We start from the raw sequence: 72,089 nt of genomic DNA on the forward strand, positions 1-72,089 counted from the left end.
GTCTCTACTAAAAATACAAAAAATTAGCCGGGCGTGGTAGCGGGCGCCTGTAGTCCCAGCTACTTGGGAGGCTGAGGCGGGAGAATGGCGTGAACCAAGGGGGCGGAGCTTGCAGTGAGCCGAGATCGCGCCACTGCACTCCAGCCTGGGAGACACAGCGAGACTCCGTCTCAAAAAAAAAAAAAAAAAAAACAGTTCCCTCCAAATGGGCAGCTCCCACATCCTTCATCAAAATACCTGCATGCCTTGTTGCTCATTGTCTCTTTGTATGTCTGAAGAGTTTCTGCTTCTCTTCTTTCTCCTCCACCCAGTACTCACTTGGAATGACAAAGTTAGATGTTATCTGGTATTCTGGGCAGGACTTTATGATCTTGCTCTCAAATTGCTTAGCCCTCCTCCATGTGCAAATGCACTTGAGACAGTAGGTGTGGTTGCAGATGGAGAGGACCACAAAGCAGCGCTCGCTAGGGTTGGCTTTCTCATAGACCACCTCCATGCAGATCCCGCACACCATGTCTTTGCTGTGCTGCAGAGCAAATGAGAGCTCTATGTCTTTCTCATGTGCCTCAATGCACGATTTTACATGCTGTGATCTCTGCGTAGCATCCATTGGATGCAGGACCTGTGGCCCACACATGTCACATGAATCTCCGTGGAGATACACACAGTTATCCCCATATCAGCACTCTCCCACCGCAGCATGGGGGCACAGCTGCTTCTTTGTTTCCAAGGCATTTTGCTTTTCCTCTGATTCTTCCTTGGTCACTGGGCCCTGCAGGGGTGCTTCCGTGCAGGAAGGCCCCATAAGACCACAGTAGGGTTGCCCAGGAACAAACTCAATAGCATTCACCCAGTCCTCTGAACCTGCTCCTACAGTTGCAAAGTTTGAATTTCTTCACTCATCTTCGCTTGTATTCATTTCGCCTATGGATGAGAGACTTGAGGAAGCAGCAAGGGATGACTTTGTAGTTAGCTCTGTAGCAGTTGCTTCTTCCTGTTTCAATGGCTTGCTATGTTCATATCTGCAGCGGTCACCATAAACACATTACCCTTACTGAAAATACTTGCACACTACACCATACGGACTGTCAGAGAGGTCATGCGAGTATCCACAGTTACCTTCGTCCTTACAAACCCCATGCATAAAATACCTGCAGGTGACCTGTTTAGTCCAGCTGTGCCACCACTGCCATGGCTGCCCAGCCATCGCTGCCGTGGCTGCCGTCGCTGCCACCGCCCCCTCCGTCCGCCCCAGGGGATGAGTCGGTGACTGCGGGGACCTGGGTCGGGGAGGCCGCTGCTGCTGCTGCCGCTCCTGCTCCTAATGCTGTGGCTGTTGTTCTCGGAGCAGCAGCCTCGCCATTGCTGTTTATCCCACACAGCAAAGCCCCGGAACTTCCGGGATTATATAGTTCCTGTCTGGCTGCTGGGAGAAGACCACGAGGCCAGGCGAGGAGAGGAGAAGGAGACTGAGGCACTCGCTCGGTCCCCACCAGCTCTGCCCTAGCTAGAATTTTGTTGTTGTTGTTTTGTTTGTTTGTTTGTTTTTGGTGCGGAGTCTCGCACTGTCGCCCAGTTTGGAGTACAGTGGCGCTATCTCGGCTCACTGCAACCTCCGCCTACAGGGTTCAAGCAATTCTCCCTGCCTCAGCCTCCCGAGTAGCTGGGATTACAGGCGGCTGCCATCACACCCAGCTAATTTTTGTATTTTTTAGGAGATACGGGTTTCACCATGTTGGCCAGGCTGGTCTTGAACTCCTGACCTCAGGTGATCCACCTGCTTCTGCCTCCCAAAGTGTTGGGATTACAGGTGTGTAATCCAGACTTTCTCTCTCTTTTATGAAAATCTAACTAGGTGGGGCCAGGCACGGTGGCTCACGCCTTAATCCCAGCACTTTGGGAGGCCGAGGCTGGTGAATCACTTGAGGTCAGGAGTTCGAGACCAGCCTGACCAACATGGCAAACCCTGTCTCTACTAAAAATACAAAAATTAGCTGGGTGTGGTGGCATGGGCCTGTAATCCTAGCTACTCCAGAGGCTGAGGCAGGAGAATGGCTTGAACCCAGGAGGCAGAGGTTGCAGTGAGCCAAGATTACGCCACTGAAATCCAGCCTGGGCAACAGAGTGAGACTCCGTCTCAAAAATAAAATAAAATAAGAGAGAAGATGCAAGTAAGCATAATCACAAATGACAAAGGTGACGTTACAACTAATCCTGCAGAAATACAGAAAACCCTCAGAGACTACTGTGAATATTTCTATGCAAACAAACTAGAAAATCTAAGGGAAATGCCAAAATTCCTAGAAAGACAAAACCTCTCATGATTGAAGCAGGAGGAAATAGAATTCCTGAACAGACCAACAGTTACTTATAAAATTGAATCAGTAATAAAAAACCTACCATCCAAAAAAAAAAAAAAAAAAAAAATCTCTAGACCAGATGCTTTCACAGCTGAATTCTACCACATACAAAGAAGAGCTGGTACTAATCCTACCGAAACTGTTTTAAAAATTTGAGGAGGGATTCCTTCCTAACTCATTCCGTGAAACCAATATCATTCTGATACCAAAATCTGACAAAGACACACACGAAAAGAAAATGATAGAACAATATCCCTGATGAAAAATCAAGAAGAAAGGGAAGCAGAAAGAAAGAAAAGGCATCCAAATAGGAAGAGATGAAGACGAATAATCTCTCTTCACTGATGATACATATCTATACCTAGAAAACCTTAAATATTCCTCTAAGCCTCCTAGACTTGACAAACAACTTAATTAGGTTTCAGGATACAAAATAAACATACAAATGTTAATACCATTTCTATACAACAATAACATTCAAGCTGAGAACCAAATCAAAAATGCAAAAATCCTCAGAAAATACTTGCAAACTGAATTGAGCAGCACATCAAAGAGATAACCTGCCATAATCAAGTAGGATTTATTCCTGAGATGAAAAGATGGTGCAACATATGCAGATCAGTAAATATGATTCACCACAAAGAGAATTCAAAACAAAAACTAAATTATCTCAATAGATATAGAAGAAGCATTCAATAAAATCCAATATTCTTTCATTTAAAAAAAACAAAAAACAAAAAATTCTCAACAAGCTAGGCATCAAAGGAACATACCTCAAAATGATAAGAGCCATCTATGAAAAAGGCAAAGCCTACATCATACCGGATGGACAAAAGCTGGAATCATTCTCCTTGAGAAGTGGAACAACACAAGAATATCTCACCACTCCTTTTCAACATAGTGCTGGAAGTCCTAGCCAGAGAAACCAGGCAAGAGAAAGATATAAAACACATTCAAAGAGGGAGTCAAATTTTCTCTCTTCACTGATGATATAATTCTATACCTAGAAAACCTTAAAGGTTTCTCCAAAGGACTCATATACCTGACAAATGATTTTAGCCAAGTTTAAGGATATAAAATCAGTGTACAAAAATTAGTAGCATTTCTATACAACAATGACATTCAAATTGAAAACCACATAAAAATGCAATCCCACTTAAAACGGCCACAAAAATATCTAAAAATATATCTAACCGATAAGATGAAAAATCTCCAAAAGGAGAACTACCAAATACTGCTGAATGAAATCAGAGATGATACAAATGGAAAAATATTCCATGCTCATGAATTGGAAGAATCAATATCATTAAAATGTCCATACTGACCAAAGCAATCTAGAGAGTCAATGCAAATCCTATCAAACTACCACGTCTTTTCTCACAGAATCAGAAAAAAAGACCATTCTAAAACTCATATGAATTCAAAAAGAACCCAAATAACCAAAGCAGTCCTCAGCAAAAAGAAGAAAGCTGGAGGCATCACATTACCTGACTTCAAACTATACTACAAGGCTACAGTAAGCAAAACATCATGGGATTGGTACAAAAATAGATGCATGGACCAATGGAATGAGTAGAGAATGCAGAAATAAGGCCACACACCTACAACCAAATGATGTTTGACAAAGCTGACAAAAACAAGCAGTGGGGAAAGGACATCCTGTTTAATAAATGGTGCTTGGAAACATAACTAATCATATGCAGAAGAATGAAACTTGATTCCTACTTCTCACCATATGCAAAAATTAACTCAAGATGGATTAAAGACTTAAATGTAAGACCTCAAACTAAGACAGTCCTAGAATAAAACTTAGGAAATACTCTTCTAGATATTGACCTAGGCAAAGAATTTATTACTAAGTCCTCAAAAGCAAATGTAACACAAGTGAAAACTGACAATTGAGACTGAATTAAACTAGAGAGCTTCTGAAAAGCAAGAGAAACTCTCAACAGAGTAAACAAATACCCTACTGAATGGGAAGAAAATGTTTGAAAACTTTGTGACTGACAAAGGACTGAAACCCAGAACCTATAAGAAACAGAAACAAGTCAACAAGCAAAAACAAATAACCCCATTAAAAAGTAGGCAAAAGACATGAACAGGCATTTCTTAAAGGAAGGCATACATGTAGCCAACAAATGTATTTTAAAAAATGCTCAACATCACTAACACCAGAGAAATGTAAATCAAAACCACAATGAGATACTATTTCATACAGGTCAGATTGGCTATCAATAAAAAGTCAAAAAGTAAAAGATGTTGGCAAAGTTGTAGAGAAAAGGGAATGCTTATACACTGTTAGTGGGATGGTAAATTGGTTTAGCTCCTGTGGAAAGCAGTTTTGAGATTTCTCAAACAAATAAAAATAGAATTACCATTCTACCCAGCAATCTCATTACTGGGTATATACATGATATCATTCGGATATTTTTCCCTTCCAAATTTTATACTGAAATATGACCACCACCCCCCCACCACCCAATGTTGGAGGTAAGGGCTGGTGGGAGGTGTTTTGGTCATGATGGCAGATCTCTCATATGAATGTCTACGTGTCTTCCTCATGGTTGTGGGTGAATTCTTGCTCTATTGGTTCATATGAGAGCTGGTGGTTGAAAAAAGCCTAGCATTTCTTTGGCTCTCTCTCTCTTGCTTCCTCTGTCACCATGTGATGTACCTTTTTCCCCTTCACCTTTTGCCATGATTTTAAGCTTCCTGAGGCCCTTACCAGAGCAGATCATGGCTCCATTCTTCTTGTAGTTTGTAGAACTATGAGCCAAAATAAACCTATTTTCTTTATAAGTTACCCAGGCTCAGGTATTCCTTTACAATAATGCAAAATAAAATAATACATATCCAAATGAAATAAATTGTTCTACCAAAAAGACACATGCACTTGTATGTTTATCGCAGCACTATTCACAATAGCAGAGATATGGAATCAACCTAGGTGCCCATCAGTGGTGGATTGGATAAAGAAAATATGGTACTTATATACCATGGAACCCTATGCAGCCATAAAAAAGAATGAAATTATGTCCTTTGCAGCAACATGGATGCAGTTAGAGGTCATTATCCTGAGTGAATTAATACAAAAATAGGAAACCAAATATTATATGCTCTCTCTCTTTTTTGTTGTTTTGTTTTGAGATGGAGTCTCACTCTGTCACCAGGCTGGAGTGCAGTGGCACGATCTCGGCTCACTGCAACCTCCGCCTTGCAGGTTTAAGTGATTCTTCTGCCTCAGCCTCCCAAGTAGCTGGGATTATAGGCAAGTGCCACCACACCCAGCTAATTTTTGTATTTTTAGTAGAGACGGTGTTTCACCATGTTGGCCAGGATGGTCTCAATCTATTGACCTTGTGATCTGCCTACCTCGGCCTCCCAAAGTGCTGGGATTACAGGCTTGAGCCACCACACCCAGCCTTATGTTCTCTCTTATAAGTGGGAACAAACCACTGGGCACACATGGATATAAAGATGGGACCAATAGACACTGGAGACTCCAAAAGAGGGGAAGGAGGGTTGAAAAACTATTTGTTGGTTTCTATATTTACTATTTGGGTGATGGGATCAATTGAAGCCTAAACCTCAGCATCATGCAATATATCCATGTAACAAACTGCACGTGTATCCCCTGAATCTACAATTTTAATTTTAAAATGCAGCTCCTTCCAGGTGTGGTGTCATGTGCATGCAGTCCCAGCTAAGGCTTAAATGAGAAGATAATTTGAGCATAGGAGTTTGAGGCCAGCCCAGGCAACACATCAAGACTCCATGTCAAAAAATAAAATGCAACTCCCTGTTTCTCCCTGGAAGAGGTCTGTGCCACTCATCTAGTGTCACAACTTTTTTTTGGGGGGGGGGGGGTTTGTTTGTTTGTTTGTTTTGTATTTTTAGTAGAGACGGGGGTTTCACCATGTTGGCCAGGCTGGTCTCGAACTCCTGACCTCGTGATCCGCCCGTTTCAGTCTCCCAAAGTGCTGGGATTACAGGCGTGAGCCACCGCACCCGGCCTAGTGTCACAACTTTTACAGCACCCTCCCAAAGAACTCAATCCTAAACTTCTTAGCTCTGGGAGGAGAAAGCATTAGGCATACATGAGTCTCCTTAGATGACAGAACAAAGATGTGGTCTTAACAGGTATGCAAACATATTTACAAATGACACCCTCTTAGAGCAGTGCAAAAAAGGGGCAGGAATATGCAGCTCCCATTTTCTCTCCATAAGGGGTGTATCGCACACACTCCCAGTGGCTACTTGACAGCCTGAGTTCTAATAAACTTGCACTGGGGAGCCAATGAGGCAAACAAACAATAGCCCACTGGCAGCTGCAGCCAGAGCTTGGCAGTTCCTGAGCCTTTTCTCTGGCTCACCCCAGGCCTGCCATTCTTCCTGGAAGAAGTTTGGCCATGCACTGGGTGCCACAACTTCTATACTCCCACCCAAAAGACTATCTTCTTAACAAACTATCTCTGAGAGTTAATGAAGCTTTGTATTCCTTAGTGACCCTGGACAACAAAAAACAAAGAGGTGGACATACGATGGGTTCACATCCAGCAGCTATCTCCTTAGGATCAGAGGGTGCAGCCTGAACATGAAATCGAATTTTGCCACACATCCACTACCTGGCTTAGTGCAGACAGAGTGGGAGATTAACATCCATGCTCAGCTTCACTGTAAAGATATAAGTAACTGAAACATAGAGCCAATACTCCAACCATTTTAGCTACATCTAGAGAGTCTGGCTCCTACCTTTCTGAACTTAAAGTACTGAAAGGATATGGCATATCCTAAGCTCCAGGTGGGCACCAAAAACAAAGACAGCAGCCTGGACAAACACAAAGATTTAAGAAGCACCTTAAAATCTTTGGCTGGATGGATTGGCAATGCCCTTCTCCTATATGGAGCCAGTCTGACAAGACTGGGAGACATAGTGGTATTAGCTAATGCACAGCAACCAACATGAAAAGTCAAGAAATATTTTAAAACAGGGGAATATGGTCCAAACAAAAGAACTAAATAAAATCTCCAGAAACCAACCTGAGTAAAGTAATGTTATTTACTTGACAGAGAACTCAAAATAATGGCCATAAAGATGCTCACCAAAGTCAACAAAGCAATACAAGAATAAATTAAGAACTTCCACAAATAGAAAGTAGAGAAGAGTACCAAACAGAAATCATAAATCTGGAGGAATATTATGAATAAATTGAAAATTGCAGTAGAAGGAGCTAAACAGTAGACTACATCAATAAGAAGAAAGGATCAGTGAACTCAAAGACAGGTCACTGAAAATCATCCAATCTGAGGGAAAGAAAGGAAAAAGAGGGAAAAAGAGTGAAAAACAGTGAAGAAAGCTTAAGGGACTTATGTGAAACCATCAAGCTGAACAACTTATGCATCACTGATATGCCAGAAGGAGAGGAGAGAAAGGGATGAAAAACATATTCAAAGAAATAATGGCAGAAAACATCACAAGCCTGGAAAAGGAAATAGAAAGCCTGAATCTGAAATCTCAAAGGACACCAAATAAGATAAATCTAAGGACACTCACACCAAAACGTAGCATAATGAAATTATCCAAAGTTAAAGACAAAAAGAGAGCACTGAAAACAGCAAAGGAAAAGTGAATCATTACATGTAAGGAAACAACTATAAGACTATCAGTGAATTTCTTAGCAGAAACATTGCAGGCCAGAAGGGAATGGGATGATATATTTTAAAAGCTTAAAGAAAAAAAAAACTGTCAACCAAGAATATTATAACCAGCAATCTTGTCTTTTAAAAACCAAGAGGTGATAAAGACTTTCTCAATCAAAAGCTGAGAGAGTTTATCACTACTAGACCTGCCTTACAAGAAACGTTAAAGGGAGTTCTTAAGGCTGAAGGAAGAAGATCCTAATTATTAATGTGAAAACATATGGAAGCATAAGACCCACTGGTAAAAGTAAATACATTGTCAAATTCAAAACACTCTAATAGAGTAATTGGAGTGCATAAATCAATGATATTTAGTATAAATATTGAAACATGAAGCTATTAAAACAATTAAAGCTACAAGAATTTGTTAAGGGATACAAATTATAAAAAGATGTAAAGTTTGCCATCAGAAACATAAAACATGAGAGGAAGGGGAGTAAAATTGTAGAATCTGTATATGTAATCAAAATTGTTATTATTGTTATTATTTTTCACGCCTCTCAGCTCATACCTATGACATTTTTTATCAACTTAAAATAGCCTGTTATAAGATGATATTTTTTGTTTTCTTTTTTTTTTTTTTTTTTTTTTTTTTTTTGAGATGGAGTCTCACTCTGTCTCCCAGGCTGGAGTGTAGTGGTGCAATCTTGGCTCACTGCAACCTCAGTCTCCCGGGTTCAAGTGATTATCCTGCCTCAGCCTCCCAAGTAGCTGGGACTACAGGTGTGCACCACCAAGCCTAGTTAATTTTTATATTTTTGGTAGAGACAGGGTTTTGGTAGAGACGGGGCCAATCTGTTGGCCCGGTTGGTCTCAAACTTCTGACCTCAGGTGATCCACCCACCTCAGCCTCCCAAAGTTCTGGGATTACAGGTGTGAGCCACCACGCCTGGCCAGTATAAGATGTTCTATGTAAGCTTCATGGTAACCACAAAAGTCTATAATAGATACACAAAACATAAAAAGAAAATATCCAAAGCATATTACTACAGACAGCCATCAAATTACAAAAAGAGAGAAAAAAAAAAGGAACAAAGGATTTACAAAACAATAAAAAATAATTAACATAATGGCACTAGTAAGTCCTTATTAATAATTACTTTAAACATAAATCAATTAAATTTTCCAATAAAAAAGAATAGCAGAATGGCTTAAAAACAAGACCCAAATATATGCTACCTCCATGAGACTCACTTCACCTTAAAGGAAACTCAGACATAATGTGAAGAAATGGAAAATGATAGTCTAACAAAAAGAGAATAGGGGTAGCTACAATTATTTGAGACAAAATAGACTTTAAGGGCCAGGTGTGGTGGCTCATGCCTGTAATCCCAACATATTTGGAGGCTGAGCTGGGTGGATCACCTGAAGTCAGGAGTTAGAGACCAGACTGGCCAACATGGTGAAATCCCATCTCCACTAAAAATACAAAAAAATTATCCAGGCATGGTGGTGGGCACCTATAATCTCAGCTACTTGGGAGGCTAAGGCAGGAGAGAATTGATTGAAACCAGGAGGCAGAGGTTGCAGTTAATTGAGATCATGCCACTGCACTCTAGCCTGGGTGACAGAGTGAGACTGTCTCAAAAAAAAAAAAAAAGACTTTAGGGGAAAAAAACTATAAAAAGAGATGAAAAATGTCATTATATAGTAATAAACGAGTAAATATATTGAGAGGATGTAGCAATTGTAAATTTATATGCACCCAACATTATAGCACTTAAAATATATGTACAGCAATAATTAAGACATTCAAAGGGAGACAAAAACTGCAGTGCAATAATAGGAGGAAACTTCAATATTTCACTTTCAACATTGGACAGATCATCTAGAGAGAAAATCAATAAGGATACATTGAACTTGACCTACTTTAGACCAAATAAACCTAACAGACATATGGAACGTTCAACCCAACAGCAACAGAATACACATTCTTCTCAATGCACATGATACATTCTTCTGGATAGAGTATATAATAGGCCACAGGCCAGGCACAATAGCTCATGCCTGTAATCCCAGCACTTTGGAAGGCTGAGGTGGGAGGATCATTTGAGCCCAGCCCAGAAGTTCAAGGCCAGCCTGGGCAACATAGTGAGACCCTATCTCTAAAAATATGTATGCATGTGTTTGTATATATATGTGTGTGTGTAGTAGGCCACAGAACAAGTCTTAACAAATTTAAGAAGACTGAAATTATATTAAGTATGTTTTCCAAAGACAATGTTATAAAACTAGAAATGCATAACATAAAGAACCATGGAAAATTGGCAGAATTTACAGCTTTGGGAGATTGAAATAATGGCAGGTGAGAAAGTGATGCACAATAACAGTTCAGTGGTATTAAAAAATATTTCAACTCTTATACTCTCACAGGTAGAATGAATTGTGTACTGGCCACATACAGAAGCATTGCTTTGATTATCTTATATTTCAAGTTAAGGTCCAAAAAAACTCCGGCTGTGAAAGCAACATAAATGGATTTTAAACTGTCTATAGTTCTTAATCTCTTCTGTTAAGTTTCCATGCCTGGAGAAGCTAATGCCAACTCATCATGTGATAATTCAATTTGTACAATAAATTATGAACCTGAAAAAAAAAACCACGGAAAATTAACAAATATGTGAAAATTAAACAATATGCTCCTGAGAAAATATTAATATTAGGGCAAAGAAGAAATTTTAAAATATCTTGAGACTAACAAAAAAGGAGACGCAACATACCAAAACTTAAGAGATGTGGCAAAAGTAGTTCTAAGAGGAAATTTTATATCAATAAATATTAAATCAAAAAAAAAATCTCAACTAAATAACCTAATGCTACACCTCAAATATTAGAAAAAGAAGAACAAACTAAACCCAACATTAGAAGAAGAAATGACAAAACAAAAATCAGAGCAGAAATAAATGAACTAGAGTCTAGAAGAACAATAGAACCAACGTGGCACAAGTATACATATGTAACAAATCTGCACATTATGCACATGTACCCTAGAACTTAAAGTATAATAATAAAAAATAAAAAGTAAAAATAAAAAAATAAAAAAAAGAAACATTAGTTATCAAGGAGAAAAAAGTAAAGGCTTTCTTATTTCATTAGCAAAAAAAAAAAAAAAAAAATCAATGAAACAGTATTTTTGCAATGCATTAATCAAACTCTCTTTATCCCCTCCTTCCCCACTCCCATTCTTCCCAGCCTCTGGTAACCATTAATTTACTCACTATCTCCATGAGATCACATTATTTAGCTCCCACATATGAATGTGATCATGTGATATTTGTCTTTCTGTGCCTGGATTATTTCCCTTAACATCATGTGACTATAGTTTCAAGAATGTATTGTATATTTCAAAACAGCTAGACTAGAAGATTTGAAATGTTTCCAACACAAAAAATGTTAAATGTTTCAAGCAATAATTATCTGAATTACCCTGATTTGATCATTATACATTGTATGCATGTATCAAAATATCATATATACACCATACATTTGTACAGTATTATGTATCAATTTAAAAAATGTAAGAAAAGATCAATGAAACTAAAAGTATTTGGTAGAGCTAAATGAATTTGACAAACTTTAACTAGACTAACAAAAAGAGAGAAGACTCAAATAAAATCATGAATGAAAGAAGGGACATTAAAACTCATAACACAAAAATACGAAGGATAATCAGAGAAAACTATAAATAATTACACGTCAACAAAGGGGAAAACCTAGAAAAAATGGATACATTTCTAGAAACATAAAACCTACCAAGACTGAACTAAGAAGAAACTGATTATCTCAACAGACCAATAATGAGTAGGGAGATTGAATCAGTCATAAAGTCTCCTGTCAAGATAAAGGTCAGGACCAGATGGCTTCATGACTGAATTCCACAAAACATGTAAATAAGAACTAATACTAATCCTTCTCAAACTCTTCCAAAAGGTTGAATAGGAGAAAATACTTCCATACTCATTCTATGAGGCCAGCATCACCTTGACACCAAAGCCAGACAGACACTACAAGAAAGAAAAACCTTACAGTGCAATATCACTGATAAACATAAATGCCAAATTCCTCAACAAATACTAGCAAACCATATTCAACAGTACATTAAAAGGATAATTCACCATGATCAAGTGAGATTTATCTCAGGGATACAAGGTTGGTTCAACATATTCAAATCAGTAAATGTGATTCACCATATTACAGAATAAAGGACAAAAACCATATGATCATCTGCATAAATGCAGAAAAAGAATTTGACAAAGTTCAACATTCTTTCATGATAAAAGCTCTCAACAAATTAGGTATAGAAAGACTGTTCCTCAACACATAAAGAAAAGTCATATAGTAAAAGCTCACACCTAACATCATACTCAATGGTGAAAAGTCAAAGGCTTTTCCTCTAAGAGAAGGAAAAGACATGGATGCCCACTCTCACCACTTCTTTTCAACATAGTAATAGAAGCCCTAGCCAAAGCAATTAGACAGAGTAAACAAAAGGCATAGGCATCCAAATAGAAAATGATAAAGTGATAAAGTATCTGTTTGCTGATGACACGAATTTATATACAGAAAATCCTGAAGATTTTGCCAAAACTGCTAGAATTGATAAATGAATTCGGTATAATTGCAGGATACAAAATCAAGTTACAAAAATTAGTAGCATTTCTATACACTAACAATGAATTGAAAAAGAAATTAAGAAAACAATTCCATTTATAATAGTATCAAAAAATACTTAGGAGTAAATTTAACCAAGGAAGTGAAAGATCTATATACTGAAAACTTTAAAACGTCAATGAAAAAAAATTAAAGAGGATGCAAACAAATGGAAAGATATCTTCTGTTCATGAATTATAAAAATTAATATTGTTAAAATATCCATACTACTCAAGGTGATGTACAGATTCAATGAATTCTCTATTAAAATTCTAATATCTTAGCCAGGTATGATGGCTCACGTCTGTAATCCCAGCACTTTCGGAGGCCGAGGTGGGCAGATCACTTGAGGTCAGGAGTTTGAGACCAGCCTGGCCAACATGGAAAAACCAGTCTCTACCTAAAAATGTAAAAATTAGCCAGGCATGGTTGTGGGAGCCTGTAATCCAAGCTACTTGGGAGGCTGAGGCAGGAGAATTGCTTGAACCCATGAGGCGGAGTTGCAGTGAACTGAGATCATGCCACTGCACTCCAGCCTGGGTGACACAGTGAGACTCTGTCTCAAAAAATATATAGATATATATAATATCAGTCTTAACATAAATAGAAAAAACAATCCTATAATTTGCATAGAACCACAATAAAAACTAAATAGCCAAAGCACTATTGACCAAAAACAACAAAGCTAGCTAGAGGCATCACACTACCAGATTTCAAAATATATTATAAATCTATAGTAATTAAAACAACATGCTACTGGCATAAAAACAGACACATCAGGCCAGGCACAGTGGCTCATGCCTGCAATGCCAGCACTTCGAGAGGCCGAGGCAGGTGGATCACAAGGTCAGGAGATGGAGACCATCCTGGCTAACATGGTGAAGCCCCGTCTCAACTAAAAAAAAAAAAAAAAAAAAAAAAAAAAAAAAAAAAAATTAGCCAGGTGTGGTGGCACGTGCTGGTAGTCCCAGCTACTCGGAGGCTGAGGCAGGAGACTCGCTTGAACCCAGGAGGCTGAGGTTGCAGTGAGCCAAGATCACACCATTGCACTCCAGCCTGGGTGACAGAGGGAGACTCTGTCAAAAAAAACCAGACATATCAACCAGTGGAATAAGATAAACATCCCAGAAATAAACCTACGCATCTATGGTCAATTGGTTTTGAACAAAAATACCGAGAACGTGCAATGGGTAAAAGACAGTTGCTTCAATAAATGCCACTGAAAAAACTGGATATCCACATAAAAAAGAATGAAAATGAGCCATTATCTCACTCCTTATACAAGAATCAACTCAAAATGGATTAAAGACTTAAACATAAAACCTGAAACTATATAACTACTAGAAGAAAACATAGGAGGAAATTTCCATGACACTCACGTGGGCAGAGATTCCTTGGATATGACACCAAAAGCACAAGTAACAAAAGCAAAATTAGACAAACAAGATTGGAATAAGCTAAAAAGCTTCTGTACTGCAAAGGAAACAATTGAGTGAGGGGAAAAACCCAGGGATTGGGAGAAAATGTCTGCAAATCATACATTGAATAAGAAAGTAATATATCCAAAACCTACAAGGAACTCAAACTACTCAATAACAAGAAAACAAATAACCCTTTTAGAAAATGGGTAAAGGACTCAAATAAACATTTCTCAAAAGACATACAAATGGCATCAGATATATTTAAAAATGCTCAACATTTCTAATCATTAGATAAGTGCAAATCAAAACCACAAGATATCACCTCCACCTGTTAGCCTATTATCAAAAAGATGAAAGATAAATGTCAGTGAGGATGTGGAGAAAAGGTAACACTAGCACACCATCGGTGATATTGTAAATTAGTACAGTCATTTTAGATAATAGTATGAAGGTACATCAAAAAACTAAAAATAGTATTACCCACCCACAGCTCCAATAGAAAATAAAAAACAGAAGAGGGAGGATAAAATTGGCCTATACTACCTCCTCCAGTTGCAGAAACATCTGTACCGCCTCCTTCAGTGGCAGGAATAGAGACCCTGATACAAAGAATTTTATGCTCTGCTGCCATAGCTGGAGAGCCCTCAGGACCTTGCGCTTTTCCTGTTTCCATAAGGCCTGATCCAAATAATCCACAGCAGCTTATTCATGAACACACTCCACTAGAGTTTAAGTTGTTGAAGGAATTAAAAGCAAGTGTGGCAAATAATGGCATAAAGAGCCCATTCCCCTTAGGATTGCTAGAATCTGTGTTTGGTGCTATGCGTCTTTTACCCTTTGATGTGAAACACTTGGCGCAAACTTGCTTGTCCACTAGTGCATATCTGACATGGAATTTAAATTGGCAAGAAATGTGTGCAGACCAGGCTAAACAGAACCGTGCTGCTGTACACACAGACATTACAGAGGATAGGCTACAGCTATCAGTCCCTGTCTTAAGCAGGCAGCATTAGAAGAAGAGTTCTTAATCTGCTCAGTAATGCAGAATCAGCAAGGCAATCAGGTGTATGTTCAAAAAAAGATAAGAAAAAGGCATTAGAAGTCGAAACCGCTTGGCCAAGCAGGCGGTTGGCAGATAAAAAGGCTCAGCAGCAGAAAAGTTTGCCGCGACCAAGCCCACAAGGTCTACCCAGGCCGGCAGCATCCCAACCCCCCATCCCCCGCCCCCGCCCCCGCCCCCGCAAAGGAGGGAGGGAGCGGGGCAGACACAGGCAAAGCCTAAGCAAGTACAACGCGGCCACTGCCCAGGGCCTGCACCGCTGCCCTCTGGCTCTGAGGGCAGCCCATAGCAAAACTTCACGTGTTACATCCCAGGCTATGATTCTCTGCTAAAACTTTAGTAAAATGTAAGAAATTGAAAAACCTCTTTTCTAATAATGGCTACTGTTATCTCTCTCCTACCCCTAACATAGCTTTCCAAATTCAATTTAAGTAAAACAGTAACCTCTGAAGGGAGAGAGGTTACAGAGGGACTATGAATTTAAGAGTAATTAAAAGCTAGGGATGTAAAACCACACATTACCCTTTAAAGGAGAACTTTAAACGTAATTAAATGATATTTGTTAAATTAGAAGGTAAAAATGTCGTGTCCTTCTCAGAAAGTGAAGAAAAGTTGTAAGTGTTGTGAAAACTCATGCATGAATGACTGTCTTAACCCACTGATTACAGATAGTCTTTGATTTGTACTTGTTAAAAGAGTCCTAAATTGAGTTCCCCAGCTAGTGAGTCACTGTTTTCAAGACTGTTTGCCAGATTAAAGTCCATAAAGTTAGTCAGCTTGAAAACTCAATTACGAGATTTAAGCTGTTCTGCCTGTGGCTTTAGGCACATGGTTAAAGTATATTATTTAAGTCTCTGCTTCTAGAGATGCTTTCAGATTTTCTTTTTAAACTTCTTGTTACTTATTTCAGCTTGCCATCTTAATAATTAATGCAGCCAGTTGCTAAGTTATGACCCTGATATCATCAGGATTCCTTTAAGTAAAAGGCAATTCGAAGCGGTATTGCACTCCCCCATACTTAATGCTTTAACACTGTTTACTGATGGGTCTGGTAAATATGGAAAAGCGGCAGTCTAGTAGAGCCCACATAATTCAATCACTTGATATGAGTTTACTAGCACTCAGAGAGCTAAGGTTACTCTGTTTATTTATTAAAGAATTTTTACAACCTTAAGTTCACTCTGGACTTTCCAGCCTTATGTTGCAAATATAACCATCAATTAATGGGGTCGAGACTTACAGCATGGGATATGAGACGTACAAATGAAAACTTTGATGATCCAGGATTTAAAATGTTGAAGAACATGGGATATCACCGTGGAAAAGGTTTGGGGAGGTTTCTAAAATGAAATCCTAACCCAATATCAGTAACTGGAAAAACAGATAGAAAAGTGCTAGGAGGTCAGGATTTCTGCTGTGGGTCATTGATATTTCTCCTCCGCCCACTGCCTTAACATTAAAATGGCTTAGTGACAAACCCTTATGGGTGGATCAATGGCCCCTAACACAGGAGAAGCTAGATCAACTTCATCTGTTGGTAAAAGAGCAATTGAATGCAGGACATATAGAAAAGTCAGTTAGCCCCTGGAATTCACCAGTATTTCTTATCCCAAAAAGGTCCGAAAACAATAATGATCTCTGGGGTTTCAGCTCAACACTCAGAGCTAATTGCAGTCATTCAGGTTTTACAGCTCACAGCTTAAGATCCTATCAACATTGTCTGTGATTCAGCTTATGTTGTAAATGTAGCCAGTCACATAGAAATTGCTACAGTTAAAAGTACACTAGACCCAGAACTGCTTAATTTGTTTCACTTATTCTCATATGCCGCATGCTACATGTCAAACAGGTGAGGCAGCTGGTCATGTACAGTGACATTGTCTGTCATCATTTGCTCATATGGAGATACCTAACCAATTAAAAACTGACAATGGACCTACTTATACTAGACATGCTTTTCAAAATTTCTTGTGCTTTGGGCTATAACCCATAAAACAGGAATTCCTTATAATCCTAGAGGACAAAGCATTATAGAACAGGCACATCGAACATTACAACGCATGTTGAAAGGACAAAAAGGGGGTATAGGAGGCCAACTACCACCTCAATCAAAACTACATTTAGCCTTATTTACTTTAAATTTTTTGACTCCTGGTACGGATCTTGGTAAGACTCTAGCAGAAAGACATTGGCAAGTGTTAGAGGAAAAGAGGAAAGTTTATTAGAAAGTGTTATGGAAATCCCTGGAAGAAGGACAATGGAAAGGTCTAGTGGATTTACTGACGTGGGGAAGAGGGTATGCTTGTGTTTTTGCAGGAGATGAACAAGCTGTGTGGGTGCCCTCAAGGTGCATGCGACCATGGAATGGGAAACTGGAGGAACCCAGGGTGGCCAACCATGGGCCAGGTCCCTCCGGTACAAGCCATGAGTCAGCTGAGCCTGAGTGCAGAGATGGAGAGAAGGCCGAGTGGACTCATGACACAGTTCTAATATTACATTTGTAAAGAATATCACCACTTAATTTACAATTTGTGTTTTTAATTCTTATGTCTTTTTAGCAGCTAAGAAGGACCAGCTCCAGTGAAACAATACCCAATTGACCTGTAAATCTTGTCAGTTATATAACTGCATTAATCATAGCACATTGCAAACACATAATATCTCTACTTTGATGATTTTGGGTCTCATCTCTGGGCTATGGATTCCTGTTAATCTGGCTGCCACACCTGCTTTGCATTTTATGAAACTTCTTCTAACTCAGCTTACTTATCATGTCCGTAGAGCCTTAGGCATGATAATTTTTGCTATTGTTTCCTTGGTCACACTAATAACTTCTGTTGTGATATATTCTGTAGCTTTGCATAGTTCTGTTCAAACAGCTCAGTACGTGGAGAACTGGACACGTACAGCTAACCAAGCATGGCTACTTCAGAATAAAATTAACCCTGAGTTACAAACTGAAGTGCCAATGTTGAAATCCACGGTTCTATGGTTAGGGGAACAAGTACAAAGCTTGCAATTGCAGCAGCAATTGCGTTGTCATTTTAATCACACTCATATTTGTGTAACCAACTTAGAATATAAGCAAAGTGAGTATCTGCGGGACCTCGTGAAAGCCCATTTGCAGGGAGCTTTCACATCCAACGTCACCTTTGATATTGGTGAATTACAAAACAAAATTCTTGATTGAAATAGGCAAACTCAAGAGTTTCAGCCTTCTTTAGAAGACTGGACCGAATTCCAGCAAGGCCTGGAGAGCCTCAACCCTTGGACCTATCTAAAGCACCACATTAACATCTTATATGTAGTTCTTGGTGTAATGTTGTTTTGTCTCTGTCTTCTTTTCATGGTCTGTAAAATCAGATGGACCACCAATCAGACAATGAGAGCCGCCCAGCCTGGCCTTACATTCTTCCAATTAATTCATAAACAGAAAGGGGGATGTGCAGGGAGCCAAAGGCCTGTGGGACTTGACCAACTCAGCATTCCACTGGAGGCTATATGATCAAACAGCAAACTGTTTATCTTGAATGCAGGATGTGAGCAAACTCACCACTGCTCCTGCTGACAGAATGTTTGCTGGAGGCAATCACTCCCTGGCGCCAAGATTATCTACTTCTAGAGCCTGTTGATCCAGGAATGCAGTCTTGCAAGCCTACTCTGGACTGAGTAGCTGACCCCTTCTTCCACCCCCTTTCTCACTATCTCTTTTGCCTAATAAATACAGAGGGCTGTGTAAAGCTCAGGGTCCTTATCCACTAGAAGCAAGATGCCCCCAATCCCTCCTTCCAAATATACTCTTTTGTCTCCTGTCTTTTATTCCCACATTTGCCCCCCTTTGTTCAGGCCGCCCTAGGTCCATGCGGGTTACATAGTGGCACCCTGAGCAGCCACAGAATTGGGTGCTCAACATTATTTAACTAGACTTGTTAAGGATATCTGTTTTCTGTTCAGAAAACCAGAGTTTTGATTTGTTTATCAATTGTGATTTTGTTTTAAAATATGTTACTTTCTCGTTTTAGACTTATTATTTTGTTTTCTCTAGATTTTTTCCCCTAACTCTTTGAGACTGATGCTCATTTTTTGTTTGTACACAAAGGAATGCATTGAAGGATTTTGAACTATCTCTTAAATTCAAATATGTTCAAATCCCATCCATTTTGATGTGTGGCAGTCTTGTTTTCTAAGGAGTTTACCTTTGTGTTTTAAATTTCTGGTTCAATAATTAAGAGTCTTTAAAAAAAAAAACCACAGGCCAGGCGCGGTGGCTCAAGCCTGTAATCCCAGCACTTTGGGAGGCCGAGACAGGTGGATCACTAGGTCAGGAGATCGAGACCATCCTGGCTAACACGGTGAAACCCCGTCTCTACTAAAAAATACAGGAAAAAAAACTAGCCGGGCGAGGTGGTGGGCACCTGTAGTCCCAGCTACTCGGGAGGCTGAGGCAGGAGAATGGTGTAAACCCGGGAGGCGGAGCTTGCAGTGAGCTGAGATCCGGCCACTGCACTCCAGCCTGGGCGACAGAGCCAGACTCCGTCTCAAAAAAAAAAAGAAAAGAAAAAACCACAATAAGATACCATCTCACATCAGTCAGAATGGTGATTATTAAAAAGTCAAGAAAAAACAGATGCTGGTGAGGCTGCGGAGAAACAGGAACTCCTTTACACTGTTGGTGGAAATGTAAATTAGTTCAGTCATTGTGGTAGACAGTGTGGTGATTCCTCAAAGACCAGAACCAGAAATACCGTTTGACCCAGCAATCCCATTACTGGGTACATACCCAAAGGAATATAAATAATTCTATTATAAAGATACATACATGCATATGATCATTGCAGCACTATTTACAATAGCAAATACATGAAATCAACCAAAATGCCCATCAATGATAGACTGGATAAAGAAAATGTAGTACATATATACCATGGAATACTATGCAGCCATAAAAAAAGAACAAGATCATGTCCTTTGCAGGGACATGGATGGAGCTGGACGCCATTATTCTCAGCAAACTAATGTAGGAACAGGAAACCAAACACTGCATATTCTCACTTATAAGTGGGAGCTGAACAATGTGAATACATAGACACAGGGTAGGGAAAAACACACACTGGGACCTGTTTGTGGGGGTCGGGGGAGGGAGAGCATCAGGAAAAATAGCTAATGCATGCTGGGCTTAATACCTAGGTGATGGGTTGATAGGTGCAGTAAATCACCATGGGACACATTTAGCTATGTAACAAACCTGCACATCCTGAATGTGTATCCTGGAACTTAAAATAAAAATTTAAAAACCTAAAAACAACAAAAGAAATGAAATCAGTTTGCTGAAGAGATATCTGCACTCCCATGTTCAGTGCAGCATTATTCACAATACCCAAGATATGTAAACAACCTAAGTGTCTACCAACAGATGAATTAATTTTTAAAAGTGATATATATGCATAATGGAATACCATTCAGCTCTTTAAAAACAGGAAATTCTGTCATTTGCAACAACATGGATGAATCTAGAGGACATTATGTGAAATAAGCAAGGCACAGAGAGACAAATACTGTATGATCTCACTTCTATAAGGAATCTAAAAAGTCAAACTCATAGAAATAGAGAATAGAGTTGTGTTTGCCAGAGGCTGAGGAAGAAAGAGGTGAATGGGGAAAGAGGAGACATTGGTCAATGGGTACAAAGGTACAATTAGACAGGAGAAAAATTCTGGTGTTATATTGCACAGCAAAGTGACTATAAATATTGTAATGTATATTTCAAAATATCTAAAAGGAGGATTTTAAATGTTCTCACCACAAAGAAATGATATTTAAGATTATAGATATGCTAATTACCTGATTTGATCATTTCACAATGTGTACAAGTATTGAAACATCACCTTGTACCCCACAAATATATATAATTACTATTTGTCAATTAAAAATTAAATGTAAAAAACAAATTAACATCAACAGCAATAAGACACATCAACATCATATATTTTCTGATATGATGCATTGAGAAGATACAACATGTCCTCTGTAGTATTATCATCAAAAATGCATAACCTTAATCTAATCATAAGATTCAACCAATCCAAATTGAGGAACACTCAACAATAAAAGCAGTAAGTGGAATGCAACTTTGGCTCCCAAGTTTCCCTTTCCCCAGTGTTAACCCCTCTTTTTTAGTGTGGTTGTAACCTTTAAATATGACGGGATAATCAATGTCTTGATTAGGTAACATTTTATGGCAAAGGTGATGAAATAGTAACTATTATAATAATGTTACATTATATAAGAATCTCCCATAGCAGACTAGAGATTTATCTGCTGGCTTCCAAGAAGTAAGCTGCTATATTGTGAGAGGTACACATGACTAGGACCTGAGGGAAGCATCTAAAAACAGAGCAAACCCTTGACAATAGCAAAAAAAAAAAAATTAGAAGATTGCAACCCTCAAACTGTTAGAACTATATTCTGCCAACAACCAGTGAATTTGGAAGGGGATCCCAAGCCTCAGATAAGATCATAGCCTCAGGTGACATTTTGATTTCAGCCCACTGATACCTTGAGCAGAGAACTCAGCTAATGCATACCTGGACTTTTGAGCCATGAAAGTTGTGAGGTAATAAATTTATGTTGTTTGCAGCCTCTAAAGTTTTGGTAGTTTTATGCAGCAATAGAAAATAATACAATAACTGATACGCACTCTCCAAAACTTTCAAGGTCATGAAAGACAAGGAAAGATTGAAGGCCTGTCGCAGATTAAAAGAGAACAGAGAGAAGTGACAACTAAAGGCAATGTGAGATCCTGAGTTACACATTGGGACAGAAAAATAAATTAGTTCTATAACTGGTGAAATGTAAATAAAGTGTGTAGTTTAATTTAACATATTGTACCATGTTAATTTCCAATTTTTTGTAATTACAGTATGGTTATGTAAGTTATTAACATTAGGGAAAAAAGGGTGAGGGGAAATGAAAATTTTTATCTCCTTTTTAAAATTTCTCTGGACTATAACATTATTTTAGTAATAAAGAGTTTAAAAATAAAACCTGGATGGTGGGAAGCCAAGGAGGGTGGATCATCTGAGGTCAGGAGTTCAAGACTAGCCTGGCCAACATAGTGAAACCCCGTCTCTACTAAAAATACAAAAATTAGCTCGGTGTGGTGGCGGTCACCTATAATCCCAGCTACTAGGGAGGCTGAGGCAGGCAAATGGCTTGCACCCGAGAAACAGAGGTTGCAGTGAGCCCGGATCACACCACTGCACTCCAGCCTGGGCAACAGAGCAAGACTCCATCTCAAAAAAAAACAAAAAAAAGGAAAACCTAAATGGATGATCTGGAGGCTGAGGGCAGTGGCCTCAATAAAAAGACATAGTTTCCTGGTCCAGTTTCTCGACCTAAACCAACGTTCAGAGCCACTGTAAACTGAAATGGGACTGGGTCCCCAGGAGGAAAGATTTGTAACATCATGGCAAGTATACATGGTAATGATTTTTTCAGTCCTTCTCCAAAGGGTCCTACATCCATTTACTTGAGTAATTGTGCACTCAGGAAAGAAGAATACTCAAACATGTCAAGGACTTTTAGTCACAGTGTCTGTGTTAATATTGATACTCAGATACCCAATTGGCATCCTAGCTTTCCTATCTGGTATGATTGCCCCTTCTCCTAAGAGCAGTGAAGAGGAAGAGCAAGAGGATGAAGAAGTTCTTCAGGGAGAACAAGGAGATTTTAATGATGATGATACCGAACCAGAAAATCTGGGTCACAGGCCTCTCCTCATGGATTCTGAAGATGAGGAAGAAGAGGAGAAACGTAGCTCTGATTCTGATTATGAGCAGGCTAAAGCGAAGTACAGTGACATGAGCCCTGTCTACAGAGACAAATCTGGCAGTGGACCAACCCAAGATCTTAATACAATACTCCTCACCTCAGCCCAGTTATCCTCTGATGTTGGAGTGCAGACTCCTAAACAGGAGTTCGATATATTTGGCGCCATCCCCTTCTTTGCAGAGTGTGCTCAACAGCCCCAGCAAGAAAGAATGAAAAGAACCTCCCTCAACACAGGTTTCCTGCTGCGGGACTCCAGCAGGAGGAATTCGATGTATTCACAAAGGCGCCTTTTAGCAAGAAGGTGAAAGTACAAGAATGCCATGCGGTGGGGCCTGAGACACATCCCAAAAGCATAGATGTATTTGGCTCCTCCCCATTTCAGCCCTTCCTCACATCAACAAGTAAAAGTGAAAGCAACGAGGACCTTTTTGGGCTTGTGCCCTTTGAGGAAATAACGGGGAGCCAGCAGCAAAAAGTCAAACAGCGCAGCTTACAGAAACTGTCCTCTCGCCAAAGGCGCACAAAGCAGGATATGTCCAAAAGTAATGGGAAGGGGCATCATGGCACGCCAACTAGTACAAAGACTTTGAAGCCTACCTACCGCACTCCAGAGAGGGCTCGCAGGCACAAAAAAGTGGGTCGCCGAGACTCTCAAAGCAGCAATGAATTTTTAACCATCTCAGACTCCAAGGAGAACACTGGTGTTGCAGAGACTGATGGGAAAGATAGGGGGAATGTCTTATAACTCGAGGAGAGCCTGTTGGACCCCTTCGGTGCCAAGCCCTTCCATCCTCCAGACCTGTCATGGCACCCTCCACGTCAGGGCCTGAGTGACATCCGTGCTGATCACAATACTGTCCTGCCAGGGCGGCCAAGACAAAATTCACTACATGGGTCATTCCATAGTGCAGATGTATTGAAAATGGATGATTTTGGTGCCATGCCCTTTACAGAACTTGTGGTGCAAAGCATCACTCCACATCAGTCCCAACAGTCCTAACCAATCGAATTATACCCACTTGGTGCTGCCCCATTTCCTTCTAAACAGTAGATACTTCCGATGGATTATTGGCATTAACTCCTGTTTCAAAAAAGTATGAATAGTTTTATGAATTTGAAAAAAAAAATTAATAGCTGTTTACATCATTCGTTCTTAAAGATCAATCAGAATAGGTGATTTTTAAATAAGCCAAATAGAAAAATGAAGTATCTCTACAGGGTAGTAACTTGATGTCTCTTCCAAGCAGGAGAAAAGGAAGCTAAATTGCCAGCTCTAAGGGTTTCTGCTACTGACATCACAACACAGAAATGCAAGTGTGGTACTTCCAGTGAAAGCACATGGCACTTTTCCAGGTGTGTAACCACTGAGAAGGGACAGTAAAACTGTTATTTTTAAAGTCAGAATGTCATTTTCATGCGCATATCCCTAAAAGTAGGGTTATTTGTACATACACTAGTTACGTTTGTGAATTTTTTAAGGTCTCTTCTAATTTCCATAGAAGCCTAGAACAAAATATAAAGAGAAATATCTGACATTTGAAAACAAATAAGCAGAAAAAATGATATAGAAGAAAAAATTCACTACTTTAGAAACACTTTTTATTGTTTATGAATGGCTTCTTGACCCAAAGTTTTATTAACATTGCCCTAATAAAGCAGATTACTGGAAAAAATTGGGAGTGAGGACAAGGGTTATATAAACATTTTATTTTAGGAAGAAAATATGTAGCAGAAACTGAATTTTCAAGACATTTACAGTGTGAAATCATGTTGCATTTAATAATGTACTTTATTAGCAACTTCACCAAATATGTCCAAGTTATAAGCAACAATTATTTTTATTAGGTTTGGGGGGTGGAGTCGTTTTAATAAAGTACACAGAACGGTGACACCCACAAAGCCTTATAGGCAGGATTTGTGCATCTTGCTGCAAGTAACTCTGCACTAATACATTAGATCCTAAAATGCATGTAAGGTGGACTAGCATCTTAACTCTGCTAGTTGATCGTGTCTTCACTGAAAAGAACCCAGCGACCAAATTAGCCTTCTTTTTAACACCACAAATGCTAATTAGAAACTTGAGATTTTATAGAAATTATTTAATGATAGAGACTACATATGTGAATTAATGTGAATATAGTATCTGTGCTTCCTGTGTCTATAAATATTTTGAGTTATAATTAACTGTCCTGTACTATCAGATTAACATTTGGAAGTTTCTAAAACAGTTAATGCTATTTACAAAAAGGAGTGGAAACTCATCAACTGGCACTCTCTTTGATTTTTGTATTTTAAATTAACTCTTCTTTGAACCCAATTAAAGTATATTTTATGAGTCATTTTATTAGGCATCTCTTAATTATAGTGCCTCAGTGGGATAAGATATTTGCCTATTTTCACAGTTCTGAGCTTGGAAAGAAGCAAAGTATATGTAACTAAACCACTTATTTGTCTTTTTATTGCTTTTTTCCCTGTTTTATATGCTAAATCAAATACAAATTTGTGGATAGGGAAGCAATATGTGAATCACTATGTAGCAGAGGCAGACCAAGCATTACATTATTAGAGTTGTACTTTTAGAGCCGGACTGCACCAATTACTTGTTCTCATGCCAAAGGCAAATGTATTTGCAACTTTTTTTTTCTGATTCTCAGGTTGATTAATACTGGTAATGCAAATGCTCAAGTAGATGTTTAAAAACTTTACAAAATAGATTCAAGTGATACTTTCTTTTAAAAGTGAAGACTTGATGATTACACATAGTAAATTCACGAACTACAGTAGGTTTGTATCAAACAGAATAACTTTTCATACGAAAATCTGTTGAGGTGTGCACGATATACTTCTTATTTTAGTCCTCGGTCTTTGCTAGACCTCATGAGTTTCATCATTTAGAAAAGGGGTAGGGGATGAACTAATGTGGTCTCCTTCAGATGTAAACATGAAATACCTAGCGTTTTACTCGCTTCTCAATACACTGAATAATTTTAAATGATTCAGACACTGATGTAGACCCTTTGGCTTACAATGTTGGATAAATTCTGAGGAAACAACTCTGACAGCTTAAATTATTTACATTCTTATGTTATAACACAGCGCAGTAACTTTCTTCTTTCAAGATTGTAGCTCAGAGAAAAGATACAGGATTCCATTTGGGGTTCAAAGGGATAGAAATGGAGCGATTCCTTTGTGTTGAAGTAGAGGCATTTTCCTAAAAAGTATATATTTACACTTTGCATTTTCATTCATCATTCCCCAGAATCATGGTCAAGGTGTAGGTCACTCCACACAGCTGATGCTCAGGTCATTGTATTATGAGAATTATGAGAATAAAGCTCCCAAGGTATGTGAAAGTGCTTAACACAATACCTGGCATACAGCACTCAATAGAAGTTTGGCTCTATTATGGGATGTTCCAATTCTGGTTTAAGAATGTAAGAAAGGTTATATATATACCACTAAGCAAATATATATATGGGGTTTTTTTCCTAATATTATTTGGGTGTCCCCTGTGCTTCTTTAGGATGTAGTTATAACTCTCAATGAAAACACATGGACTCAGGGAGGGAACATTATACACTGGCGCCTGTCGGAAGGTGGGGGGCAATGGGAGGGACAGCATTAGGACAAACACCTAATGTAGATGACGGGTTGATGGGTGCAGCAAACCACCATGGCACATGTATATCTATGTAACAAACCTGCACGTTCTGCACATGTATCCCAGAACTTAAACTATAACAATAAAAAAATAAAAATAAACAAAACAAACAAACAAACAAAATGTCTGCTGGGTTTGATAAGAATTGAATGTGCAGATGAGTTTAAGGGGTATTGCCATTTTAACAGTATAAAGCCTTTATGGAATGTCATTCTATTTAAGACTTCTTTTTTTTTTTTTTTTTTTTTTTTTTTTTTTGAGACGGAGTCTCGCTCTGTCACCCAGGCTGGAGTGCAGTGGCCAGATCTCAGCTCACTGCAAGCTCCGCCTCCCGGGTTTACGCCATTCTCCTGCCTCAGCCTCCCGAGTAGCTGGGACTACAGGCACCCGCCAACTCAACCGGCTAGTTTTTTTGTATTTTTTTAGTAGAGACGGGGTTTCACCGTATTAGCCAGGATAGTCTCGATCTCCTGACCTCGTGATCCGCCCGTCTCGGCCTCCCAAAGTGCTGGGATTACAGGCTTGAGCCACCGCGCCCGGCCAAGACTTCTTTAATGCTTTAACAATGTTTGTTGTTTTCAGAGTATATGTTTTGCACTTGTTTTGTTACATTTATTCCTAAGGATTTTGTTCTTTTTCAGGATATTGTAAATTAAATCATTCTTTTCATTTCATTTTTGTTTTGCTCATTGCTGCTGTAGAGAAATACAACTGATTTTGTATATTGATCTGGTCTCCTTCCACTGTGTTGAAATTGTTTATTATTTCTAATAGTTTGTAGTAGATTACTTAGGATATTCATGCATACATTTATGTCATCTACAAATACAGATTGTCTTACTTCCTTTCAAATCGGGTTGATTTTTATTTCTTTTTCTTACCTAATTGCCCTGACTGGAATCTTCAGTACAATGTGGAATAAAAGTGGTGAAGGCAAACATACGTGTCTTGTTCTGGATCTTAGAGAGAAAGCTTTTATCATTAATTTTGTTATGTTATATTATATTATCATAATTATGTTAGCTGTGGGTTTTCCATAGATGCCCTTTATCAGCTTTGAGGAAGCTTCCTTCTGTTCCTAGTTTCTTGAGTGTTTTTATCATGAAAGAGTGCTAGATTTTGAGTTTTTACTTCTATTGAGATGATAATTTGATTTTTGTTCTCATTCTTTTGACATGGTGTATTACATTAACTGATTTTCAAATGTAAAACCTTGCATTCCTAGGATAAATCTTACTAGGTCATGCTGTACAATTCTTTTTATATGTTGTTGAATTTGGTTTGTTAATACTTTGCTGAGGATTTTTGTGTCTATACTCATAAGCAATATCGGTATGTAGTTTTCTTTCCTTGCGATATTGTCTGGTTTTGGTATCTCGACAGTAATGCACTCACAGGATCTGTAGGGAAGTGTGCCCTCTTCTTCTAATTTTTGGAAGAGTTTTAGAAATTTGGTATAAATTATTAAGTATTGGATAGAATTAACCAGTGAAGTCTAGTTTCTGGCCTTTTCTTTCTATGAAATTGAACGATTGCTTATTTACATCTCCTTACTCTCTATAGGTCCATTCAGATTTTACATTTTTTCTTGAGTTAGTTTCAGTAGTTTGCGTCTTTCTATGAACTTACCCATTTCACATGTTATCTATTTTGTTGTCATATAATTGTAGATAGTATTTCCTTACACTTCTCTTGTTTTTGTAATGTTGGTATTAATGGCAACTCTTTCATTTTATTTTAGTAAATTGAGTATTCTCCTTTTTTCTTGATTTGTGTAGCTCAAGTTTCATCAATTTTGTTAATCTTTTAAAAGAACCAAGTTTTTGATTAACTCATTTTCTTTGTTGTTTTTCTCTTTTACGTAATATTAATTTCTGACCTAATCTTCATGATTCCATTCTTCTGCTTAATTTGTGTTTATTATTATTGAATTACAAATAAAAATTACATGTGTATTATGGTGTACAACATGATTTCTTAAAGTATGTATACAGTATATATTAATGATATATACAAAATATATCATTAAGGCATTGTTGTAAGTATAGTCACCGTGTCAGACAATATTCTTGAACTTATTCCTCTTGTCTAACTAAAATTTTCTATCCTTTAACCAATATCTCCTCTACCTCCCACTTCCTCAACAGGGCTCCTGTCTACACTCTGCTTTTGTGAATCTATCATTTTTAGATTCCACATATAAGTAAGATCATGGAGTTTTTGTCTTTCTGTGCTTGGCTTATTTCACATAACACATTATCCTCTAGGTTCATCCATGTTGTCCCAGATGACAGGACATCTTTTTGAAGACTAAAGAGTAATCCATTGTGTATATATAGCACAGTTTCTTTATCCATTCATTTGTCAATGGACATTTAGGTTGAATCCATATTTTAGCTGTTGTGAATAATGTAAATAATATGGGAGTGCAGATATCTCTTGAAATACTGATAACATTTTCTTTGGATATTTACCTAGAAGTCAAATTGCTGGACCATATGATAATTTTTTTGAGGAACCTCTGTATGTTTTTTGATAGTAGTGGTACTGATTTACTTTCCCACCAACAGTGTACAATGGTTCCCTTTTCTTTTCATTCTGCCCAACACTGACCATCTCTCCCCTTTTTGATACTAGCTCACTCTACAGGTGTGATGTGGTATTGTGGTTTTTAATTTGCATTTCCTTGATGATTAGTAATGTTGAGCATTTTTTTTTTCATATATCTAATGGCCATCTGTATGTCTTCTTTTGAAAATAACCAGGTAGGTCTTTTTTGTCCATTGTTTAATTGGGTTATTTGTTTTCTTGCTATTGAGTTTTTTGAGTTCCTTATATATTTTGTATATTAACTTTTTGTCAGATGTGTGGATTACAAATATTTTCTCCCATTTTATGGGTTGTCTCTTCACTTTGTTTCCTTTGCTGTGCATAAGCTTTTTAATTTGTTGTAATAGCATTTGTCCATTTTTAATTTTGTTACCTGTGCTTTTGGAGTTATAGCCAAGAAATCATTGCCCACACCAGTGACAAAGAACTTTTCCCCTATGTTTTCTTCTGGTAATTTTACAGTTTCAGGTTTTACACTTAAGTCTTTTATCCATTTTGAGTTGATATTTTGTATATAGTGTGAAATAAGGATCTGATTTTATTCTTCTTTATTCTTCTGTGTATGTATATCCGGTTGTCCCAACACCATTTATCAAAGAGACTGTCCTTTCCCCATTGTGTGTTCTTGGCACCTTTGTCAAACATCAGTTGACTGTAAATGTGTGGATTTATTTCTGGGCTCTCTGTTCTGTTCCATTAGTCTATTTGTCTGTTTTAATGCTAATATCAAGTTGTTTTGACTACTATAACTTTATAGATTTTAAAATCAGGAAATGTGATACCTCCAGCTTTATTCTTTTTGCTCAAGATTACTTTGGTTATTCAGCATCTTCCATAGTTCCATACAAATTGTCGGGTTGTTCTATTTCTGTGAAAAATGTCATTGAAGTTTTGATATGGATGGCATAAAATCTGTAGATTGCTTTGATTAGTATGGGCATTTTAACAATACTAATTCTTCCAACTGATAAACACAAGATACATTTCTAGTTATTTGCATTTTCTTTAGTTTCTTTCATCAATGTTTTATACTTTTTACTGTACAGATCTCTCACCTTCATGGTTAAATTTATTCCTAAGAGTTTTAGTTTTATAGCTATTGTAAACTATATTGTTTTGTTGATTTCTTTTTCAGAAATTTGTTGTTAGTGTGTAGAAACACTTCAGATTTTGTATCTTGATTTTGTATCCTGTAAATTTTCAGAAGATGTTTATTAGGTCCAATTGTTCTTTCGTGGAGCCTTTATGGTTTTCTAAATAAGATCTTGCTATCAGCAAACAGAAATAATTTCACTTGTTCCTTTCTGAAATAGAAGCCTTTTATTTCATCTTCACTAACTGCTCTTGTTAGGAATTCCAATATTGAATAGAGGTGATAAGAGTGGGCATCTTTGTCTAGTTCCTGATCACAGAGAAAAAGATTTTAGCTTTTTCCCATTGAGTATGATGTCAGCTGTGGGCTGATATATACAAATGGCTTTTATTCTGTTGACATACATTCCTTCTACACATAATTTGTTGAGGCTTTTTATTATAAAAGTATGTTTTGTCAAGTGTTTCTGCACCTATTAAGATGATCAATTGGCTTTTGACTTTTATCCTACTAATGTCATATACCATATTTATTAATCTGCATATGTTGAACCATTCTTTCCTCCCTGGGATAAATACCATTTGGTCACCGTGAATAATCCATTAATGCGTTGTTGAATTGAGTTTGCTAGCATTTTGTTCAGGATTTTGTGTCTATGTTCATCGCGAATATTGGCCTATAGTTTTCTTTTCTTGTAGTGTCTTGTCTGGGTTTGGTATCCGTGTAATGCCTACCTCAAAATGAGTTTGAATGTATTCCTTCCTCCTCAATTTTGTGGAATAGTTTGAGAAGGATTGGTATTAGCTCTTCCTTAAATGTTTGGTATAATTCAGCAGTGAGGTCATCAGGTCCTGGGCTTTTCTATGTTGGGAGGTTTTGGATTACTCATTTAATATAACTTATTTGTTACTGGTCTATACAGATTTTCTGTTTCTTCATGATTCAGTCTCGGTAAGCTGTATGTTTTTAGGAATGTATCCATTTTTCTACGTTATCAAATTTTTTTTGGACTATAATTGCTCACAGTAGTTTCTTATGAATGACTCTTCATATTTCTGTAGTATCAGTTGTAATGTCTTCTCTTTCATTTATGATTTTATTCATTTCAGTCTTCTCTCTTTCTTAGTCCAGCTAAAAGTTTGTCAATTTTGCTTATCTTTTCAAAATACTTTTAGTCCAGCTAAAAGTTTGTCAATTTTCCTTGTCTTTTCAAAATTCTTTGCTTATATTTTCAAAATATATCCTTTCTGTTATTTTTCTAGTCTCTATTCATTTTTGTTCCTGCTCTGACCTTTATTCCCTTTCTGCCAGCTTTCAATTCAGGCTGGTCTTTTTTAGAGTTCCCTGAGGTATAATGTTAGTTTGGATTTTTAAGTCTTTTTTCTTTTTTGATGTAGGCATTTATTGCTATAAAGTCCCCTCTTAGAACTGCTTTTGCCGCATCCCATAAATTTGGCGTGTTGTTTCCACCTTCTTTTGTCTGAAGATATTTTTCGATTCCTTTTAATTTCTTCTTGACTCTTTTTTCAGGAGCATGTTGTTTAATTTCCACATATTTGTGAATTCTCCAATTTTTCTTCTGTTATTGATTTCCAGATTCATACCATCATAGTTACTGGGATTCCTGGGGCAGGCCTGGATCCTGATTCTGCTGGACTGTCAGGGGTGGCCTCAAGCTTGGGTCTATGCATGCCAACCTGGTGCTGGAGTGGGGCTGGAGGCTAGGTCCACAAGTGTTGGCCTGGAGTCTGGGGCTGAAGAGGCTGACCAGGCATTGGTATGGGGGATGCCTGAAGTCTGGGCCCATGTGGGCCGGTCTGGTACTGGGCCAATCTGGAGTCTGGGTTGGGCCTGAAACTTGAGTCTCCAGGGGCTAGCCTGGACCCTGAGGCTACAGGAGTAGGCATGGTGCTTGTACCTTTTGGTTCCACACTAACACTGCAGTAAGCCTAAAGCCTGGGGCTTCAGGGGCCAGCCTGGTGCTAGAGTAGGCCTGGAGCCTGGGTCTGCAGATGCTGGCTTGGAGTCTGGAGATGTGGTGGCTAGCCTGGCACTGTGGCAGACTGGTTCCTAGGTTACTAAAGGCTAGCCTGGAGCTAGGGTCTAGAAGTGTTGGTCTGGTGCAGAGGAGGGCCTGGAAACTAGGTCCATGGGTATCTGTCTGGAGTCTGGGGCTATGGGGCCTGGCCTGGCAGTGGAGCAGGCCTAGAAACTGGGTACTTAAGGTCATGGCTGGGTCCTAGGGCTGTGGGTGCTGGCCTGGTGCCTGAGACTGCCAAGGTTATCCTGGAGCTGGGGCCTGGGTGTACTGGCCTGGAGGTTCCATCCATAAGTGCTGGCTTGAAGCCTGGGGGCATGACTCTTGGCTACACTCACCAGGAATTTAGTCAATTCAAGTTGGAATTGGAGGGGACAAGAAATGCTGGCAGCCTGACACTCCAGGTGAGATATAATAAGCCTTGACTGGGAGCTAGACACAGACCTTATACCCTTCATTAAAATGTTCTTAAAATGGATCATAGACCTAAGCGTAAAATGAAAAACTATAAAACTCCTGTAAAATAGCATAGGAGAAAATCTGGTTGACCTAGGGTTTAGCAATGACTTTTTAGATGCAATACCAAAAGTACAACCAATGCAAGAAAGAATAAATTGGACCTCATTAAAATTAAAAACTTCTACCCTGTGACACTGTAAAAAGAATGAGAAGATAAGCCACAGACTGAGATAAAATATTTGCAAAGGACATTCTGATAGAGAACTTTTATCCAAAATATACAAAGAACTCTTTAAACTCAACAAGAAAATAAACCTGATTTTTTTTATGTTTTAAATAAATTTTATTATCTATATTTAAGGTATACAACACAATATTAAATGAAACATATATATAGTAAAACTATAGTGGAACAATGAACATATCCATCATCTCACATAGTTACTGATTATTCCCCCATTGGAAAGAGCAGGTATAATCTACTCATTTAGCAAAAATTCCTGAACACAATATACAATATGTATTAACTATAGTCCTCATGTTGTACATTTGATCTTTGATCTTTTCACTTGTTCATCCTGTATATTTACTACTTTGCATCCTGTGACCTACATCTTATTTCCTCCACCTTATCCTGACCTTGGTAATTACTGTTTTATTCTCTATCTCTATATATTTAACCTTTTTTTTCTTGATTCCACATATAAGTGAGATCACGCAGTATTTTTCTTTCTGTGTCTGGCTTATTTCATTTAGCATAATGTCTTCTAGGTCTATCCATGTTTTGGCAAATGATAGGACTGCCTTCTTTTTAAAGGCTAAATAATATTCGAATTATCTATGTATTTATCTATCTATATCACAGTTTCTTTATCCATTTGCCCATTGATGAACACCTAGGTTGTGTCTGTATCTTGACTATTGTGAATTGTGCTGCAATAAATTTGAGAGTGCAGAGATAATCTCATTTCCTTTGGGGATATACCAGAAGAGGGATTGCTGGGTCACATGGTAGTTCTATTTTTAATTTACTTTGGAACCTCCATACTGTCTTCCATAACGGCTGCACCAATCTATAATACATTCCCACCAACAGTGTACAAGTGCTCCCTCTTCTCCACACCGTCACCAACACTTGTTAGCTCTTGTCTTTTTGATAATAGCTATCCTAACAGGTATGAGGTGGTATCTCAAAGTAGTTTTGATTTGCATTTTCCTGATGATTGGTGATACTGAGCACCACTTCATATACCTGTTGGTCATTTTCTGTCATCTTTGAAGAAATGTCTATTCAAGTCCTTTCCCCACTTTTTTACCAGGTTATATGTTGTCTTGCTATTGAGTTGTATGAGTTCTTCCTAAATCCTGAATATTAAACCCTTGTCTGATATATGGTTTGCAAATATTTTCTCCTTATCTGCACATTGCCTTTTCATTTTGTTGATTGTTTTTGTTCTGTGTAGAAGTTTTTTAGATTGATATAATTTCATTTATTTATTGTTGCTTTTGTAGTCTGAGGTTTTGGTGTGATATCCCAGAAAGCATTGCCAAAGCCAGTGTCAAGGAGCTTTTCCCTTATGTTTTCTTCTAGGAGATTTATGGCTTCAGGTCTTACATTCAGGTCTTTTATCCATTTTGGATTGATTTTTGTATATGGTGTAACATAAGAGTCTAATTTCACTCTTTTGCATGTGGAAATTCCAGCACCTATTTATTGAAGAGACTACCCTTTCTCACTTTGTCTTTTTGGTGCTCTTGTCAAAAATTCATTGACCATATATGTTTGGATTTATTTCTGGCTCTCTATTCTATTTCACTGTTATGTGTATCTCTCATGCCAATACTATATTGTCTTGATTACTCTTGTTTTGTAATATAAATTTAAATCAGGAAGTATGATGCCTCTAGGATTTTTTTTTTCTCAGAATTGCTTTGGTTATTTGGGATCTTTTGTGGATCCACAGAAATTGTATGATTGTTTTTTCTATTTCTGTGAAGAATGCTGATGAGATTTTGATAGGGATTGCATTGAATCTACATATTGCTTTAGGTAGTATAGACACTTTAACAACATTAATTCTTCCAATCTATGAGCATGGAATATCTTTTTATTTATTTGTGTCCTCTTCAATGTATTTCATCAATGTTTTGTGGTTTTCAGTGTGCAGGTTATACTGATGCACTTTCATCTTCTTGGTCAAATTTATTCTTAAGTGTTTTATGTTATCATAAATGGGATTGTTTTCTTGATTTCTCAGCTAGGTTGTTATTTGTGAATAAAATGGCCAAGGATTTTTTTATATTAATTTTATATCCTGCAACTTTACTGAATTCATTTACTAGATCTAATAGTTTTTTTTTGGTGGAGTCTTTGGAGTTTTCTACATAGGATCATATCATGTGCAAAGAGAGGTCATTTTACTTCTTCCTTTCCAATTTGGATATCTTTAATTTCTTTTTCTTGTCTAATTGCTCTTGATAGTATTTCCAGTACTATGTTGAATAGAAGTGGGGGGAGTGGGTAATAACTGATTTTTAAATGTACAAACATCTGAAAAGGACACCTCACCAAAGAAGATATACATATGGAAAACAGGCATATGAAAAGAAGCTCAAGGTGATATGAGTTGTCTTCCAAAAGGTAATGAAAAATGCATATTATGAAAAAATTATGGAGTCCAAATTTTTTATACCAAAATAAGCTCATACTAACTTGCTATAACATGCCTGAACAGGATCTAGTTTGAGGCACTAAAAAGATAAGACGTAAGTTTGAAAAGAGCACCTGTCAGAGCAACATAAATTCTACTAAAATTGAAGCAAAAACAAACATCAAATTTAGTGTGAAGCTTGGGTGGAAGAATGGTAAAATCATTGATGCTTTATGAGAAGCTTATGGGGATGATTCCCCAAAAGAAATCAGCAGTTTGCAAACGGATAACTCATTTTAAGAAGGGATGAGATGATGCTGAAGATGAAGCACATAGCAGCAAGCCTTCCATATCATTTTTTGAAAAAAATTTTGAAAAAAATTATGTCCATGCCCTAATTGAAGAAGACCAAGAATTAACAGCACAAACAATAGTCAACACCATAGATATCTAAATTGGCTTAGCTTACACTATTCTGACTGAAAAATTAAAGTTGAGCAAACTTCCCACTCAATGGGTACCAAAACTGTTGTGCCCAGATCAGCTGCAGACAAGAGCTGAGCTTTCAATGGAAATTTTAACAAGTAGGATCAAGATCCTGTAGCAATTTCTTGAAGAATTATAACAGGAGGCAAAACATGGCTTTACCAGTATGATCCTAAAGATAAAAGCACAATCAAAGCAATGGTTACCAAGAAGCATAAGTGGTCCAGTCAAAGCAAAAGTGGACTGGTCAAGAACAAAGGTCATGGCAATAGTTTTTTGGAATGTTTAAGGAATTTTTCTTGTTGGTTTTCTGGAGGGCCAAAGAACAATAACATCTGCTTATTATGAAAGTGTTTTGAGAAAGCCAAAGCTTTAGCAGAAAAACACCTGGGAAAGCTTCACTAGAGAGTCCTTCCCCATCACAATGCTCCTGCTCATTCCCCTCATCAAACAAGGGCAATTTTTTGAGAGCTTTGATGGGAAATCATTAGGCATTCATCCAACTTACAGTCCTGATTTGGCTCCTTCTGACTTCTTTTTGTTTCAAAATCTTAACAAATCTTTAAATTGCACATATTTTTCTTCAGTTCATAATGTAAAAAAGACTGCATTGACCTGATTAAAACCCTCAGTTCCTTAGGGATGAACCAAATGGCTGGTATCATTGCTTACAAAGTATCTTGAACTTGATGGAGCTTATGTTAAGAAGTTTATATTTTTTACTTTTACCTTTTAGTTCAATTTTTCCATGAATTTTTGAAGTCCTCTCATACATCATCAGGGAATTGCAAATTAAAACAACAATAAGATGCCACTATGCACCTGGAAGAATAGCCAAAATCTAGAACACTGACCACACCAAATGCTGTAGAGGATGTGAAGCATAAGGAACTCCCATTCACTGTTAGTGGAAATGCAAAATGATACAGTCACTTTGGAAGACAGTTTGCAATTTCCTACAAACCTAAACATAGAATTGCTATGCTATCTAGCAATTATATTCCTAGGTATTTAACCAAGTGAGTGGAAATTCATGATAACACAAAAACCTGCAAATGAATGTTCATAACAGCTTTATTAATATTGGCCAAAACTTGGAAGCAACCAAGATGTCCCTCAATAGGTGCACAGATAAACATTTTATGGCCCATGCATAAAATGAAACATTATTCATCAATAAAAGGAAATGAGGTATAAAGCCATGAAGAGACATGGGAGAAATTTAAATTCATATTGGTAAATGAGAGAAGCCAGTTTGTTAGTTTATTTTATGAATCAGGGTATGGTTTATTTTGGTGAACATTCCATGTGTACTTGCAAAAACTGTGAATTCTATCACTTTTGGTTATAGTGTTCTATAAGTGTCCATTAGGACAAGTTTATTCTAGTGTTGTTCAGATCTATCCTTATTAACTTTTTAGCTAATTTATTTCGCTAAAATTAATTTTTAGCTAATTTTTTATTAATTATTAAGAGTAAAGCATTGAAATCCCAAATATAATTGTGGATTTGTCAATTTCCCCTTGCAGTTCTGTCAATTTTAACTTCCAGTATTGTTGTCTTTATCAGAGGGCAATTCGCCAAGCAGTGCCCTCTTTTTCTCTGATAATATTCCTTCTTCTGAAGTCCACTTTTGTTTATATCATAACAACATTTTTTGACTAGCATTTGCACAATATATTATCCCTTTCTTTTTATTTACAGTGAGTTACTGGTAGAAAGCATATATTTGGGTCTCTAGGAAGAATTGAATACTTTAATATCTTGTGACTATATAAGATTTCTATTTTTTCTTGAGTACGTTTTGATAATTTATATTTTGCTAGGAATTTGTCTATTTCCTCTAAACTTTCAAATCCTATTGGCATAAATTGTTAACACTGTCCCTTAATCTTTTTAATCTTTATGGTGTTTTTCAATATGTTCCCCCTTTTCTTTCATAATATTATTTCTATATACGTTTCTTTTTGTCTTGATGTATCTGCCAAATGTTTGTCTATTTTATTACAAAACTAAAATAATCAAAACAATCTGATACTGGCATAAAGATAAACATTTAGACCAATAGAATAGAATTAAGACTGCAGAAATAAACTCATACATATATCTTCAATTGAGTTTCTCCAAGGGTGTTAGGACCATATACCATCAGAAAATAATATTTTTCAACAAATCACTTTGGGTCAATTGCACAGACACATGCAAAACAATGAAGCTGAACTCCTAGCACACACCATATTGAAAATTAACTTCAACTGATTACAGACCTGAATACAAGAGCTAAAACTAAAAATTATAGAAGAAAAAATAAGAGTAACTCTTCATGATCTTTAATTTAACAATGAATTCTCAATAATGATACCAAAACACAAGCAATAAAAAATAAAGTAAAAAGACAAAAGACAACCCACAAAATGGTAGAAAATATGTGCAAATTACATATCTAATAAGGATCTGTTATCCAGATTATAACTCTTACAACCTAACAACAAAAAGACAATAACTCATTTAGAAACTGCCAAAGACTTGAATAGACATTTCTTTAAAGAAGATATACTAATGGCCAAGAAGCACATGAAAAGATGTTCAATATGACTAACCATTCAGGGAAATGCAAAATAAAATCACAATGAGATACCACTTTACAACTACTAGGATGGCTATAATCAAAAAGAAAAACAGAAAATAATAAAGGGTTCTCAGGATGTGGAGAAATTTGTAACTTCATACATTGCTAGTAGGAATATACAATGGCACAGCCACCATGGAGAACAGTTGGGAAGTTCCTCAAAAAGTTGAACAGAATTACAATATGACCCAGCAATTCCATTCCTGGATATATACTAAAGAAAAATAAAAACTTGTGTCCACTAAAACCTTGTACACAAATATTCACAGCAATATTATTCATAATAGCTAAAATAAGTAGAAACAACCAATGGATAAATGGATAAACAAAATATGGTATAAATTAAATATTTTTCTCCATGAAAATGAATGAAGGCTGGGCGTGGTGGCTCACACCTGTAATCCCAGCACTTTGGGAGGCTGAGGGCGGATCACCTGAGGTCAGGAGTTTGAGACCAGCCTGGCCAACAAGGTGAAACTCTGTCTCTACTAAAAATACAAAAAAATTAGCCGGACATGGTGCCGGGCACCTGTAATCCTGGCTACTTGGGAAGCCAAGGCAGAAGAATCACTTGAACCCAGGAAGCAGAGGTTGCAGTGAGCTGAGACTGCACCACTGCATTCCAGCCTGGGCAACAAGAATGGAACTCCATCTCAAAAAAAAAAAAAAAAAAAAAAAAAAATGAAGTCCTGATACATGCTGTAAGAATTACCCTACAAAACATCCTAAGTGAAAGAAACCCATGATAAAAGGCATCTATTGTATTATTCCATTTACATGAATTATCCAGAACAGGGGAATCCATAGAAACAGAATACAAATCAGTGGTTGACAGGGATGGGGGAAAGTAGGGGTGACTGCTTAATGAATGCAGGATTTATTTTGGGGGCGATAGCAATGTTCTGGAACTAGGTAGTGGTAATGCCTGCACAACATTATGAATTTTCTGTTGGTAGGACAGCGGTAGAGGCCATGGGTCGTGGCAATCTTCTCACGTCAGTCAGCTGAGGCATCATCATCCTGTCCTTAATGGCCTTAGCAGGTCCAGGGGCTATGTGGTTTCCAATCCACGTGCAGGTGACAGTGTTGCGGGCATAGGGCCAGGGGCCAAAAATCAAGGACTTGAAGGTACAAGCAACGTGTACTCGTTGATTCAGGTGGGTAAGTAGAAGTATGCCACCTCAGTGTCAGAGGAGGAGGCCACCTTTGAGCTGCTGCTGCTACTGTACTTGGGCTTCGCCGAGGTGTACCTGCAGAAGCTGCACCCAGACTAGGGGAGCAGGAAGATGCAGTGGTATATCTTGAAATCCAAACCAGGAGAGAAGGATAAAGAGGAGAAATTGAGGTTGACATCCAGTTTATGAGAAACAACATGACTGCCAGCATGTTTTGCCTTTTCATCAAAGACAAGCCTCGGAATCCATTTGGAAAACTTAAAGACAAGATCAAGGGGAATAATACAGAGAGTGCATCAGATGCTGCCTCCACCATTCCTGATCCATTATTGCCCTGCCGACTTCAAAGCTAAAGTGCTGCTTCAACTGGGAGACTTTCAGTCCCGGTGGGACAATGACAACAATGAGAGGGACTCCTCTTCAGCTTCAGATGTCATGTCTCACAAGACAATAGTAGGTACATATCTTAAGCAGCTAAACGAAATCAACATCACCCTTCCCAAAATGGAAGGACTTTCCTTTCTTGGGGGTCTTCGGTCTACGAATGAAGTCCTTTCCCACTCTAATGTCTGTATCAATGGGAACCATGTTTAACTGGAGCAGTCAGAAGCCAAGGGTGAGAACAAGTATAGCAGTCCTTCTTCCTACCTGAAGCCCCAGGGCTTCAGGAAGAAGCGTTTGTTCTTATCTACCAAAAACCTGGCTGCTCAGTCTTGAAAGTAACCTGGGGAAGGAAGTGGGATGTCTCATGACAGGTGGCTCTTTGAGTCTTCCACCAAGAACTCTCTGAAGTCCATGTCTCTACCATCCTACTGACCACTGTTCTGTGGAGACATTAGAGAAAACACGGCTCCAGCAAACTTGGAAGCTGCAAAAGAAACCAAAGAGAGCAAGAAGCAGAATAACGTCTTCTTTGCTTTCTCGGGTGACAGGGAAGAAGGATATGGCTAAGAACAGTGAAGGTGAAAACCCTCTTACCATCCTGGGGAAGAAGGAAGGCATGCTTACGGAGGTCAAGCCGGGTAGGATGATTCAGGGCCTGTTGAAGACCTTACGAGAAGACTGGAGAAAGATACTGCAGCTATTGTCTCCAGAAGGGGTAACTCTCTGAAACCCTTTGAAGATGCGCAGATCACAGAACCAAAAGCTGACCAAGAATCCAAGTCTGAACAGAATCACCAATTCTGTGATGGCTCCAAAAACCAGAGCAGTCAAACCTTGACTTCATCCTGAAGTCAGTGAACACAATGGCCACCAAGATCGCTATCTCTAGCTTGGGAACTGTCACCATCATCAGGGAGAACTTGATCAACAAGACCATGATGAAGAAAAACAACCCCTTGGATTCTGCTTTTGCGTATGCACAGCTAACCCAGAATGAGCTGATCCAGCTGCTCCTCAAACAGAAGAAAACAATAATAAGCAAGAAGGATTTCCAGGATCCTAAGCTGGAAGACTACACTGACAACCTGCCAATCAGTCATGGAAGAAACCCCCACGCTCCACATCCAGGCTCACGTTAGCAAAAAAAGCAGGAAAGATGTAAATCACCAGAATAAAGCATGGGCATGTTTCCGTGAGTTTGTTTCCACCTGTTCTTGAGGTTAAGGACTCGCTATGCCTCATAACCAGCTAGCAGGTTCCGAATCATCATCTCCCTCACATGTTATCTGGCAAGAGTCAATTTTACCAATTGAAGCCAGGTTAATAATTACAGTGAATCTTTTACTATGGGTCCCCAAGACTTTATTTTTAAATGCCACTTTGCCTTTAACTAGATTGTAAATATTTTATGGCCACCAGAGACGTGATCATAAGTTCTGATCCTGAGCCAGAGATTCAGATGGCACAGGAGGTATTAATGTGTTTCAACACTGGGGTTTTCTTTCACGTTGAGATTTTTTTTTAATATATATCCTCCAGCTATTAAAGCTTACCTGAGAAAGCTTTAAATAAGAAAAGGACAATAGGCCGGGCGCAGTGGCTCAAGCCTGTAATCCCAGCACTTTGGGAGGCCGAGACGGGTGGATCACGAGGTCAGGAGATCGAGACCATCCTGGCTAACACAGTGAAACCCCCTCTCTACTAAAAAATACAAAAAAAACTAGCTGGGCGAGGTGGTGGGCGCCTGTAGTCCCAGCTACTCGGGAGGCTGAGGCAGGAGAATAGCGTGAACCCGGAAGGCGGAGCTTGCAGTGAGCTGAGATCTGGCCACTGCAGTCCAGCCTGGGCGACAGAGCGAGACTCCGTCTCAAAAAAAAAAAAAAAAAAAAAAAAAGGACCATGCAATTGCTGCTGTTACATACATGTACTTTCTCATGAGTAGCACAGGTGTGGCTTTTGGCTGCAGATGCTAAATTTTTGATACCATGTAAATGTACCCAGCTTCTCAGACTTGGGTCCTGTTTTTAATTTTTTTTTATGGGAGCCAAAATGTTTAGAGAAAGCCTCTGGGTGTGCCTTTCAGATTTTGAACAAGCTGCCTTGTCTAAACATCAACTTCTACTACTCTCTAGCCTTAAAATGTGCTCTATTTAGATCCACAGGGCCCTTCTACTGGAGATATGAAAAATAGAATACAGAAATTAAGAGAATCACTTTTTACTCAATTAGGGGAAGTTGGTCAAAGCCCTCCTCTTGCGACAGCAGGTTTTTCAGTGCCTTGATAGGGGATTGGGTGATGAAAGCACTCATGAAAACAGTTCACTCAGGTATGGAATGTCAGAATTCCTTTGGCCATTTTCTCCTGAGTCTTTGCTAGATCCCCTGGTTTCTTTGGCAGCACTTCCTGGATGGAGGACAGGGTCCACGAACTTCTCAAGACATTGAGTCTTGAGACACAAGAAACCACAGACTTCGACCCTGAAGGGCCTATGTCCATATGTCTGTCCTTTGAATACTTCCTGTTCCTGCCTAAAAGGAAAGCCAAATTGTTTCTAGGATACTGGGGAAGTTGTAGTGAGGGGCTTAATGCAATTAATAGAATCTAAAGCCAGTAGAAAACCAAAATGCCTCAGTCTCAAATATAAAAAATGTTTCTTTTTTATTTTCCATAATGAATAGACTCACAGGCATTTTACCCCCTTGTTATAAAATTGTGAAGAGAAAGAAGATGACACATTTTTGGACTGCTGTATTTTGTGTATTTATTTTTGAGACAGAGTCTTGCTCTCCTCGCCCAGGCTGGAGTGCAGTGGCACGATCACAGCTCACTGTAGCTTTGGCCTGCCGGGCTCAGGCGATCCTCCTACCTCAGCCCTTCAGGTACCTGGAACCACAGGTATATGCCACCATGCCCAGCTTTTTAAATTTATTTTTGTAGAGATGGGGGTCTCCCTATTTTGCTCAGGCTGGTCTTGAACTCCTGGGTTCAAGCAGTCCTCTCACCTCGGCTTCTCAAAATGCTGAGATTATAGGCATGAGCCACCACATGCAGCCAATTGTTTTTAAAACTAGATTTATAGACATATTTTTAAAAAACTAGGGCACTTTTCCCCTTAACTAAAAAGCACTAGTTCAGTTCTTCAGGTAATTTCATTGGAACTCACCTAAGATTGGAATTGGAATGTTTCCGTGTTGCTCATTTTTTCTACAGGTTATGATAGAATCTCATTAAATCTTGACATCTCTCCCAGGGGAAGAATATCACAGGCCAGTGGTGTGAATGGGTTATGAGATGATAGCATTAACTAAATCAGTAATCTCTTTTATGTATGTTCTTGTTATATTGCGGTTAAGAGGCAAGATGATTGGCAGCAGAATTCTTCAGGATTTTGTTTGCTGTGGTATGGATTATATTGGAGCACCTTAATCTGAAGGATGAAACTGTAACTTGATTTATCTAATTAGCTTTTAATTACCTATAGCTATTTTACTTTATTCTCTCCTATAGTTTTGGGGACCACTGTAAACTTCTCAGATGACTTGCATTTATTTACACACTTGAAAACTGTATATTCACTTGAACTCTAACAATGTACATGTATATGTATATATTTGCTCCACATTATGTTTTTTACTTTATATAAATGTACTTTTATTGTGATAACCCAAGTGCACCATGGGAGTCATGTGTACTCTTAATTGTTGGAGAGCTGGTATGGAAAACTGGTGTGGAAACCTGCATTTTTCATTAGGGTGGTTGGCTTGGAGATATCTGCTGCTAGAACCTGGGGTGCGTGACTCAGTGTGAGAGGAACATCTGGGTGGAAGAGTGAATTCCTGTGCTCTGAAATGCCACTTGGGAACTCTGGAGAATGAAGAACAATTGACTTCAAGGTGTCTGGCTTCTGCGACTGCTGGAAAAAAATTCAGTTTATAGCATTCCCGCATTTCCCAAAGTAGATAACCTGGAGGTTATTCAATGAATAACTGTCCCTGAGGACTCCATTTTGGGGGAGGGATTATCCAGGAGATGCTTTACCCTGCTCTGAACAATCAGCAGAATTTGGTGAATTGGAGCACAGGAGAATCCTACAAATGGAGTATGTCTCAGGGCATACATCAGCTATACAAGAGAGCTGGGACTTGCCTCTAGCTTCTGCAGGCACTCACCTGATGGGCCCTGGGGGAGAGGGGGAGGGGTGGTCTGGAGGAGCCAGAACAACTCTTGGCCTGGCCTCTCTGCTTCCAGAAAGAGTATTCAGGACTTGAGGGAAGCATCAGATTAAATACCAGTGAACAGTTCGAGGTCAACTTTCTGAAGTGTCAATCCTTTTCCCAGTTGTTTCATATACTCTTATTCCTTCCTTGCACTTTGGCAGATGTCCTGCCCTCCTCTTTCATTCCAGTGTGTTAACCTCATCAAAGCAGCAAAGTGGAAGAGAAAACAAGTCTGCCCTTTGCCATACTGAACAGCTATGGACCCTGAGAGGTGGTACACAGGCCTGTAAGAATGAGATACAAGTGTGTGCTTTCCAGCTTTGCTAACAGTGGGAGTTCAAAGGGGCAGAGAGGGAGGAAAGTCCATGACACTCAGCCACATAGTGTAGGGAGGCAATTTAATATTAAGTGATGCACCATCTGCCCTCCCTAGGTTCCTTCTCCCAATCAACCTTTTTTCTTTTTTCTAGAATGACTAATTATCCCTCAAGAACAATTAATTATCCAATTGCCTTAGGTGGAGAACTTAACTCCTAAAAGCCACACCAACCAACCTCAACTCTGGTTTTTCCATATCTACTGTGTGAGCTACTTAACTGACTCCTCCTCCCTCCAACTGAAGGATCACCCAGTGTTTTTTGGATTATATTTCCTGCTTTGTTATTCTGGGAATTTATTTCTTTTGTTTTTATTTGTGTGTGTTTTCTTCATTTTTTCTTTTTGGAGACAGGGTCTGCTTCTGTCACCCAGGCTGGAGTGCAGTGGTGCAATCATGGCTCAATACAGCCTCAATCTCCCAGGCTCAAACAATCTACCCACCTCAGCCACCCCAATAGCTGGAGCCTTGCTATGTTAGCCAGCCTGGTCTTGAACTCCTGAGCTCAAGCAATCCTTCTGCCTCAGCCTCCCAAAGTGCTGGGATTATGGGTGTGAGTCACCGCACCTGGCCAGGTTTTAAGAAGTAACCTGGGCGTAGTGCAGTGGCTTGCTCCCGTAGACCCAACACTTCGGGAGGCCTAGGTGGGTGGATCTCTTGAGCCCAGGAGTTTGAGACCAGCTTGGGCAACATGGCAAAACCCCGTCTCTACAAAAAGTAAAAAATTAGCCAGGCAAGGTAGTGCATACCTGTAGTCCCAACTACTCAGGAGGATCACTTGAGCCAAGGAAGTTAAGGTTGCAGTGGGCCATGATTATACCACTGCACTCCACTCCCATCCAGCTTGGGTGACAGAGTGAGAAAAAGGAAAAAAAAAAAAAAAAAGAAAAAGAAAGGAAAAAGGGGAAAGAACCTACAACCTCACAGGTTTTTTTTGGTGGTGGTTGTTGTTTTTGAGACAGAGTCTCACTCTATCGCCCAGACGAGAGTGCAGTGCTGCGATCTTGGCTCACTGCTACCTCCACCACCCGAGTTCAAGGGATTCTCCTGCCTCAGCCTCCCAAGTAGCTGGGATTACAGGCATGCACCACCACACCTGGCTAGTTGTCGTAATTTTTTGTGAAGATGGGGATTCACCATGTTGACCAGGCTGCCCAGGTTTTGTTTTTAAGAAGTAACCTGAAATTTCCTACAACACTGAATAAGGTGGTACTACTTACCCCCCACCCCCCCACAAAAAACAAACAACAATAACAAAAAACATGAATTTTCTATGGGAATGAATATACCTTAATAAAGAAAATCAAGCAATACAATGGGCTATAATGACAGACTAAGAAAAACACATGATTATTTTAATGGATACAGAAAAAGTATTTAACAAAATTGAATTATCAACTCATGATCTTAAAACAATTCTGAGCAATCTAGTAATCGTAGGAAATTTTCTTAAACTGATAAAGAATATCTACAAAAAACCTATAGCTAACATCATACTTAATGAAATACTGAACGCTTCCCCCCAGCCACACTAACATCAGAGATTTGGCAATGTGTGCTCCAAACACTCCCCTTTAACTTCTTACTGCAAGTCTTAGCCAATGCAGTATTTCAAGAAGACATAAAAGGCAAGCAGATTGGAAAGGAAGAAATTAAACTATCAATATTCACATGTAAATAGTAAACTATACAGACACCACTGTATATAGAAAATGCCAAGAAATATGCATAAAAGTTCCTACAATTAATAAGTGAGTTTAGCAAAGTTGCAGGATACAAGATCAACATACCAAAAGTGACTTTCAGATGCATATACACCTATTTGCTGTTCACATCAGTGTGTTCTCTCTATAAAAGATGAAGCTATTAATATTCCCACTCTGCCCTTCCTACTCACTTCCTCTTCTGTCCCCATACACTGTCGACTACGTTTTTACCTTTATATTATCAAGGTAAAAATTGTTACCTTTACCTTTACACTTACATTGTCCCAATTGTCAACATTTTTAATCACTGTGTTGTCCAGATGCAGTTTATTAAATTGAAAAACAATAAATGCCATTACATTTTTTAAAAATGATTTTATTTCTATATACTAGTAATGAATGTTTGAAAATTTAAAAACCACTACCATTTACAACAGTAGAAAATGTATAAAATATTTGGTATAAATATAAAATATATCCAGGATCAGTATGCTGAAAGTGGAAAAAAAAAATCAAGACCAAAATAAATATACAGCTATATCATGTTTGTGGCCTAAAGACAAAATATTGTGAGGATGTAAATTTTCTTCAAATTCATCTATAGATCTAATTCAATCTCAATAGATATACTAGCAGAATTTTTTATAGAAAGCAACAATTCTGAAATTTATGGAAAAGCAAAGTAGTAATCAACACGATTTTTGAGATGAAGTTGTACACACTATCTAATTTTAAGACTTCCTATAAAGTAATTAGGAAAATGTAGTATTTGTGAATGGATAACAATGGAACAGAATAGCCAGCCCAGATTTAGACCCAAACAAATATAATCAATTGATTTTTTGACAAAAGTGCAAAAGCAATGCAATAAAAAAGAAACAATCTTTTCAACAAATGGTACTAGAATTAGATAGCCATATTTTAAAAATTGAACGTTGACCCATAGCTAAACTTTATACAAACCTTTATTCAAAAAGGATAATAGATAGAAATGTAAAACTTAAAACTATAAAATTTCTGGATGAAAATATGATATAATCTTCATGACACTGGGTTAGACAAGTGTTCTTACACTGCACATCAAAAGTAAAAAATTGATAAAGTGAATCGTATCAAAATTAAAATTTTTGCTCTAAAAAAGGCAGTGTTCAAAGAATGAAAAGACAAGTCACAGACTAGGAAAATATATTTCCAAATAATGTATCTGACAAAGGACTTGTATCAATATATTAAAAAAATATAAAAACAGTAAGAAAAGGAACAATCCAATAAAAAGAGGAGCAAAAGATCTGAACAGACACTTTGCAAGAATATACCACTTTAACTGTAAGATCATCATAAGGTTTGAGGTGATATCCTGATTTGATCATTATACAATGTACACATGTACTGAAACATCACATTGTATCCCATAAACAATTATGTGTCAATTATAAACAAATAAAAGATAATACCATATATCATTAGGGAATTACAAATTCTAACAACGATTAAAATTTAAATGAATATATATATATACACATATATATGTATAATACAAAATTACTAAATACTGGTAAAGATACAAAGCTACTGGAACTCTCACATATTTGTAATTGGAATGCAAAATGCTAGGGAAACTTTAGAAAACAGTCTGGCACTCATTCCCACTCCAAAGCATTTACCCTATAAAAATGAGCATTTATGTCATACAAAACTTATACCTGAAAGTTTATAGCAAATTTATTCAAATTCACCAAAACTAGAAACATCTTACAAATTCATCAGTTAGTGAATGGATAATAAAACTGTGGTACATCCACACAATGAAGTACTACTCAGTGATAAAAAGGAGTGAAAGAAGCCAGACCAAAAGGGCTACGTATTGCATGATTCCACTTATATGACTTCTGGAAAAGGCAAAACCATAGAGATGAAGAACAAATTGATCATTTCCAGAGATTGAGTATGGGGCAAAGGGTTGAATACAAAAAGAGCCACCAAGAGAAATTATTAAAGTGACAGAACTTCTGTGTATGGTACTAGTGTAGAAGATACATGACTGTGCATTTGTCAAAACCCATAGAACCATACACTAAAAAGAATGAATTTTACTGTGTGTAAATTACAAATACAAATTTTAAAGAAATAAAGGTATATTTTTACCTATTAAATTAGCAGAGATTTACAAAAATAGAAAGGCCATGTTTTGATGAATGTATGGAGGGATATTCACATTTATACACTACTGGTGGGAATGTAATTTGCACAACTGTATTGAGGAAAACTCAACACCACCTGTCAGATGCTCTACTAAATGCTCTCATCATCCAAACCAAATAATTTTAATTCTGGAACCTTATTCTAAAGAAATAATTACAGATGTGCATAAAGGTTAATGTACAATGATGTTCTTCATTACATTTAAATTTTATAAGCAAACTTGATAATAATCAAAATGTCCAATAACATGATATCATCTAAATAAACTTTGTTAAATCCATAAGATATTATGTAGCACTTAATATTGTATTTTTCAAAGAATGATAACATGGAAATACACTTGTGAATTTTCAAATGAAAAAATTAAATAAAATGGTATATACAATATGATGTCAATTTTGTTATAAAACTGTGTTATATACATAATTTTTTAAAAGACTGAAAGGACATACACCTGAATATTACAAATTATTGTTTTCTGGCTTATAAAATTATACATATTATTTAGTTTTTAATTCATACTTTGCACTTTATTTTTTAACAATGATCACCTGTTACTTTTATCATGAAGGAAAACATTTTTTTTTTACTTTTAAAAAACAAGCCCAGCCCAATCTAGCCAAGCCCATGATCTTTTCAGTTGCTATCTTCACTCAAAATGCCACACTGTTGTCCACTGGGTGCTTATTGTCCTCTTGCTCCTTTAGGTACTGCACTCACTGGTGATAAACATCTGCCAAAATGAGAGTGCAGGTGGCAGCATCCCTCCAAGCACATTAAATCTTTCAGTTAAACTGGCCTAGTAAGCCATAGGCTGATACTGGGATCAATCTCCATGACCTATATAGGGAACCAATGTTTTGAAAAGCTATAATGCCCACCTTATGTAATTGGGAGTTTCCCCTCTTCTAAATCTCTTCTATGAAATAGTATTTTGCAACCCTTCTCCAAAGCAACTCTAGATATTCCATCATGCCCTGGGGAATGACAAATAGTAGGTCCAAGGATAGACTTTCCATTGTACTATTTCCTGATGCCAGATGTGGTGTCTGGGGATGCCTGGAGCCATTCTGTCCACTGTCCCTGTCTCATCTCACCTATCCAGTTTTTTAAGCTGGCTATTTAGTACTACTTGTACTATCTCCTGTGTACTTGATCCCTTTAGGGGGAGTCACAGACCCCTTTTCACAGAATCAAAGAATTCCTCTAAGTTACAAATCTTGTTTTGGGTTGTTTCTAAATTGGGTCAAGAGAAACCGCCACAAGGGCAGCTTGACATGAGAATAGTGGCTGGCAATGACTCTCACAGTAGCAACAGAGGTATTGCAGTGCAACACCTTCTCTCTAATCCACATTAAAAAGGTATGGATTTATGAAGTAAGTCTCACTGCCTGCTTCAAAGGATTACTTCAAATCCACTGAAGTAACAGATTTATGGCATCTCTCATTTTCTCCCTTCCTTCCCTCCCTCCATTCCTAAGGGCAGTAAGTTCACTCCTATCTTCATTTACAAACATCAGAGATCTCAGGTTTGCCTCATTCGTGTAAGCTTCTAAGTCCAATCTCCACTAAATTATGTCAAGCATCTGTAACTCCATTGTGGAATTTCATAGCCTCCTTCTCTTTCCTCTCTATTTTTAAAATCTTTAAAAATACTTATTTTAGTAATTTTGGGGGTACAAGTGGTTTTTGGTTGCAAGGATGAATTGTATAGTGGTGAAGTCTGAGATTTTAGTGTACCCATGGTACTGGTATAAAAGTAGACACATAGACCAATGGAACAGAATAGAGAACCCAGAAATACAGCCAACTATTTATAACCAACTGATCGTTAACAAAGCACACAAAAATATAAACTGGGGAAACGACATCCTACTTAATAAATGGTGCCGGGAAAAGTAGATAGCCCACATGTAGAAGAATGAAACTGAATCCATCTCTCTTACCTTACATAAAAATCAACTCAAGATAGAATAATGACTTAAATCTGAGACCTGAAATCATAACATTTCTACAGTATAACCATGAAAAACTTTTCTGGACATTGGCCTAGGCAAATAATTCACGACTAAGACCCCAAAAGCAAATGCATCTGCCTCTCTTTTTATATTCAAGGGCAACATGAATGTAACTCGCAACACTCTCTAAGGTTTCATTCACTCATTCACAATAAAACTTCCAGATGGGGGCTTGTTGGAGACAAATGTCTTAGGATGACAGAAAGCAAAAAACACCTACTGAAACTCATCAAGCTGGGGAAAGAAATGGAAGAAGGTCAGTGAGAGCAAGAAATTCCCTAGGATGACTCCAGAAAAGAAAAATGAGGCAAGAGCCAGGATAAGGTGACAGAAGGTGTGAGCAAAGGTCTCCTGAGGATTCATTAGGAATGTATTTGATTCAGGCACGGTGGCTAACGCCTATAATCCCAGCACTTTGAGAGGCCAAGGCAGGCAGATCACTTGAGGTCAGAAGTTCGAGACCAGCCTGGCCAACATGGTGAAACCCCATCTCTACTAAAAATACAAAAATTAGCTGGGTGTGGTGGCATGTGCTTGTAGTCCCAGCTATTCGAAAGGCTGAGGCAGTAGAATCGCTTTAACTCAGGAGGCAGAGGTTGCAGTGAGCCAAGATGCCAAGATGGCGCAACTTGGAGTCCAAGTTGCGCCAGCTTGGGCGACAGAGCACTCCAGTTTGGGCGACAGAGAAAGACTCCATCTCCCCCCTGAAAAAAGGAAGGTATTTGAAATGCACAAGAATTTCCACTTTCCCTATACACTATCCTGCCCATCCTCAAGAGAGACAAAAACTAACCAGGACTCCTGATACTGTTTTTGTTCATATCTGTATATCCTAAAACAAGGACATGTCTGATGACCAAATCAAAAGGGGGACCTGGGATGGGGAAAGCCCTCCTACTGGTATTTAATGACCAGTTGAGACATCAGGCACAAATCCTGGAGCTGGAGTTCGCAGAGTTGCTGGCCTTGGCTACATCTCCAATGGCTGACATGAGATCAGGTAAGGCATGGGCATCAGAGTAATCGATTTAAGTATTTTTCAACTCCCACCATAACTATGACAAATTCAACCTCAACCTTAGCATTCATGCCTCTCTGGGTCTTAAGTGATAGGAAGAAAGTGCAAATGAAAGAGGGTGACTCCCAAAGGCATATACGTGGGAAAGAAAAGTACCAGTGGAAGGAGAAAGTTATGGCATTTGTTTGATCTCATCAGTGATATGTCTTACTTATAAGGCTTAAGGAAAAAGTAAACAAATATAAGCACAAGGATTGGGGTTACTTTCAAATCAGCTGACTACTCTCCTTCTATGAAGCTGGGTCATTTATTGCTGAAATCCAAACCCATCTCTGGTGGCCTATATTCCAGCAGTGGGGGGTCCACAACATTACTGAAGGCCTAACAGAGCAAGTACTCTATCATGTTTCAAGAATTTTTTTTTCCGTAAACATGGGGAGCTGTATGGAAAGTAACTGTTTATATATACATATCTGTGAGTATAATAACTTCTGAAATGCGACAAGAGAAAAGAGAAATCTAAGTATGCATTTGAAAATAGCAACCTGTGGTCTGGAGAGGATCTTAATAGTGATGCCTTTGTTGAATGATGCTTTGTGAAGCTGAGATGAAGAGAGGTTGTAGTCGTCCCCTGCTACTTCTTTCCTTTTCTTCTCCCTCACATGAAGTCTTCTACCAGCTCCTCCTCAGGAATAAATATAAAGCAGCCCCTACAAGAGGGGATGGGTTGTCTGAGGGCCTGATCACTTTAACACAGTGGTTCTTAAACTTCTTTTGGAATATTGAGTCATTTGGAGAATATAAAAGACATGAATCATCTCCCCAGTAAAATGTACTCAAAAGAAAAATGTCTGCATGCCATGTCAGAGGTTTTATAGACTTTTTTCTCCTAAGCTTTACCTTCCAAGTCCTTCAGGCCATCTCTCTGCCTCAATTGCAGCCGTCTTCAATAATAGCACAGGGAAATTCTACAATACGGACCACTAAACTGGATGTATTCTGACCCCACAATGGCTTTCACAAAGTAGTTGTTATTCACCTATTGATGTGAACTTTCTTTTGTTCTACCCTTTATCCTAAAAAGCTGAATTCATAGGATTGTGTCTTGCTCTGGTTAATCAATGTGTGTATTATGACTGGCTTTTTGTTGTTGTTGTTGCTTTTTAAGAGCAGCACTAGCTCACTTTTCAACTCAGAGGCTCTGAAGCCAAAGTACTTTATGGAACATGGCCAACAAATGTTTGTAACATGTAACTAACTTAGGTCAAGATCAAGGAAAAATTTAGATACTAAATAAATCTTTTTATGCTACTTCAAGCTGACTAGCCTGCAGCCCTTTGAAAGAGTTAGGAGACGGCCACAAGATTCCAGCAGTGCTAAGGGCTAACAGCTCCCCTAGCTGTTCTCACCAGGAATTGTTGCTCATTCTCGCACTCCTGAAGTGTGACAGACCCAAAAAAGGTGAATAGATAGTATACAGCGAGGTATCAGGCATACAGCAAATACTCAATAAAAGAAGGAATCACCTGGATCTCTTCTAAGGCTCATCTACTATCCCACTACAGCCTTTCTTCTCTAGTATTTGCACAGTTACCATGTGCCAACCTCCAAGTCATTCCTCACAGTCACTGAAGCCTTTTGTACCTGGCCCAGTGTTCATTCTAAGCCTAGCTTCTACTGTAATCCTGGGTTACAATAATAGTCATGTAAATTATCATCTGACATCCTAGCTTCACAGGTATCTTAACCACTCCCATTTTGAAATCTAACACTCCAAAGTATACTCTGATTACAGGTCCTATCACTCCAGTTTTCCAATTACTCAGCACTCACCTTGTTCACATTAAAGCCTCTTTTTGGCCCAGACTGAGGCCACTCCTGTTCTTACTTCCTTCCATGTCCAGGTTGGATTTTTTTTTTTTTTTGAAACTAAGTCTTGCTCTGTTACCCAGGCTGGAGTATAGTGGATGGGATCTTGGCTCACTGCAACCTACGCCTCCCGGGTTCAAGCGATTCTCCTGTCTCAGCCTCCCGAGTAGCTGGGATTACAGGCATGTGCCACCATGCCTAGCTAATTTTTGCATTTTTAGTAGAGACACGGTTTCACCATGTTGGTCAGGCTGGTCTCGAACTCCTGACCTCAGGTGATCTGCCCACCTTGGCCTTCCAAAGTGCTGGGATTACAGGCGTGGGCCACCACGCCTGGCCTTAGTTTGGATTCTTAAATCCATTTCTGTGTAACTCCTCTCTTGCTAGCTGTCCACCCCTCAATCAATCAAGGCAACCAAATACTGCTTAAGTGTTTTTAAGTGACAATGCCCCAAAACCACTTCATATTTTCCTGAGCTTCTAACCCAGTTTCAAACTCGTTTCTTACTTTGATATACCATAAGCTCTCCTGTTAATGGTCTCACTCCAGCGTTTTGGCCTGAATATTCCTTAAAGACTCTGGTTCATATTTAGTCTTTCTGTTCTAGCAGCTTTTGTCTCCATATTCCTGTTCCTGGTCAGCTTCCTCTCCATTATCCACCTCCACAATTACAAATCTTCACCACTCTTGCCAAGTCCTCTTCCTTACTCCTATCCCTATCTCTGTGCTCCAGCAAAAAGGTAGTTCCACTTACCTAAGGCTAACCCTCCACCTGCACGTGTTCTAGAGCCATAGATTTCACCCTTCCAGCTTCACCTGCATCATCTTTCAAGATCATCTTCCATCCATTATCATCTTTCTCTCGCATCTACAGTGATGCCCTTCTCAATTCCTTCTGCCCCATGGTCTGCAAACACACTCAATTTTTTTCTCATGTTAAATGATTCACTGTAAGGCCCTGGATAAGTGGTTTTAACTTGTATTCTGGTTGTTACATCTACAACCAGAAAAGCTTCTCACAAAATAATGATTAAGTACAATAAATAAGATAAAGAAAATATGAACCTGGTGAGAGGTGAACAGGAGAGTGGAGGCTTACCTGTCAGTGCAGGTAAGGGGATAGCTGGGGTAAGGTTGAAAGGGGAAAACTTTAATTATCAGCCACAGGAGCAAACCTCAGACTATGAGGATGAGGTTTCTGTTCAGACAATGAGCACTCTGGTCCAACCCAGGGAGCAACTAGCAGCAATTACAGTAGCAGCAGCAGCTATGTAACATCAGCAAGTAGCTAAGACTAAAATGCAGGCATAGAAATGAAGTATTTCATAGAAAACAGAATAGCAAATATGACATATGAGGCACTTGTGCTGCTACCCCCCCTTCTCCCACCCTCAGCAGACTTCACTAAATAGTTATAAATGTCTTTCACACTGAGATAAGACCTGGTTTCAGAATCTTTTTATAAAACAATCAGGGCAGGCATTATCAATCAATTAGAGATGGTACTTGAGATGAAGTGTATTTGCTATCATTGCACTACACAGAAAAGTCCTCAACAAAAGAATTAGAAGACAGGAATAAGCTTCAGGAGTAAGCATTCTGAAGAGAGCTTGGACGTTGTTGGCAACTGGCGGGGACAAGCTGAGCCCATGGAGATCACAGAGCAGGCGCCCAATTAATGTCTGTTGATGATTCATTTTTTCATTCAACAAACATTTAATGAGGCCTACAATGTGCACCGGATTAGGCACTGCGAATACAAAGATGAGTAAGGCACTGTCCTTGCCCTTAAGGAATTTAAGGTCTGGTAGACGACAGCCATAGACACGGACAATGATAATACAACCTGCTAAGTGCTAGGACACTTAGCAGGTTGTATTATATCCATCCGAGTAGGATTTCTTCAGAGGAGCACCATTCCAGGTTGCTGCTGGATCCATGAAGTCCTCCCAGGCACCAGGATCTGCTGTTGTTTTTGTCACAGTTGGGCGTCCCAAGATCTAACAATAATAGCTGTAATTAATGTATAGAGTGCCTATGACAAACACTTTACAAATATCTTCATGGAAACTCTGAAAATTAATAGTTACATTAGAGGAAGAAACTGAAGGTCAATGAGTTTAAGTCACACAGCCAGCAAGCAGTTGAATCAGGTTTCAAATCCAGTTTTGACAAAGTCTAATGCATTTTTGTTTTCAGGATAACCTTTATGCAGATGTAATACAACAACTTTTCAACAGCTTTCTATTTGGAACTAAGAGTAAAGGGAATAGATTAGTGACTAGTGCATGGAGTGATTAATCTGGTTTCCCACTCTACCTGGCAGAGAAATAAAAGGTGAAATAACCTCACACTTACATACCATTGAAAACCTTGAAGTCAGTTACTGTTTTACTTTCTCAACCCTAACATCATCACTGATCATTCAAAATATAAGTACCTCTAGTCAAATCTCTTCTTTTAATACTTGTCATAGTCAACACCATTATTAGCAACAACAGTTGATACAGCATTTAGCATATTTCAGGCCTGTTCTAAGCAATGTACATAATTAGTCCCTTTAAGTACTTTTTACCCCCATCATTGAAAATAATATTATTCCTATTTTACGTAAGAGAAAACAGAGTCCTAGAGAAGTGAAGAATCACACTCAAGACCACATTGGTAAGTTTGACAGCAGATTTGAGCCCAGGCTACATAGTCCCAAGACCCAAACTCTCACTTTACATAGCTCTGCTGCACTGCTCAGGGCCTCCTTTCCCAACTCCTGATGGCAAGTTATACAAGGCCCCCTGAAAAACCCAGTCCTACTCACATAAAATCTCCTCTGGTCTAACCATATGACCAGAATCTAACCATTCTCGTCATAGAAAGCCATTCTTTAAATCCCAAATATCAATACTCGGAGCCTTAATTGGAAAATTTCCCAAAGAACATTGAGTTTACAATATACCTTTGAAAAAAAAGAAAATAAACACTGGATATGTTTAGGTTTTTAATTATTGAATTTTTTTTTTTTTTTACTTGCAGATATAGCCATAAATGTTTTAAGATCCATAAGCAAACTAAAGCAATTATGCCAATAATGACTAAGGCCACTGCTTCCTCAATTGAGTCTTTGATATAAAAGCCTTCACTTTTGGTTAATTACAAAAACAAAAACAAAAACAAAAAAAAACTTTGGGAGGTATGTGTCAGTGAGAGTAGGCCTGCTACTGATGAGAAGGACCAGCAACTTAGCAACACCATAAAATGTCTGCTGCAATTCAGGTGTCTAGGTGTCTCCCTGAGAACCAACATTTCATATACAGCTGTTCCCAGAAAACAATCTTGCACAACCTGTACAGTCAAGTTATGATCTAAAAGGAGTTAATTGCAACATTCATACAAAGAATATGACAGTATTTTTCATCAAGGTCTTTTTCTATAAGTTTTTCTATAACTTTTCCTATAAGTTCTATTATATCTATAGTCATGTGCTGCCTAACAATGTTTAGGTCAATGATGAACCTCATATATGACAGTTGTCCCACAAAATCATATCATATTTTTACTGTACCTTTTCTATGTTTATATATATTTAGGTACACAAATACTTACCATTCTGTTATAATTGCCTACAGTATTCAGTACAGTCATATGCTGTACAGGTTTGTAGTCTAGGAGCAATAGGCTATGCCATACAGCCTAGGTGTGTAATAGGCTATACCATTTAGAGAGGTTTGTGTTAATATACTCTATGATGTTCACAGGACAAAATCACCTAAAAATACATTTCTCAGAACATATCCCCATTGCTAAGCAATGCATGACTAAATTTGTATAACTTCCTAAGAGATTATCCCCTCTTCGCCACTCCCACTCCTTTCAGCCCTACGTCATTTCTCATCTTAGCCACTGTAGTATCCTTCTAACTCATCTCCCTGTCCAGATTTGAAAACATTCCTGAACACACCCCACACTACTGCCAGTGATCATCTAAAAGCACCCCTTTCTGAAAACACTTATAATGAAATCCAAATCCCATGGCATACCATATAAAGTCCTATTCCTGACCTACACATTCAACCTAATTTAGAGAACTATTTGTAGTTCCTCAAACTCATCATACTACTTCCAATGTCCATGCTTTTGCTCGGAAAGCCTTTCTCTGTTTTTCACCTAGTCAAAAGGCGACTTTACTTCTTTAAAGACTCAACTCACATACCAGGTGCTCTGAGCTCTATCATCTCCAGACTCTGTAAAATGATTTCTCTTTGAACCCCAGAGTATCTTGTACATACCTCCATTGTAGAGTATACCATACTGTTGTAATTCTATGTGTACATAGATGTTGATCTCTCTCACTAGACTGAGAACTCCTTGAGGACGGGGATGGTGTCTAATTCATCTCCATATCCCCATTACCCAGCACAGTGCCTGGCAGCTCAGATGACATTAGAGAGGAGAGATGCTGAATATGCAGGAGAATAAAGCAATGTTCTTGAGTAGTGGTACAACACAAATATGCTGAATGAATTGAAGCTATAGAAAAACATTTTGGCTCAATATTGTAAAGAGGTCTCAAAAGAAGGGACAAGCTAACTCAAGGAGGAGTCCCCAGTTACCAAGTAAACTTACTCACAAGTTAAAAGACCATTTGTTGGGTATGTTATCCAGGGACTTCAACTGGGGTTAGTTTAAAATAATCTGTTTGGGATAGGAGATTTTTAAGGTCCTCCCATCCTGGAGCTTCTAAATCTATGATCTGTGCCATAGTCAAGAGAGCCATCATTCTGAGAGTCTATGTCACAGAGTGAACGGTGACTCCCACAGTTGTGGACAAAGGCTAAAAGCAGATCACAAACTTATAACTCATTTGGTTGGGTATGGTGGTCGACACCTGTAATCCCAGTACTTTGGGTGGCTGAGGTGGGCAGATTACTTGAGCCCAGGAGTTTAAGACCAGCCTGGACAACATGGCAAAACCCCATCTCTATGAAAAATACAAAAATTAGCCAGGCATGGTGACATGTACCTGTAGTCCCAGCTACCCAGGAGGCAGAGGTGGAAGGATCATCTGAGCACAGGGAGGCGGAGGTTGTAGTGAGCTGGGATTGTACCACGGCACTCCAGCCTGAGCAACAGAGTGAGACCTTGTCTTAAACGATACAAAAACAAACAAAAAACCCCTCGTCCTCTGTTGGCCCTGTTCCCAATTGACTCTTGAACCTGGCGCAGGAAGTGTTTTTAAGGCCAACAAGAAGGACCTCATGACCCTAACTATATCCTCTACAAGCTGCTACCTAATGTTTTAAATTCCCCCTTAAAACCTTTGGTGCCTTTCATTCATGTTTGCTAAAATGCCACTTAATCTAATATGTTGAGCTAGTATCAATTAACTTCACACTACATAGTAGATACAAGGAACACACCATCCGTTCCCATACCCTGTGAGATCTAATCCAACCCTCTTCCCTTAACACAAATCTAAGAACACCCACCATATGTCCAGATTTTTAACTCTGGTACTCAGTTTCTTGAAGTGCAAAATACAGAAGTTGTATTGAATAATTCCCCACATCCTTTCTTCTCATGATATTCTAAAGAGCTTCTGAGCCTGTTTTCCACCTATAAATTAGATACATTGGTGAATCTGTTCTTATTCCTAACCAAACTGTTACAAGGGTCAAATAAAACCATGTTTGTAAAAGGCTTCTAGAAACAATAAAGTACAAAAATAAAATAATTAACTAAAAATAAAAATAAAAAGGTTGGGCTTGGTGGCTCACCCCTATAATCCCAGGACTTTGGGAGGCTTAGGTGGAATGACTGTTTGAGCCCAGGAGTTCAAGACCAACCTGGCCAACACAGACAGATAGGAAAGAAAGAAAGAAAGAGGAAAGGAAAGAAAGAGGAAAGGGAAGAAGAAGGGAAGGGAAGGGAAGGGAAGGGAAGGGAAGGGAAGGGAAGGGAAGGGAAGGGAAGGGAAGGGAAGGGAAGGGAAGGGAAGGGAGGGGAAGGGAGGGGAGGGGAGGGGAGGGAGGGGAGGGGAGGGGAGGGGAGGGAAGGGAAGGGAAGGGAAGGGAAGGGAAGGGAAGGGGGAGGAAGGGAAGGGAGAGGAAGGGAGGGAGGAAGGGAGGGAGGAAGGGAGGGAGGAAAGAAGAAAGGAAGAAAGAACGAACTGCTATGCAAATTTAGGAGAATTAAGCTATGTGTTGGAGAGTGTGGCCTGCTTAGAAAACCCACTCTACCTCTCTAACATGCCTCAGAGGGTTGGTGTGATGATTAAATGGGAACATGTAAAGCAGCACACTCATTTGCCAATCGAGACCTTCACAAAATCTCAGGAATAAAAGTGACCTTCAAAAGTGCATGTAATCCAACTCATTCCACCCCAAGGAGATTCTGAAGTTCAATTCCCAGTGTTCATACAAGCCTCTAAGTGTCACTTCCAAGAATCATCTTTGGAGAGTCCGTAAAACTGCTTCTCTATTAATTAGAACTGCCTTCAAAAGCAGCAAAAGACAACAGTCCCTGACCCAATAAGAGATCTGAAAACAGACAGAAGACAACAAAGCAAAGACAAATTCTTCTTTTTGGAGTTCTCTTACAATATAAACAGCTCTACTGCCTATGATGCTTCTCATAAGATCTACATTCATCTCTCTCTCCATATCTTGGATGTTCTCCTCCAGCTTCCTCTCAAAGAGTTGCTCTTAGAATTAAAACAAAACTACCAAATGAGACAGAATTCTTACCTTCTTTGGTTCCAAATACTTTTTTTTTCTTTTTTCTTTTTTTTTTTTTTTTTTTTGTGAAATGGAGTCTCACTCTGTCACCCAGGCTGGAGTGGCACGATCTTGGCCCACTGCAATCTCCACCTCCCAGGTTCCAGCCTCCCGAGTAGCTGGGATTACAGGTGGCACTACCATGCCCAGCTAATTTTTGTATTTTTAGTAGCGACGGGGTTTTGCCATGTTGGCCAGGCTGGTCTCAAACTCCTGACCTCAAGTGATTCACCCACCTCAGCCTCCAATTGCTGGGATTACAACAGGCCAGCTGGCCCCAAATACCTACCTACGTACGTACCTACCTAATTTCCTTCCTGCTTTCTCTTCTTTTTTTTTTCTTTTTGACAGAATCTCTCTCTGTCTCCCAGGCTGGAGTGCTGTGGCATAATCTCAGCTCACCACAACCTCCACCTCCTGGGTTCAAGCGATTCTCTTGCCTCAGTCTCCTGAGTAGCTGGGATTACAGGTACGCACCACCCCAACTGGCTAATTTTTGTATTTTTGGTAGAGACAGTGTTTCACCATGTTGGCCAGGCTGGTCTCAAACCCCTGACCTCAAGTGATCCGCTTGCCTCAGCCTCCCAAGGTGCTAGGATTGCAGGCTGAGCCACTGCGCCTGGCCCCAAATACTTTTCCAGTAAGAACATCACCAGTTACACTGAAGGCTTTGGACGTCTTCAACTGGTACAAATCCTAAAAAGAATGAGCACCAAGTCTACAGGAGCTTTCAGGATGGAGAAAGTCCTTCCAAGTGGGAAAGGAGGTCAAAGGGATGCTGCCATTACTGAAAACAAATGCCTTACTATGTCATTTTCCTAATACCAGCTCTCACCTCTGGACTTAACTAAACCAGGAATACAGAACATGATAAATAATGTGGGCTGCTAGGAACATTTGGAAGAAATGATAAGATCAAACACAAAACACATTTTGAATGATATTCCCTACTGATTGGCCCTAGTCTATGCAGATGACATCTATGCTTTTCCCACCAGAACTGCAGTTCCAAAGACATCTTTTTTTTTTCCAGAAAATGGGAGAGATTAAAAGTAGTAAGTAGAGGCCGGGCGCGGTGGCTCAAGCCTGTAATCCCAGCACTTTGGGAGGCCGAGACGGGCGGATCACGAGGTCAGGAGATCGAGACCATCCTGGCGAACACGGTGAAACCCCGTCTCTACTAAAAAAAAAAAAAATACAAAAAACTAGCCGGGCGAGGTGGCGGGCGCCTGTAGTCCCAGCTACACAGGAGGCTGAGGCAGGAGAATGGCGTAAACCCGGGAGGCGGAGCTTGCAGTGAGCTGAGATCCGGCCACTGCGCTCCAGCCCCGGCGACAGAGCGAGACTCCGTCTCAAAAAAAAAAAAAAAAAGTAGTAAGTAGAATATACATACACAGATACTGAAGACCTGAATAAAAGGAGAAAAATATTACATTAATGTATGGGAAGATTGTAAAAATGACAGCTCTCCCAAAATTAATCTACAAATTGAATGCCATTCCAATTTAAATTCCAAAGGTATTTATGAACACTTGACAAGCTGTTTCTATAGTTCACATGAAATAACTACATGATAATGAGATAAAATGTTGGAAAAAAGAAGAATGAGGGATGTGCCCTGCAACATAAGATTGTTATTAAAAACTAGGCATGTAGGAAATGACAGCACCCACATTGTCTCATTACAATGAAATAAAAACATGATTTTTTTTGAGGAAAAAGAAAGCCAGAAATCCTCAACATGAAGCATCACACTAAATAACTATTGAGTCAAAGAATAAATATTAGTTATAATCAAGCATATTTAGCAAACAACAAAACAAGAATATTACTTAGGAAATTCAGCCAATACTATCATAAGTTCTCTCACTATAAAATAATGAAAAAGAATTACTCTTAGTAAACATAACAAACATAATGAGAGGAGAGAAAAGGGACAGAAAAAATATGTGAATGAATAATGGTTCCCAAATCCCAAATTTGATTTAACAAATCAAAGTTATTAATCAAAATATTAATCAATATGTGCAAGAAGACCAACAAATGCCAGAAAGAATAAACTGGCAGGCTGAGGTGGGCAGATTACTTGAGCCCAAGAGTTTAAGACCAGCCTGTGGCCAGGCGCGGTGACTCACGCCTGTAATCCCAGAACTTTGGGAGGCCGAGGCGGGTGGATCACGAAGTCAGGAGATGGAGACCATCCCTGCTAACATGGTGAAACCCTGTCTCTACTAAAAATACAGAAAAACTAGCCGGGCGTGGTGGCGGGTACCTGTGGTCCCAGCTACTCAGGAGGCTGAGGCAGGAGAACGGCGTGAACCCGGGAGGTAGAGCTTGCAGTGAGCCGAGATCGCGCCACTGCACTCCAGCCTGGGCGACAGAGCGAGACTCTGTCTCAAAAAAAAAAAAAAAAGACCAGCCTGGGCAACATGGCAAAACCTGTCTATACCAAAAATAAAACCCAAAAATTAGCTGGGTGTGGTGGCATACACCGATAGTCCCACCTACTTGGGAGGCTGATGTGGGAGGATTGCTTGAGCCTGGAAAGTGGACGATGCAGTGAGTTACAATTGTGCCACTGCACTCCAGCCTGGGCAACAGAGCCAAACCCTGTCTTAAACTCAAAGACATTAAAATTTACACATAGTAGTAAAATTATCAAAGCCAGACGTCAGAAAGAGGATCTTGAAAGCAGCAAGAGAAAACAAACAACTCATCACAATTTAACTGATTTTCAATAAGATAATCAGCTGACTTCTTATCATAAATCAGAGACCAGAAAACAATGGGAAATATTTTCTTTTTCTCTTTTTTTTTTTGGAGATGGAGTCTCACTCAGCTGCCCAGGCTGGAGTGCAGTGGCACTATCCCGGCTCACCACAACCATCATCTCCTGGGTTCAAGCAATTCTCCCATCTCAGCCTCTCAAGTAGCTGGGATTACAGGCACCCACCATCATGCCTGACTAATTTTTGTATTTTAGTAGAAACAGGGTTTCACCATATTGGCCAGGCTGGTCTTGAACTCCTGACCTCAGGTGATCCGCCTGCCTCGGCCTCCCAAAGTGCTAGGATTACAGGCGTGAGCCACCGTGCTGGGCCAACAATGGGAAATACTTTCAAACTGCTAAAGTAAAAAGAATATCAACAGCAAATTCTGTATCTAGCAAAATCATCCTTCACAAACAGCAAATTCTATATGTAGCAAAATTATCCTTCACAAACAAAAGAGAAATTATGGCATTCACAGATTCACAAAAATTAACAGAATTCAATGCTAGCAGACTTGCCCTACAAGCAATACTAAAGGGAGTGATTCCGAGAGAAATGAATGAATACTAGACAGTAACTCAAATGCATGAAAAATAAACAGCACCACCAAAGGTAAATAAATAATTATAAAGAACAGAATAGATCTATTTGTATAACACTTTTCTTCACAGATCTATATTAAAAGACAACTGGATAAGGAAATAATTACAAAATGTGTTGACATGCCTATATTGTATACAGATGTAATTGGTATAGTAATAATAGCACAAAGGATGGGGAGCAAATGGAAATATAGTGAAGCAAATTTCCTATGCTATTGAAACTAAGTTGATATGAATCTGAAGTCAACTATTTCAAGGTAAAATGTTAACTTTAATATCAGGGCAAACTATAAAAACAAAAGCAAACACAAAAAAATACATTGAAAAATGAGTGGGAGAGGGAATTAAAATGGTACCCAAGAAAACAGTTGTTTAATAAAAAAGTCAGTAATGAAGATGTAAGACATGGGGAAACAAATAGCAAAACAGCAGACATTAGTCCCCCCTTATCAGTAATTACAAATATAAATAAAAGAGTACTCCAATCAAAAGGCAGAGCTTGGCAGAATATTTTTAAAATATGATCCAGCTACATACTATCTACAAAACACATACTTTAGATTAACGGGCACAAAAAAGGCTGACAATTAAAAAATGGAAAAAAGATATACCAGGCAAGCTGAAATCAAGGGAAAGCTGGAGTAGCTTTAATTATGTGACAAAATAAAAGGAAAAAAAAAAATTTGCCAGGCATGGTGGCTCACGCCTGCAATCCCAGCACCTTGGGAGGCAGAGGCCGGGAATCGAGATCACTTGAGTCCAGGAATTTGAGACCAGCTTGGGTATCACAGTGAAACTCTATCTCTACAGAAAAATACAAAAAAATTGCTGGGTGTAGCGGCATATGCCTGTAGTCCCAGCTACTCAGGAGGCTAAGGCATTGAGTTGGAGACCTCAATACACTTTCAAAAATACAACTGAGCAGAAAAATAAGAAAATGGAAGACTTAAACAACACTATAAAACCATATCACCTAAACATACATAGAGAACCCATCAAACAACCACAGTATACACATTATTCTCAAGCGTACATGGAACCTTCTTCAACACAGACCATAACCTAAGTCATAAAACAAGTCTCAATTAATTTTAAAAAATTGAAACCATACAAAGTATGTTCCCTACAACAATGAAATGAAATTAGAAATCAATTTTAAAAAAGCAATTTGGGGAATTCACAAATATGCAAGTCAGGTGCTATGGTTCATGCCTATATTCCCAACACTTTGGGAGGCCAAAGTAGGAGAATTCCTGGAGCCCAGGAGTCCAAGATCAATGTGGGAAACATGGTGAGACGCTGTCTCAATCAGAAAAAAAAAAAAAAAAAGATAGATCTAAGTGTGGTGGCACATGTCTGTAGTCCCAGCTACTCAGGAGGCTGAGGCAGGAGGATCACTTGAGCCCAGGAGGTTAAGGTTGCAATGAGCCATGATTGCACCACTGCACTCCAGCCTGGGCAACAGAGTGGGACTCTGTCTCAAAACAAACAAACAAACAAATATGTGTAAATTAAATAAGAAACTTCTAAACAACCAATGGGTTAAAGATGAAATCACAAAAATGATTAGAAAATACTTTGAGTTGAGTGAAAATGTAACAAAACATAAAATTTATGGAATGCAGCAAAAACAATGCTTATAGGGAAAAGTAAAATTGTGATCACCTACATTAAAAATGAAGATCTCAAATAAATAAGCTAACCTTCCAATTTGAGAAATTAGGAAAAGATCAAACTAAAATTGATTAGGGGCCGGGCACAGTGGCTCACACCTGTAATCCTAGCACTTTGGGAAGCTGAGGCAGGTGAACTGACTGAGCTCAGGAGTTCGAGACCAGCCTGGGCAACAGAGTAAAACCCCATCTCTACTAAAATACAAAACATTGGCCAGGAATGGCAGTGTGTGCCTGTAGTCCCAACTACTCAGGAGGCTGAGGCAGGAGAATTGCTTGAACCCAGAGGCAGTGGTCATCGCAATGAGCCAAGATAACGCCACTGCGCTCCAGCCTGGGTGACAGAGTGAGACTTTGTCTCAAAAAAAAAAAAAAAAAAAAAAAAAAAGATTAGGACAAAGAAAATAATAATAATAAAAAAACTAGAGTAAAAATAAATTTAAAAAACAGAGAAACAAAATTAAGGAAATATGGTTATTTGAAACAATTTTTAAAATGAACAAATCTGTAGCTAGACCAAAGATGAAAAACAGAAAACACACATATAATCAGAATAAAAAAAACACACATATAATCAGAATAAAAAAGACATTATCACCAATGTTACACGAAAATAAAAGAATTAGAAAGGAATACCATCAAAAATAGTATGCCAATTAGATATCTTATACAAAATGTTTATGTTGATAGGAAGACACAAACGACCACATCTGACACAAGAAAAAAAACCTGAATACTTACAAAAACAGATTGAAGGCTGAGCACGGTGCCTCAAGCCTGTAATCCCAGCACTTTGGGAGGCCGAGATGGGCAGATCACCTGAGGTCGGGAGGTCGAGACCAGCCTGACCAACATGGAGAAACCCTGTCTCTACTAAAAAATACAAAATTAGCCAGAAGTGATGGCGCATGCCTGTAATCCCAGCTACTTGGGAGGCAGAGGCAGGAGAATCTTTTGAAACCGGGAAGCAGAGGTTGCGGTGAGCCGAGATCGCGCCATTGCACTCTGGCATGGGTAACAAGAGCGAAACTCCGTCTCAAAAAAAAAACAACAGAAAAAACCCAGATTGAATGGTTAATCTACAAAATTCCCATAAAGAAACATTCATGAACAGATGAGTTCACTGATGATTCTGCAAACATTTAAATAATAAACATCAGTTATTTACATAATTTTTCAAAAAATATTACAGGAGGAAACACTTCCCCAATTAATTTAATACATTATATTTACATATGCATGGTATTTATAGAACAAAGATAAAACCTCATGATTGTGTCAATAGACATAAAAAAGCCATTTGACAAAATTTATTTGTAATTTTAAAATCCTCAACAAACTAGGAACAAAGGGATCTAGCTACATTTGACAAAGGGTATCTACAAATACTGTATAGCTAGCTCTGTGAACTTGGGCAAGAAAAAGAAAAAAAAACCCATACAGCTAACATCATTTAATAGTCAAAATCTAATTGTATTACCCCTAGTCAGAAACAAGTGAAGAATGACTGCTCTTGCTACTTCTGTGCCGGTTTTCACCATGGTGATTAGGCAGGAAAAAGAAATTTAAAAAAAAAAAAAAAATCAATGCAATTGGAAAGAAAGTACAACTATCTATATATGTGACATAAACGTAAAAACCCAAAGGAATCCACAAAAAAAGTTAATAGTGAAACGATTAGAAAAGCTTTTCCAGCCGGGCGCGGTGGCTCACGCCTGTAATCCCAGCACTTTGGGAGGCCGAGGCGGGCGGATCACAAGGTCAGGAGATCGAGACCACGGTGAAACCCCGTCTCTACTAAAAATACAAAAAATTAGCCGGGCGCGGTTGTGGGCACCTGTAGTCCCAGCTACTCGGGAGGCTGAGGCAGGAGAATGGCGGGAACCCGGGAGGCGGAGCTTGCAGTGAGCCGAGATCGCGCCACTGCACTCCAGCCTGGGCAACAGCTCTAGACTCCGTCTCAAAAAAAAAAAAAAAAAAAAAAAAAAAAAGAAAAGCTTTTCCAATAAGTTCAGAAACATTGGAAGATACAAGATCAACAGAAAACTAACTGTATTTTAATACACTAGCAATGAACAATCCAAAATTAAAGTTAAGAAAATAATTCCATTTTCAATATTATGAAAAATAAAATGAATGGAAAGGTATCTATTGTTAATGGCTTGGAAAGATTAATATTGCTAACATGGCAATACTCCACAAATTGATCTACAGATTAAACGCTTTCCTTAGCAAAATTCTGGCATTTTATAGAAATTTACAAGCTGTTCCTAAAATTCATATGAAAATTCAAAACCTTCAGAATAATCATGAAAGGCCAAAGCAAAGAACAAAGCTGGAGAACTCATACTTCCAGATTTTGAAATTTACTACAAAGCTACAATAATCAATACTGTGTGGTACAGGCATAAGGATAGATATAGAGATAAATGAAATAAAATTGAGAGTCCAAAATAAACTCTTACATTTAGAATCAACTGATGTTCAACAAGGGTACAATTCAATCATGAAGTAGTCTTTTCAACAAATGGTGCTAAGAAAACTGGATATTCATATGCAAAAGGACTAAGTTGGACTTCTTCCTTAAACTATATTCAAAAGTAAATTCCAAATGAATCACACACCTAAATGTAAGAGATACAACTTAGGTCAGGTAATGGTTTCTTTGTTACGACACTAAAATCACAACTAACAAAACAAAACAAAAAAATAGTTAATTAGGTTTCATCAATATTAAAAACTTCTGTGCTGTAAACAATGTCATCAAAAAGGTGGAAAGGCAACACAAAGAATGGAAGAAAATAATTGCAAATCATATATCCAGTAAGAGTCTGTTATCCAGATTATATAAAGAACTCTGATAACAACAAAACCACACATAACCCAATTCTAATGAGCAAAGGATTAGAACAGACATTCCTTCAAAGATACACAAATGACCACTAAGCACATGAAAAGCTGCTCAGTGCAGAAATACAAGTCAACAGCACAATAAGATATTTCATATCCATTAGGTGGCCATAATTTTAAAAGGCAGAAAATAACAAGTGAGAATATGAATAAATGTAATTTCTCATATTGCAGATGAAAATGTAAAATGGTGCAGGGACCTTATTAAAATTTGTTAATTACCCACATTAAACCTAGACATGCCATGACAAAGCAATTATACTCCTTAATGTATACTCAAGAAAAATGAAAACATGCCCACATAAGTTGTACATGAATGTTTTTAGCACCATTATTCACAAAAGACAACATCTGTAAATGCAAACATCCGTCAAATGATGGATAAACAAAATTAGATATATCCATACAGTGAAATATTATTCATCAATAAAGAACAGTAATATATACCATAATCTAGATGAATCTCAAAAAAACATGGTAATTAAAAGAAGCCAATAACAAGGGTCACAAATTGCATGATTTATATGACTGCCCAGAATAGACAAATCCATAGGGACAAAAAGCTAAATTAGTAGTTGTCAGGGTTGGCAAAAGGAAAATGGGGAATAAGTGCTAATGAGGTGGTGATGAAAATGTTGTAAACTATAATAGTGGCAATGGTCGCACAACTCTATGAATATACTAAAAGTCAGTAAACTTTAAAATTGTGAACTTTATATTGTATGAATTAGATCACACATCTTTTTTTTTTACAAAAGAAGGTAATTACCTTATCCAGGGTATAGTGCTTAGCAGGATTGCTGAGATAAGTGTTCCTACTCCAAAGCATTTGCTCTTACTACAAATTTGAAATACCATTTGTTAACTGTAAAACCATTGGCAAGTTGGCCCCAGGTAATGTTTACAATTTATTGACCATGGGTGAAGGTAGAGGATTTGTACAAGCACCTAACTACTCAATACCTGTAGATACACAATAAAAACAAACCAGCAAATGTTAGGGAAAGTAAAGGAATACCACATGGCGATTAGTACTATAAGTGAAACACTTTCATCCAACAGAATATTGAAGTTTTCCAATGATGCCATGAACTCAAATGATCCCATAATACTGTTGGGCTAAATAATAATCTAATAGAGGAGTAGCAGAGGTAAGACTGCAAAAATGAGTCACTAAAGAAACTCAAAACTAGATAAAGGTACCCTACATTCAACCACCAGTGGTGAAAAACCTTAGCAGAACCACATCTACAATACATAGGGCTTACTGACCTAACTAGATATTTTTCAGTGAAAGATTTGAAAATATAATAATATCTAACTACCAGTATAAAGCAGTGGAAAATAAATTTTCTTACTGGCAGATAAACCCCAAAGCCTACCAAAATATAGTCTTCTTGGTGACTATGGTGTAAATTAATACTATTTAATAAAGGACAGCAAGATAGAAGCAATGACTGCACACCACGATAAAATTCTGGAATACGTTTCTTGTTAAAGTAGTTAAGTCAATCTTTGCAGTATGACAAATCATGGCCCTGTGCTTTCATAATATGGCAAGTGACAGTACCTCAAGAACCATTCAGCCTATGGTTAGCAACTCATAATAGCTAACACTTTACCAACAGACAAAATTTCAGACAGCCAATTGAAGTGGCAACAGGTTAAGTGGTTAATACTATTAGAATGCACCCATTCTAAATAGCAACGTTGAATTAAAGGTAAACAATGAGATTACACATGTAAAGCACCATAATGTATTGAACCACCAGGTGACGACACTAAAGTGCACTACCTAAACAAATTTTGCCATGAAAAAAAATTATTTTTGAAACCCAAAGTGAGATGAGAATGAAAATATTGTTAAGTATATAATAGGGGTTGCTAGAGAACACCAACAAAACTAAACCATCACTCATTACTGCATCATATTTATGGACACTAGATGACCGTTTAAAAAAAAAAAAAAACTCTGGGAAGACAGAGGACAACTATAGGAAAAGTACATTGATACATACCATGTTTTTTTATTACATGACAGGACTTACCACAGGGCATGTGCTCACTGGGGTACATTTAACAAAAGTCAACTGAACTTACTGCAACAAAAGTACAACACATAGGCCAGGTGTGGTAATTCCAGCACTTTAGGAGGCCAAGGTGGGAGGATCACTGGAGCCTAGGACTTTGAGACCACCCTGGGTCACATACTGAGACGCTGTCTCGGATAAAATAATAAGATAAAATAAAATAGTTGGGCTGGTGGTGCAGACCTGTAGTCCCAGCTACTCAGGAGGCTGAGGCGGGAAGATGGCTTGAGCCCAGGAGTTCAAGGCTACCATCAGCTATAATTGCTCCACCATGTTCCAGTCTGGGTGACAGAGAGACCTTGTACTTAAAAAAAAAAAAAAAAAAAAAAAAGTTTAAAAGCATGTGAAATACCAATACTTGTAAGTTTTGAAACAGTAGTACATTAAGCCTTTAACACTAAAATATAATCCACAGACATGATGAACTCCCATGAAGTCAACTCACTTAGGAGAAACACACTAACACTGGTGCCTGATGAAGATAATCAGTATATATTTAGTTTAATGGTAACGATAAAGCAGAACCATGTAGCTAATAATAGTACTAAATTAAACAAGAAATTGTACATCAACACACTTTACTAGACAATATTAAATATCTATGCAGTCCATAAGTCAGGAACTGTAACTAGAAAAATGCAAAAAATACATCATGTACCCTTGGAAATCCTCAAACATAGCACAGTGATTAGGTTACCATATTAGTTTTCTCTCTAGAAACACCAAATTAGTTATGCAAGCCATGCAACTATTCAGAAGGATGTACTGTGGACTAAGGTGGTACTACAGAATTTCCACAAAGTCTTTGAGTCTACAAGGTAGCAACATTGGGCACACTTCCAACAATGCAAAGGATGTCGAAACCTATAAACCAGAACTTGTAACAAGCCAAAAAAAAAAAAAAAAAAAAGACGCAAACATCCATGAACATTTTCAAACATATTTTTGGCTCACTAACACATCAACCAGGGTACTGTATTAATATCCCCATGAGAACCAAATCCATGATAACAAGCATCCAACATAATTTCAGGACATGGTGTGAACTAATGGTAGTACTTTATCTTCCACCAAAAATTACTTTGTGTACACAAGGAGGCCATACTGAACATACTTCCTGACAATAAAAAAAACAAAATAAAACAGAAATGAGGGGAAAGAAGTCTAAAGTTACAGTATTCTCCCCTTATCTATGGTTTTCCTTTACAAAATTTCTATTACCTGGGGTCAAACGTGGTTCAAAAACATTATATGGAAAATTCCAGGAATAAACAATTCATAAATTCCAAATTGTCTGCTGTTCTGAGTAATGCAATGAAATCTCAAACTGTCCAGCAAAAAGAATTACTCCCTTTTCCTGTGTATACCCCACCTTATATGCTACCACCCGTTAGTCACTTAGTACCCTTCTCACTTCAGATTGACTGCTGCAGTAACACAGTGCTTAACAATGGCCCCAATATAAGAGCTGTGATGCCAACAATACAGATGTGCCAAAGAGAAGCCACAAAGTGCTTCCTTTAGGAAAAAGGTGAACATTTTCAACTGAATAAGAAAAAAAAAATTGTACACTGAGGTTACCAAGAGCTATAGTAACAAATCTTCTAAGTGCACTTTGGGAGGTCAAGGTGGGAGGACCATTTGAACCCAATTGATTC

The 72,089-nt window shown here is 38.4% G+C and overlaps 1 protein-coding gene, 1 long non-coding RNA gene and 2 pseudogenes across 2 annotated transcripts; 2 read left to right on the top strand and 2 right to left on the bottom strand.

Moving 5' to 3' along the window:
* Window positions 1–245: 245 nt before the first annotated feature.
* On the bottom strand, window positions 246–1,193 carry LOC126946305 (E3 ubiquitin-protein ligase makorin-1-like; annotated as a pseudogene).
* Window positions 1,194–22,839: 21,646 nt separating this feature from the next.
* LOC126946246 (putative BMP-2-inducible kinase-like protein) lies at window positions 22,840–24,072 on the top strand. Its single transcript, XM_050776379.1, is given in 2 exon segments — window positions 22,840–23,222; window positions 23,225–24,072. Coding segments are annotated over 2 exon segments (1,230 nt in total). The 5' UTR covers window position 22,840.
* Window positions 24,073–39,919: 15,847 nt separating this feature from the next.
* Window positions 39,920–41,412, top strand: LOC126946254 (rab11 family-interacting protein 1-like; annotated as a pseudogene).
* A 3,684-nt stretch (window positions 41,413–45,096) lies between these two features.
* Window positions 45,097–59,599, bottom strand: LOC126946342 (uncharacterized). The gene is made up of 2 exons (XR_007722644.1): window positions 52,291–59,599; window positions 45,097–51,431 (listed from the first exon to the last, which is right to left on the bottom strand). It is a non-coding gene; the product is annotated as an uncharacterized LOC126946342 (long non-coding RNA).
* Between the last annotated feature and the right edge of the window lie 12,490 nt (window positions 59,600–72,089).

The sequence above is a fragment of the Macaca thibetana genome, chromosome X, assembly GCF_024542745.1.
Source record: "Macaca thibetana thibetana isolate TM-01 chromosome X, ASM2454274v1, whole genome shotgun sequence".
NCBI lineage: Eukaryota > Metazoa > Chordata > Mammalia > Primates > Cercopithecidae > Macaca > Macaca thibetana.